This window comes from Cavia porcellus, unplaced genomic scaffold, assembly GCF_034190915.1.
Source record: "Cavia porcellus strain 051 isolate PalLab524CR breed Dunkin Hartley unplaced genomic scaffold, mCavPor4.1 scaffold_8, whole genome shotgun sequence".
NCBI classification, from domain to species: domain Eukaryota; kingdom Metazoa; phylum Chordata; class Mammalia; order Rodentia; family Caviidae; genus Cavia; species Cavia porcellus.
This window is the reverse complement of record NW_026947491.1, coordinates 39,703,521-39,775,609: the sequence shown is the minus strand read 5'-3', so window position 1 is coordinate 39,775,609 and position 72,089 is coordinate 39,703,521. Positions and strand designations below refer to the sequence as shown.

At 38.5% G+C, this 72,089-nt stretch overlaps 3 protein-coding genes across 20 annotated transcripts; 2 read left to right on the top strand and 1 right to left on the bottom strand.

Annotated features, from left to right (window-relative positions):
- The first annotated feature begins 8,224 nt into the window (after positions 1–8,224).
- LOC100721735 (olfactory receptor 8S1-like) lies at positions 8,225–9,154 on the top strand. The gene has a single exon (XM_003476073.1). The coding sequence runs from the start codon at positions 8,225–8,227 to the stop codon at positions 9,152–9,154; it is 930 nt and encodes a 309-aa protein (XP_003476121.1).
- Positions 9,155–33,782: 24,628 nt separating this feature from the next.
- Znf641 (zinc finger protein 641) lies at positions 33,783–51,523 on the top strand. Of its 18 annotated transcripts, none has more exons than XR_010049247.1 (10): positions 33,783–33,941; positions 37,027–37,239; positions 37,809–37,900; positions 38,839–38,968; positions 39,601–39,714; positions 40,558–41,930; positions 42,433–42,502; positions 43,019–43,103; positions 46,715–46,779; positions 47,610–51,523. XR_010049247.1 is itself a non-coding variant. In XM_003475832.5 (6 exons), the coding sequence occupies exons 2-6, from the start codon at positions 37,053–37,055 to the stop codon at positions 41,310–41,312; spliced, it is 1,278 nt and encodes a 425-aa protein (XP_003475880.1). In that variant the 5' UTR covers positions 33,783–33,941; positions 37,027–37,052; the 3' UTR covers positions 41,313–46,039. The 18 variants fall into 18 exon arrangements, 4 of the variants coding, with proteins under 4 accessions (XP_003475880.1, XP_063110712.1, XP_023423386.1 ...); XR_010049243.1 differs by adding an exon at positions 45,887–45,904 and having other exon boundaries at positions 40,558–42,502; XR_010049249.1 differs by lacking the exons at positions 42,433–42,502; positions 43,019–43,103 and having other exon boundaries at positions 40,558–41,478; positions 41,790–41,930.
- Positions 51,524–64,595: 13,072 nt separating this feature from the next.
- On the bottom strand, positions 64,596–65,503 carry LOC100722016 (testis-specific H1 histone). Its single transcript, XM_013159114.3, has one exon. The coding sequence runs from the start codon at positions 65,418–65,420 to the stop codon at positions 64,692–64,694; it is 729 nt and encodes a 242-aa protein (XP_013014568.2). The 5' UTR covers positions 65,421–65,503; the 3' UTR covers positions 64,596–64,691.
- Positions 65,504–72,089: the final 6,586 nt, after the last annotated feature.

The following is a 72,089-nucleotide window of genomic DNA, read 5'->3' as shown; positions in this document are numbered from 1 at the left end:
AACACATACTAGAGAAAATCTACACGCTCTATGAGCATTCTTGTCATAAAACAAGATTTTAAAAAGTTGTTGTTGTCTAGAAGCCAAAACATTTTATGTTTAGAAAGATTTACTCAGAGAGACCACAAGTCTGCAATGAGAGTGAGAGATAAAGGAGAAGAACATCTTTGATATCCCTTTCTTCCTAACTCCACAAGGGCATACAGAATGATTTGTTTCAAGAAAGTGTTCTCTTCAAAAGTTTTCTTTTTGCCTTTGCTTCCACAGATCAATGAAGAAGAACCCCATCGTCAACTCTTCTCAGTGACCTCTTCCCCCAGTCATGTTTCCTAGACCATGGGTTTGGAAAAGAGGAAATTCCAGACAGAGGTCAAGCAAAGAGCAGAATATCTAACAGAAAAATCAAACTGCTTGAGTCATTTCTAGTCTCTTTTTAAATGGTTTCTCATATCAACTTTGATTTTATTAGACAGCATGCAAGGCAGAAATAAAATGCTTAAAGAAAAATACATAGTATTTATTGGAATTGGTTAGTTAATTTCTGAGTTTCAAGAAAAAAGGTTTGAATGTGAATTATATACTACTTCCCAAAAAGGTATTTTTATGGGAAATATTAAAACATATTTATAAAAAATAAAATTTTAATTTAAAAATCAGGATACCTCGGGGCTGGGGATTTAGCTCAGCGGCATAAGCGCCTGCCTTGCAAGCAGTCAGTCGTGAGTTCGATCCCTGGTACCGATAAAAACGAAAAAGACAAAAAAAAAAAAAAATCAGGATACCTCAATGGCACATTCCCTCAAAATCATGCCTAGTCTTCAAAAACTATAAAACAGGGGCTGGGGATTAAGCTCAGTGGCATAAGCACCTGCCTTGCAAGCAGTTGGTTGTGAGGGGTACCGATAAAAAAATTTTTTTTAAATGTAAAAAAAACCCCAAAAGCTATAAAACAGAGCTTTTCGATGATCTATCTCCTCTCCCAATATATTTTTCAGTGACTTAATATAGAGATTATCTTTTTTGTCTTCCCATGGAATATTGTTCAGAGATTAATTATCTGGCTCATGCTAAATTCAGTTCTAAATAATTGGACTGGGTCCTCCATATCATACCAAGAAAGCGTTCACCTCTCAGTCTCATTAAAAGTATCATCAAATTCAATATTCAGTCACTTAAGTAGGTGGTCCAGGGCCACCTTCAGTTGCATAAGCTGCTCCATGTCCAGGACATCTAATAAGTATATCTTTATGGTTTAAATTGGCCTAATCTACTGTTGTATTCTTTTGTCTTTGGCCCAGCACCCACAGAGCCTCCTCGTACATGTTAACTGAGCCTTAGCTGACACATATTCACAAAGTTTAGCTATTGTTTTGGTATTTAAGCTTTTTCTTCCTGAATGACATTGATTAATTGTATCCTTAGGACACAAAGACTTGAATCTGGGTGTAGTTGTGATGAATTTTGAGGACAGTGAACATTTCTTTGCAAGGGATGTGTCTCACATTAGATCAACACAGTTTTCAAGCAAAATAAAACTAGTGTCTTCTGACACTAGAAGATGCTAGATTCCATAGTGAGGAAGGCTTAATATCACTTGGACTTTCAACATGGTCAATTTTTTTTTGGTACCAGGAATCAAACTCAGGACCTGTGCTTACCAGGCAGGCATTTATGCTGCTGGAAATATTTACCTAGGTCTATAATGTTCCCTTTCCAAGTTTCAGAATTTCATGATTGAATTCATTCCCAATCGACACTTTTTCATTTAAGAGTGTTGCTGAAACTCTGAATTAAACTGCTTTCGAAAAGCCCAAGAAATTAAATTTTGTGCTTAATTTTTAGCAGCAGACCTGCAATTAAAAACAGTGAGCTTCTTTTGATGCTGCTATAGAAGCTCTCAGGTTCTCATACTTTGGGTTGAGGTGAGACTTAAAAGTATCAAAGTTGATCATTGCATTTTTTGTAAGCATTAATGTACACACAGAAGAACCTATTCCACACCACAATCACTATAATTATCATTACTACCATAAGAGCAAGTCGGCCCACAAGGCACTTTTTTCAGTTGGCATGTCACAATTAATTGCAGATGGCAGCTTGATTAAATATAATGTCATCATATGCTATGGATTATTAGGTCATATTTCCCATTGGCAAAGAGCTAAGCACTACTCTCAAACCCAATGGTATGACCAAAATGATCACAAAGTTCGATATTTGCTGTCTATTTGTAAGACTATTCCACGTATCAATTCTATGTCATTCAGGTCTAGTCAAGAGATATAAACTTATACAGCAAATTGGTCAGGGAAAGTTTAATGTAAAGAATTATTAACTATAACTGGATTAGCCAAACAAAGGGATTGGCTAGAAATAAATGAAGACAACTCTAAGGAGCAGAGAACTAGAATATACAAAGCAGTCACTACTTCTAAACCTGAGATAGAGTACCCAAAGACAATGCAAATCTGACAGAGCTTCTTCCTTTCCTGTCCTCACAACCAATAAGGATGAAGATTCAGACCTCACTAGAAAAGACAGAGCCATGGTTCACAGAAAGCCAGACAAGTTCTCTATGGTTGCAGTCACTTAATGGGTGGCAAAGGATATCATTCACAGTGAAGCATCGGTCAGCATGCCACTGCAAAGGCATAGAAGAGGATGCCAAGAAACCCTTTCATGGGAGGTACTGCACAGAGCACTATTATAACAAAGCATGCAAAAAGCATGTGAGTTAATAGAACCAGGAACTGTACAAGACATGTGCACTGAGTGAGCCTGAAGTTAGGAGACAATGATGGCTGTAGGAGTCTTGTACTCTGCAGCCACACACATTTCAGCGCTTGCTTAGAGGAGCATATCAGAACCAGGAAGAAAACCCCTTCCTAAATTGCTGGTCCTGCATTGTTCTCTACTGACAAAGGTTCATATGATGTCAGTTTTAGAGATTCTGGCTCCATTATTTCAAAATAGAAAATAGCAAGTAGATTTGAAGCTGAGGAGTAGCAAGTTGCTAACTGGCAAATCAAATTTTGAAGAATTGACAACTGTACAGTATTGTGTTCTCCAATACTGTACATCATTCTAAGTGTTCAACTCTAATTCCAGCTCTTTAATTTCTCTAAGTAAGATGTTATAGGTATTGAATATTTTTGTTAGATATGTTTTGAGATATTCTATGATTCTGTTGTTTTTATAAAATGGTATTTATTTCATATTGTAATTATTACTGACATAAATATACAATTTGCTTTTTTCTATGTTGACTATGTGGCAAACTTCCTAAGTTCTCTTATCAATTTAATAGTAATTTGTGGTCAAGTGTGGTGGCACACACCTGTCATTCCATGACTCAGGAGGCTGAGGCAGAAAAATCACCATGGGTTTGAGGCCAACCTGGGCAACATAGTAAGAATCTGTCTCAAAATACTAAAAACAATTCTTTAATTTAAAAATTTCTAGAGTAGATTCCTAATTTTTTTTTTCATTTAATCTTGTATACCTGAAAATTTGAATTTATTGACCAGTGCTCCCTAGTTTCCCATTCCTCCAAGGCCCTGACAATCAACCTTCCAATCTCTGCTTCCAAGAGTTTGACTGTTTCATATTCCTCATGCATGTGGGATCATGTAGCATTTGATCTGTGACTGTTTTATTTCATTTACTATGATATCCTTCAGTTTCCTTCATATAACTGTAGATGATAGGGTTTCTTTTTTAAGGCAAATGTTCGTTTTTGTGTGTACACTACACTCCCTTTATCATTCATCCGTAATTAGACCTTTAGATTATTCCTACATCTTGGTTATCATGAATAACAGACATGGGAATGCAGTTATCTTTTTTGAATTCCTGATTTCTGTTCCTTTGAGAATATATACAAAAGTGGGATTGCCAGGTTGTATAGAAGTTATATTCTAATTTTTTAAGAAGTTTCCATTCTCTTTTCCACAGTGGCTATCCCAATTTATATTCTCACCAAAAATGTACAAAAAAGGATTCCTTTTTCTCCATAAATCCTCCTCCACACTTGATATATTTGTCTTTTGGTAATAACGTGCTAATGGGTGAAGTGCTATCTCACTGTGGTTTTAATTTTCATTTTCCTGATGATTAGGAGTGTTGCACACTTTTTCATATACCTATTGATCATTTTTCTGTGTTCTTTAGAAAAAGAATATCTTTTTCTTATTTTTTTTAAATTGGGTTTGTTTTCTATTGAATTGTTTGACATCCATTTATACTTTGAGTCATAACCCCTTGTCAGATATATGTTTTATAAATATTTTCTTCCAGTCTGTAGGTTGTTGCTTCACTCTGATGAGAGTTTGCTGTGTGGAGAAACTGTTGATTTAGTATAACCCTATTTGTCCATTTTTTACTTTTGTTGCCTACACTTCCAGTGTAATAGCCAAAATAATCACTGGCCAGATCAAAATTATAGTTTTTTTCCTGCTTCCTCTTAGAAATTTTTAAATTTCTGGCCTTATGTTTAAATCTTTATGTTTTAAACATACAATCCATTTTGTATTGATTTTTGTCTTGATGTGAGTCTAATTACATTCTTGTGCATATGGATATCCATTCACCCCAACACTATTCATGGAAGAAATTATTCTTCCTTTATTGTGTTTTCTTCATATTTTTGTGAAAAAAAATGACAGAGAAATGTGGATTAAAAATAACATGTATTGTTTCTGAGAGGAGCCCTTTTATACTTTACCATTATAATTTTTTTTACAAGTTCAAATGCAAGATATGCCCAAGTTAAAGGCTATATCATATTGTAGGTTCCAAAATAAAGGGTACACAGTAACAAAATCACAGCTGTCTATGTGGGCATGAAGCATGAAAAGTGAGTATTATTTTAGACTTTAAAATTTGGGATCACTTGTCATCACAGCACAATTTGGCCTAAGCTGACTGACACATTCAACTTAACCCTCTCTCCAGTGACTTTTCTTTAACTCTTAGCTGCCTCCACTTCTCCTGTATACAGTATAGCTCTTAATACCAGTGACAATTTTTGTGAGATCATTTCTCTTTTTGGGACTCATATAATATAAGGATCCCAAATAATAGAGTTTATCTGAGTACCTACTCTTCTGAGAGCCAAAGCAACGCCTTCTCTACCTGAATCCAACAAAGCTCACCAATTAACCAAAGTCTTTGTTTATCGTTCAGGTTTCTAAATATAGCAAGTAAATTGTCCCTATGGACAATGAGGGGATCAGAAAAAAAGAGATGACAATGGCCTGAGAAATCAATGAGGAAGACACTTTGGTACCGACTATTCTTCAAAGAAACTGGTTACAAAGAAGGAAAGAGAAGAAGCTGGTTGGGGTATTAAGCAGCCTAAATCTCATAATTTCATATAGCTTCCCTCCAGTTGCATTAACTAATTAATAACAGAGGTAAGCCAAATTTTGATTTCACTTTCTTATGTCTGTACTCAGCGTGTCTATTTAAGCAGAGTAAGTATTTTTCTGCCTTTCCCAAGATGACCAAAGCTAGCCTTGGGAAAGCCAGTTTCTCCCAGCATAAGAAGGGTTACTAATTATGCCCATTTAAGTTTGGTTTGTTGTTTGTTTTGTTTTGGGTATGGGGGATCGAACTTGTGACCTCGCACTTGCCAGGCAGGCACTTATGCCACTGAGCTAAATCACCAGCTCTCCACTTAATTTTTAAATAAAAAAAAAAACCTTGAGCAATAATATGTGAAAAGCCAATAGAAAAGAAGGCTAAAAAATTAGAGAAAGAAATATTATCTCTGTGATAGGAAGAAAATGCTTGAGCTGAAAGCTAGAGAAGTAAAAGTAGTATAAAGAATAAATGGTTTCATAGCAGTAATAAAAATTTTGAATTTATTCCTGTGTATATGTGTGTATGCACACTTTCATATTCAGAACTAGAGAGTTGTCAGAAACTGGAAAAGCCCTTTATATAATCTCCGGATCCCTATTTCTTAATTAGCAAAGGAATTGTAAGCAGGAACTTTCTGATTCCCTGTCCTTAGCCAGACCTTGCCAGTAACAGCCATGTCAGTGGCTACCCTCTCCTAGGGCCAGTGACCCTTTTGACTTTGGCTAACCTGCTTTTCCTGTGAGCAATGAACAAGTCTGACTCTCTGACTTCTCCTCAAGGTCCATCTGACAGAAGAGCCATTGGATGAAAAAAGAAGCACAAGTTGCAAAACTGGCTTGCAATTCTCTTTGGAAGAGAGTAATGGGAAAAAAAGAAGAGAAAAAAACTAAGTCACCAGTGGATACCAAGACACTTGGACTTTTAACCACAACCTGTCTTCACTTGTTTGTGGACATATTACTGGCTGGGAACAAAATCTACATACTCTGTGAGCTAACTGGAGATTTATCAGCTACTGTAACCAAGTTTCCTACTAGCAACAGTATCCTGTGGCAAGCACCTTGGCTTGAAAGTCTAAAGACAGATCAGCACCAGCTCTGCTCAGGAAGGTTGGTGAGAACTACCCAGAGGCACATAGGTATATTTACTTGGGAGGGATATGTACAGATATTTAGTGTAAGTTCCTCATTTTACACAGGAGGAACCTGGATCCAGAAGAGTTAAATGTCTTCCTCAAAGACAGGTATTTCAACCTCCAGTCATTAGCTGGAAGAGCTAGGAAGCTGAAATACTGCTCTTCATCCATATGGAATCTTCTTGTTAGATCCTTCATATAAGAGATTCTGGGTACACACACACACACACACACACACACACACAGGGTTTTTTTTATTATAAAATGTGCTATTGGCTGCATAGGGAGGAGTGTTTCCTAGAGGATTGGAAATGAAAAGGGTGAAGAATAAAGACATATTTATTTCTTGGGCCATGGAATGTCCAATTTCACAAAGAGATTTAGTAATGGAACCCTTTGCTCAAGTGTAGTCCTATTGCCCAAAGCAAGTGTAAAGAAATAGATAAGAGGAGAGATAAGGTGAGCTGAGGTGTCTGAGATCCCAGACACATTTTCTGATTCCTTGCTACTTGGCGATTTAATGGTGATCCCTGAAGCACTGTGATACGTCATATCGGAAGGCACTAAACACACTTTGGAAACATTACTATGGTAGTGTTTTGAGATCATAGGTGTGGTGAATTTCAAAGGGGGATTTCTAAAACATGTAGTCATGTAGAATCAAATTACTGAAATGTCTAATTGTGATGGGGAAGAGACTACAAAGTAATTTCCTCCTTAGGAGTTCAGCTTCCTTTGCCTCAAGAATTTTTCCTCACTCAAATACTCTATAATTTTTTCTCTAGCACAAACAAAGATAGACTGTGAGTTTTCTGAAAATCTTCTACTCTCCTTTCTTAACTTACATGGTTTACAAACCATGTTTATATATGGTGAAAGGTATATATGGAAAAAATAACTTTACAACATTAGAGAAACTGTTTAAAGGAAAAATGTCGATCAGCCTAGAGAAATCATTGCTATTACATAAAATTTTGCGTCAGTCTTTCTTCATACATATACAAATTTTATTTTTGTATAGTAAATCAGTATTCATTTTTACAGATGAACAAGTTAAAGCTTAACATATTTTTCCCAGATGATGCCACTGGGAACATGCCTCCAACATTAGTGCTCTTTCTACTTCAGGAGTAGTTAACAAAGAACTATGAAGACCACTGAGTGAGTGTGATAGTCAAGGAATATTAAAGTCCAATTTAAGTGAACTCCCTACAAGAGCAGCTGCATGATTCAAAACCACTGAGAGTGATACAACAGAAAATATACAGTACAAGACTTCAGTGCTTGGATCAAGTCCCAACCTTGACATTGCTATGCTATGAGAACTTAAAAAAATTAAGAGGCTAAAGTCCATTTTGAAAATGTTCTCACCTGCTGTGAATATTATCTTCTTATAATTCAGAAAAGGAATCACTTGCCAAGATGCCTTACAGTCTTTAACCACAAAGGGTTTTCGGGGTACTCTAGAACCTACTGATTTATATAAGCTGCTCCATTTACTAAAGCTGATGAAGTAGGATCAAGGTATAGAAGTCATGGTGAGTCTAATGCTATTGAGAAGATAAAAAGAGAAAGTGAAGTGATTATATTTGAGAAGACATTTCTTTATCCTGAATTTCCTATTCTGGTCTTTGGATGAGGATTATATTACCTGTGACTGAAATCAATGTCCTACTAAGTGGACAAATATTCATCTCAACTGAGGGACAGAATCTCTACGTAATCATGAAAAATATCAGTCTTATTACTGAGTTTGTCCTTCTGGGACTTTCCAATGATCCTGAGATCCAGACCATGCTCTTTGTGCTGTTCCTTGTGCTGTATCTTCTGACTTTGATGGGGAATATCGTGATGATCTTGGTGATCACAGCTGATTCTCACCTCCACACGCCCATGTACTTCTTCCTTGGACATTTGTCTTTCCTAGATATCAGCCTCTCTTCAGTTACTGTGCCCAAGATGCTTCAAAATTTCTTCTCTCAAAATAAAACCATCTCTGTGTGGGGCTGTATCACCCAAAGTTTCTTTTTCACACTTTCTGGGGGAACAGAATCCTGCCTTCTGTCTGCCATGGCTTATGATCGCTATGCTGCCATCTGTCACCCTTTGGTCTACACCATGATCATGAACAGAACTCTTTGTATTGTTATTGTGAGCACAGCTTGGACAGTAGGATTTCTGATTTCCTTGGTAAACTGTCTCTTCATCCACAAGTTACACTTCTGCAGTTCCAACATCATCTCTCACTTCAGCTGTGAGCTGCCTCCACTCTTTCCTCTGTCCTGCACTGATCCTGTTATCAATGAGATTCTTTTAGCTGTTTCATGTGCATTTTTGGGAGTACTGACACTTCCCCTAATCCTCTTTTCCTACTCTAGGATTATTTTTGCTGTACTGAACATCCACTCCTTTGAGGGCCAAGGCAAAGCCTTTTCCACATGTTCTTCTCACCTCACTGTTGTTCTCTTGTTCTATGGGACAATCTTTTTCAGGTACTTGAGCCCTGCATCAGGCTCAGTGTTGGAGCAAGTGGTTTCCATCCAATACAGTGTGATCACATCCTTGTTAAATCCACTCATTTATAGTCTGAAGAACCAGGAAGTAAAGACAGCATTGCAAAGGATGCTTCGACAACAGAAATGTAACTCAGGGTAAGAAAAAGCTATGTGATTTTCTGAAGGAGAAAGGTTTTTGATTTTAGAAATACTGGATTTCACTTAAATTCTACTATTTGGCCTTCCAAGTAAACAAGTTTCCACAAACATTAAGGCTTGATAAAGGTTTGATGTAGAAGTACCCTCAAATCTCTTTGCAAAATCTGAGTCATCTTGGCTGTAGCTAGGATTTCAGACATGATAGACAGACAATCTTTGGAACAAAACAGATCCTTAGATCAAATAGTTTATTTTTTTAATGGAACTTTTCACAAAGGTGTACAATAAAGGGATCTACAAAACAAGAGGGAACAAGATATAATTAGTACTCCAAGATGGTGGCATTCAGAGCCATCTATTCACCTGATTGCTTGCCTCACTGGTGTGGAATGGCCAGTATTTAAGGATGAAGAAGTAGAAAAAAATGAGTAAGTTATCAACAGGAAATCATCACGTTTATTGTATTTTTCCTAATCTCCCCTACCTGAGATTTTCTCCCTAAAATGAATGGAAAAATCAAGTACAGCAAACAAGTACTAATTTTTTTTAATTTAAAAAATTGCATGTGATCTCGGTATACCATATACCAGTACAAGGCGTAGAGAAAGTAGACACTGATAATTATGGAAGTTAAATTGAAAGACTAATGATGTATATACTATTGTATCCACTAATTAGTACATATCAACATATAATAATAACCTACTGATAAACATTGAATAATGCCTAACAAAATGAAGAGCAATACCATGTGGATAGATTTAATTGATTATTGTAAAATGTTAATTATTCTTTTCTTAAATTGATTTATATATTGAATGTAATTTATATCACAATTCTAAAATACTTTTTCTGAATTTGAAAAACCATTTTGAAAATGTATATACAAGAAAATGAGCTAAAAAGATTCCAAGGTACTCTTGAAGAATAAGGTAGGAGGTCTTGCCTATATCAGGTATTATCAACTGTATAAAAATATGTACAGAATTCAAGCTGGGAGTTTATAGCACATGTCTGAAATCCTAGCACATGGGAGGATGAAGGAAGAGGATTACTGTAAATTGGAAGCCTCCCTATGCTACATACTGAGCTCAAGGCCAGTTTGGAACACATAGTGAGATCCTGCATCAAAATTTCAACACCAACAAAATCAACAAAAATACTCCAGTGGAAAAAGAAGAGAATTGAAAAATAGACCTCAAACAGCTTAAATGAAGACCTGAATAGGACCAAAGCTGCAAAGCAAAATCAGTGAGTGATGATGCCCTTTTCAATGAATAGTACTGGGAAAATTGGCTATTCATGTAAAAAAAAAAATTTGTAATTTCACCCTTAACCAACAGAGGCAAAAATTAATTCCAGGTGGACTGAAATATTACAGTGTGGAAAGTAAAAACTTCAGTACTTTATAAAATAATATAAACAATGCATTCATGGTAAGAAACAACATTTTGCAATATAGATTTTAATTACATTATTTATTTAATTTTAATTGACTAGCAATTGTATATATTTATGGTTTGCAATGTTATGCTTTGTTTGAATATACATTGTAGAAAGATTCTAAAAGCTAATTAACATATCTACCATCCTACCAATTCTTTGTGGTAAAAACACAATATAACACGTTTAAATATGATTCATTATTATTAAGTGTGGTCACATGGAGTGTAACATATCACAAATTATGACTTTGGGCCCACTGACCTACACCTTCCCCTGTCTTCCAAGCCTCTCATAACCATCTTTCTACTCTCTATATCAATAAGACTTATTTTAAAAAAAACCACATATGTGAGAAATCATAAAGTACTTGTGTTGCTATGCCTGCTTATTTCACTTAGCACAATGACTTTTAATTTCATCCATATGGCGCAAATGAAGGAATATTCTGCTTCTTAAAGGCTGATTTACATTCTATTGTATTGATACATACAACACATCATAAAAATGCTTGTATTTGATGAGCACATTGTTTTTTCCCAAGTGCTAGTTTATTGTAAATAATACTTAAGGAACATGGGAGTACAGGCATTTTTTCAGCATCGCAATTTCATTTCCTTTGTGTGTATGGGTAGAAATGGGATTGCTAGGTCATTTGAAATTCTACTTTTAACTTTTTGAAGACGTTCCCTGTTTTACAGAGTGGCTGCCCTAATGTTTGAGGTGGTTAGATCAAAAAGTAAGGTGAACACTTATTTTTAAAAATGTGTTAGCGTAAAAGACACGTTGCCAATTAATCTTCTTCAAGGTACTCCCCTCTGTTTCAAACATACTCATTCCATCATTCTTGACACTTCCTGAGGTAGTTCTGGAAGATTTCTTTTGTGAGTGTCCTTAGTTGTATTGTTGTGGCTGCCCTGATGTCCTGAATTGACTCAAGTTGTTTATCTCTCTAGATCATTTTTTACTATTGGGAAGATCTAGAAGTTGCAGAGTACCAGATTAGGTGAATCAGATATGGATACACTGTAAGGTTTTTATAAATCTGCCTTTTTGTAGGATGACAGGAGCATTCACTGTATTTTTTTTATCATACCTCCCAAAGACACACATGAAAGAGGACTTCTAGGACTGCTTCAGAAAGTGGCAAGATCAATGAGATAATTGAATCTGAAGTGAGGGGGACTGCTTTGAGGAGGAAAATGGCAGCATACTGGGACACAGTTAAGATTTAACACAAACTGTAGTTTTTGACCAGCTCTTGTACAGTACTACCAACAGTACAATGGTACCCTTTTCTCATTACCCATCAACATTTGTTGTTCTTTGCCTTTGTGTTAACATAACGTAGGCATGAAGTGATATATTATTGTGGTTTTAATTTGCATTTTCTTGAAGGTTAAAAATGTTGAACATTTTGCCGGGTGTGTTGGTGCATGCCTGAATCCCAGCACTCAGTAGGCTGAGGCAGGAGGATTACTGCAAGTTTGAGATCAGCCTGGACTACATGAGCTCAGAGCCAGCCTGAACTTCATAGTGAGACCCTATCTCAAAAGATCTCTTTCCCCAAAATTGAACATTTTCTCATATGTCATGGTGTATATTGGTGGCCCCCAGATCTCATGCATTTGCATTGTGATTGGTTCATTGTCTAGTGCTTGGATTGGGGGTTTGAGTGCTACACTGGCCTAGGGGTGGAGCCAGGATGTAATGTAATGGCAGGAAGAAAGCGTGTCTTGCTCTTTGCTGGTTCCTGCTTGCTGTTTGAACTGGGGCCCAGCCATGCCCACCTGTCTTGGAGCCAACTGAGTGTGGACTGAAACCTCCAAAAACTGTAAGAAATAAATCTTTCCTTTCCCAACTTGGGCTTCAGATATTTTGTCTCAGCAATGACTAAAAAGTAACTAAGACATCATATATTTGTTGTCCATTTATATCTTCTTGTAAAAAACATCAGTTCCAATTATTTGTCCACTTAAAAAAACCAAGTTGTGTTTGTTTTCTTGATACTCAGTTGCCTGAGTTCCTATATTTTACATATTAGTCCCTTATTAATCCTTTATGGTTCGCAAATATTTTCTCCCAATCTGTGAGTTTTTGCTATTCTGTTGCTTGTTTTCCTGTGATGCAGTCTTATTTGTCCTTTTTGGCTTTTGTTGCCTGTGCTTTTGAATTCCTAATTAAGAAATCATGGCCTAAGTTAATGTCCTAGAGGCTTTCCCTTGTATTTCTTTTAACAGCTATACATTTTTAGTCTCATGTTTAAGCTATGTATCCATTTTAAATTCAGTTTTTGTATATGTTGTGAGATATGGGTCCAATTTCATTCTGTATGTGGATATCCAGTTTTCTTAGAATCATCTACTGAAAGACATCTTCCTTCAGTTCTTACATGTTCTTAGGATGTTTGTAAAAATCAATTAACCTGGGCTGAGTATGTGACTTAGTGGAGAGAACTTTGCATGCAGAAGGGTTTCAATCTCAACATCACAGTCACAACAAAAATCTATTTACCACAAATACCTGGGTTTATTTCTGAATTTTTATCCTGTTCCAATGGTCAATGAGTTTGTACTCTTTCTTTCTTTCTTTCTTTCTTTCTTTCTTTCTTTCTTTCTTTCTTTCTTTCTTTCTACAACTACCTTGTTGTTTCAATTATACTACCTTTATAATATGTTTTGAAACCAAGACACATAATGCTTTCATTCTTTTGAATGGTTTTATAGCATTTTGTTATGTTTGATATTGTGGTGAAGATATATTCAACTATTTCGAAGAAAAGAGACATTATGGTAGCTACTGTTGATGTCCTGTTATCTGGTTGTGAAGTGCTGTGTTGCTTGCATTGTTCTGTTCTGATTTGCTTTGTTCTGTTCTCTTTTGTTTTATTCTCTTTAAAATAAAAAAATAAAATAAAGACATGATGCTTCTGGTTTTGCTCAGGATTTTATTGAATGCTTGGAGTTTTTTTCTGGCTCCATGTATACTTTAGAATTATTTTTTCTACCTCTGTGAAAAACTTACATTGGAATTTTGATACAGATTGCACTGAATTGATAGATTGCTTTGGATAGTGTTTATGTTTGAACAATTCTTCCAATCCAAGCACATATGAAATACATTTCCATTTATATGTTATCTCCTTCAATTTATTTTGTCAATGTTTTACAGTTTTCAGTTATCAAATCTTTTGCTTCCTCAGTTACATTTGCTTCTATTTTATTTTTACGCTATTGTAAATGATGTTATCTTTTTAGTTTCTTTTTTTTTTGACAGTTGTCAGTACATAGAATGCTCACTTTGCAATCTGAAAATTTATTGAACTTGTTCATCAATGCTAAAAACTCTGGTGGAGGGTTTTCTCTATATAAGATCATGTCATCAGCAAACAGATAATTTCATATCTTCTTTTCCTATATGAGTTGTATTTATTTTTCTTTGCTACTCTGTCATGATATCTAGTAGATATGGTGACAGTGAACATAATTGTCTTGGAGAGAAAACTCTTAACATTTTATGATGTTAAGTTAAATTAAAATCCTACCATGTTAACTGTGGGGTTCTCATATATGGCTTTGTTTTGCTGACATACATTTGTTTCTCAGATGTCTCTTCTTTATCTTGGGTGGTCTCATCATCCATTTTGTTCATATGGTATATCACATTTATTGATTTGTGTATGTTGAGCCAAACTTGCATCCCTGGGATAAATTCCTCTAGGTCACAATAAATAATCTTTTTTGTTCATTACAATGATTGAATTCAGGGTATGAACTCAGCAACATTCTTAGCCCTTCTTTTGTTTTTTGAGACAGGGTCTTACCAAGTTACTAAACTGCCCAAAATTGGGTTTGAACTTGCAGTTCTTCTGCTTCAAATCCAGAGTTTGAAAAATGAGCATTGTGTAATAAAGCTACTTCAGCCCAGAATTCCTCTTCTACATATTTACTCTAGAGAATCTCACACTCCTTGTGCCAAAATAATTGGACAACTAACAGTATAATAACAAAGATGAAGAAATAACTCAAGTGACCATGAACAACAGGAATGGAAAGATAAATTTTGACCTATCCATATTTTGTGGAGTAAACATCCAAATTAAAATAAAGAATAATGACATAAAATAATATGGATAAATGACAGCTACAATATTGAATAAATTTATGTGTAACCGTATTGTATAAAATAGTATATATAATATTATATATAAAGTTTATAAAAGGAAATAAGACTGAATTATTTAGTAGGTACATGTCAAAACCGCAGAGAAAGTAGGAAAATGATAGTAATGTTAGGGCAACCTAGGTTATCATTAAGCAGGGAAAGGCAACTTTTATTCTAACAGAACAGTACATTGACATTTTCCTATTGCTGGTAATGTACTATCATTAATATTTAATTTTTTCTTATATTTTATATATATATATGTATATATATATATATATATATACACATACCTGTCATGTATCATTGTTAAATTGTGTGTCTCTATATATTGCATGTAATTTTCAGTATGTATATATTCAATTTTCAATGCTTTAGATATCAAACTATAGTTTGAAATAATGAAGTAGTTTCTATTAAAATTAGAACTTCAACAGAGATATCTATTTTCTCTACTATTTCCTACCACTATTTATCATTTTTAACTACTAAAACAAGAAGACTCAATAATTAGAAAAGACATACTACTTACTTTTAGATATATGATATAATAATATTTCTCTTACTGCCCTATTATCTTGTTTTGAAGTTTTGGTTTTTTTTCTCTTTAAAATAAAAAGTGACTCCATAACTCTATAGGATTCAAAGAAAAAAGTATGAGACTTAATGAGAGATTAAGTTGACAATATACCAAACAAATTTAACTGGTAATGGGAAAAATTATGAACAAGATACAATAGATACATAAAATACATAGTAATGAACTCAACAAAAAAGTAAGGACTAGATATGAATAAAACTATACTGAATGACATAAAATAAGATTTGAGCAAGAGAGGGATACATCATGTGGCCAACCTAAGCAAAACAACAGCAATAATTGTTAGAATGTTTGAGAAGCATTAAGAATCTCGTGTCAAAGAGAAAACTAAGGCCAGAGATTTAGCTCAGTGGGTTAAGTGCTTGCCTGGTAAGCACAAGGTCATGAGTTTGATCCCAGGTACAAAAAAACAAAGAAACAAACAAAAAACAAAGAGAAAATGAAGATTCAGGCTTCGGGAAGCCAGGGATCACAATAGCTGTGAAAATCTAGCCCATAAAAAACCTAGTGACTCTATTTCCATACACTCCCTCCCCCAGCTTCAAGGCTCAATTGCAACGCTGATCTGATTTTCATCAGGGACCACTTTGACTTTCCATTTTTCTCAACCTATCTTGATGATCACTGTTTCTGAGTGGTCTTCTCTGATGCCTCCTTAGATCCTTCAGTGTTCAAGTGTTCAATTTATCATGCCTGTGTATATCCCTTTAGCTGTGTATATCCCATGAGCAACATGCAAATCTTTTAATTTTTTGATAGAAATATTTTCAGATGTGTCAAAGAAAATTAAGTTTGAGTGGTTATGATTGCGATCTACTCTACTATAAACCACTGCCTTGCTGTGCTTTCGTTAAAGATAAAATGAAACCTGGAAGCCCGAGACCTTAAATCTAAGACCCTTGAATCCCTGTGAGGGCTCTAAAGCTCCAACATGTAAAGTGTCTGAGTTGAACTGGGCAGTTAAACAGTCTATCATCACTGTTTATTGATTTCACTGAAATATCTAACATGTATTACACTACTGTGGGAGAGGGGGAGGAAGTACAGTAACAGGTTTCAGATAGTATGGATGAGCTCCAATAAAAAGAATTTGGGCCTTGGAATTAATATGAGACAGGCAGATGATGACTTTGGGAAGGTCATTTAACATGTGTTATCTGATTCTTGTCTGTAAAAGGAGTCTAGCAAGGGATAACTATATTCTTAGAACAGTACTATGTTTAACATCTACTGCTTTCTGGGTAAGAAGACTGAGACACAGGAAGTATGTCCTTAATGACCTTTTCCTACAGAGCAGAACAAAGACTATCCAAATATAGAAATTTTTTTATCTAGATACTAACATTTATTCTTGATTTTATCACATTTTCACTCACATTATCTAAAGTCTGGTCACCTCAAAATATTGCTTGTGTAAAAATCTGAATAATCATTCTATTTTTAAAATGGCTCCTCATATTATTGTTCTGACTTAAAATTAAAGTTTGTGGTGGCTAAAAATAAAAAATGAAAGAAGCTACACCTTCAGATAATACCTATGATATTCCCCATATATTGATTTTAAGAATAAATATTTTAAAATATAGACATCAATACTGTAGTAAAATATTTTTAAAATTCATACTTTATCCTTACTTTTTATTTCAATTTAAAGAATTTTTATTATTTAATAGTCAATGTCCACTATGTTAGACTGAGAGTGGGAAGTAAGAAGATGATCCAAAGGTGTCTTAGGCGCTTGAGGAGATTTCATCCAACATTCAATGGCCCCGTATCCTACAGAAGTACTCAGTATTCAGTGTTTGATTTGTGAGATAAGTTTGTACATCTGACAACTATTCTTTTGACAGATGGTTAATATCCAGAATGTGTAAAGAATTTAAGAAAATTAGCAATAAAAATAAGTAATCCACTGAAAAATGAGTCTGAAAAGACAATTTTCAAAGGAAATAATACAAATTTCCAGAAAATTTATTAAATGATCAATATAGTTATCCATCAAGGATGTGCAGATCAAAATACTATCTCATCCTGATTAGAATAATTATTATTAAAAAACAAAAACAAAACCAGAACCAAAATAACAAATATTGGGAAGAATATAAAGGAAAATCAACTCTTAAACACTGTTAGTTGGAAGGTAAGTTAGTTTAGAGATTGTGGAAAAGAGTTTAGGTTCCTGGAAAAACTAAAAAGAGAACTACCACATGACTTAGCTAGGAATCAATTCACTTAGGAAGTAAAAATATCTCTACTTGAAAATTACAGTACTCTGTAAAAGGAAATCAAGGAGGATATCAGAAAATGGAAATATATTCCTTATGCTTGGATAGGAAGAACCAATATAGTGAAAATGACCATACTTCCAAAATTGCTTTGCAGATGTAATGCAATCCCAATCAAAATTCGACAGCATATCTCACAGAATTAGAAAAAACAATCCTAGAATTAATTTGGAACTAGTATACACCTTGCATGGCAAATGCAATTTTGGACAACAAAGGCAAGGCAAGGAGCATCACAAATCCTGACTTGAAATTGTACTGTAAAGCTACTGTGATAAAAACAGCATGGTACAGTAAAAAAAAGAGACCTGAGTATCAATGGAACAGTTTACAAGATACAGGAAAAACTCTAGACATATTTTCCAGACACATTCAACCACCATATGCTTGACAAAAGTGTCAAACACCTTCACTGGAAGAAAGATAGCCTCTTTAATAAATGGTGCTTGAAAAACTGGCTTTGACATGCTGAAGACTAAAACTAGACCCATGTCTCTCATCATGCACTAAACTAAAATTGAAATGGGTCAAAGATCTAAATATTAAAACAGAAACACTAAATCTACTAGAAGAGAGAATAGGTAGAACTCCTAAACACACTGGTATAGAAAAAGACTTTAAGAACAAAACTCTGATTGCAGAGGAACTGTTACAAAGAATCAACAACAGGGATCTCATTTTATTAATAAGTTTTTCAGAGCAAAAGAAACCATCAACAGAATTAAAAGATGACAAATACCATTGGAAAAACATTTTTCAATACTTCTCAGACAAAGGACTACTCTCTACAATATATAAAGAACAAAAAAATCAGATTCCTAAATTTAAACATCTAGTCCAAAAATGAGCATCTAAGATGAATACACACTTCTCAGATGAAGAAGTAGAAATTGCAAATAAATACATGAAAAAATGTTCAATATCATTGGTTATTCAAGGAATGTAAATTTTTAAAAAACTAAAATTTCATCTCACTCCAGAAAGAATGGCCATTATCCAGAAATCAACCAATAACAAATGCTGGCAGGGCTGTGTGGAAAAAGGAACAGTTTTCCATTGTTGGTGAGAGTGTAGACTGGTGCAAACACTTGGAAATCAGTGTGGAGGCTCCTCAAAAACTAAGATTACAGATTTCATTCAACTCAGCTATTTCCCATCTGGGTATCTTCCCAAGAAAATTAAAAGCATGATACCACAGTGATATACACTCACCCATGCTTACAGTTTGCAATAGCTAAATCTTGAAAAAGGTGCAAATGCCCATCAACTAGTGAATGGATAAAAAAAATTGGGTGTTTTCTTACAATGGAATACTACTCTGCCACAAAGAAGGATAAGTTTGAGAAATTTCTAGGTAAATGGATGCACTGTGAGGCCATACTTTTAACTGAAATAAATTGGACATACATGTGTAAATACTATCTTGTTTATCTGAAACTATAAATAAGGGTCAAAATATAAAATAGATACTGTGAAATAGAAAGAAAATATTCACATGGGAAGGGGACCTAGGGAGGGGAAGATGGAAAGGAAGGAAGGGTAAAGAAAAAATGATGAGAGAAGATTTAAAAATGGAAACAAAGCTTTTGTAAATAAGGAAGGGAAGAGGAGTTGAAGGGAGGCTAGAGGAATGGGAATAAAAAAGAATCAGTTTGTACCTCGTACAGATGCAGATTCCCTATAAAGAATGTGGTCATGGTACGTGCTTAAAATTTACCAATGCACTTAATTAATTTTAAAAAGGAAACATTAAACCCTGTCATTTGCAGCAAAAAAAAAAGATTTTAAAAAAGCCAAACAAAAGTAGGCTGCTGTTACTGTGGACAGAGAAGGGTTTTAGGGAGGAAGTGGGACTAAGGAAAGCAGAAGAGTGGATGGGTATGACCGGTGCATACTGTACACAAGTATGGAAGTATCACAGTGAATATGAACAACTCATATGTGTGCATTGTTTTATAAAAGATTTTAACATAAGCAAAAAGTTTGAATAAGGAGACAGACACTTTCTCAAATACTTTGCCATCTGTATTAGTTTTCTCAGGCGGCTATAAAAAGGTACCACACAGCGATGGCTTAAACAACAGAAATTTACTGTCTCAAAGCTCTGAGGGTTGCAAATCAAAATCAAAATATCAGCAGACTTGGTTGCTGAAGGCTGCACATTTGTGTCACGCAGCTATCCTTATTTCTAGTAGTGTCATGCTTTCCTTGGCCCACGTCCTCCAAATTCATCACTCCAATCTTCTGTTTTTATGTATAAGCACCACATCTTTACACTGCCTTCCCTCCATGTATGTCTGTTTCTATGTGTGTTTTTGAGCCCAAATTTGCTCTCCTGTCATATAGGCCTACTCTATTTTAATTTGATCACTCCTATGGAGATCCTATTTTAAAATAACATCATATTTTGAGTATTGGGGTTAGGACTTCTAATATATTTAATCTTGAGAAAAACAGCTATTTTTTTCTATAAAGTTTGCCAAGGTTGCTTAAAATTAAATTAGTATGCTCCCATCAGTACTAATCAATGTAGTTTTTCACATCAGCACATCCATTAACATCACAAACAGTAACATCAGAATTTTAGCACTGTTTTTTTCCCTGTCATGCTCACTTAAATCATCCTCAAGAAAAAGCCTATCACTCAAGTTTTAATAACTATCATTTGCCCGTCATACGTTCAAGTAAAAGTGATGCTCTATTTTAAAAGCTAATTACTTCAGCTTAAAATGCAAACAGTTGTACAAGTATATTTCCCTAAGACAATTATCAAACTTAGTTTGTAGTACAAATGACAAGTGTATATAGTTCTAATTTTGTCATACAGAACCCTAAAAGTACATGTACTCAAGGGTCAAGATTTTTAATAAAACTAATGTGTTTTACTGCTTCACCAAGACATTCTTAATGTAACCAAGGTATTTTTCTATTTTTTCTTATAAAATCTTTATAGTGTTAGCTTTTTCAATTTCAATTGAATTTTTCTGTGTGGTATAAGATAAAGGTCACTTTCCATGAGACTATGCAGTATTTCTAGTGTCAGTTGTTGGAACAACTATCTTTTATCAACTGATTTACTTCAGAACCTTTATCAAAAACCAAATGAAGGTAACTGTGGGGGAAGACAACAAGAAGTCACCAAGAAGCCAAAAAGCCCTCTCTGTGAATGGGTGCCGTGACAGCCAGACACCAGCCTTTTCCCATGAGTCAGCACCATTTTCAGACTGTGGGGGAAGAGAACAAGTCATCAAGAAACAAGCCTTCCCTGAAAGTCAGTGCCATGCATGGGCCACTGAGGGGAGAGACAGATGCCAGCCCCTTCCAGTGCATGCACTGGGAAACAAGAAGAACAACTCCCCACGCCCCACCCCTGCACAGGTTGCCATGATGGCTATTCAGGCAGAATACAATTTAGTAGTTTTAGTGTTTAGTGTTTCACTGTCTTCGCAGGTCTAAAGCCAGTGGTCTGATCATCATTTAGAGGATGGTGATATGCAGTGTAGCATCTATGGGAGATCTCTTTCTGAGGGTGATGGCCATTGTTGATTCCCTATTATCTTGTTTTGAAGTCCTGTATCATTTTCCTTGTTTTGTTGGTTTGGGTTTTGTTCTTTTTTTTTTGTTTTATTTTATTGTATCTGATGGCATGAGCAGCTATTTCCAAGATAATAAGATATAGTAGCCACTTTGGATTTACTATTATCCTGTTTTGGCGTCCTGTATTGCATACATTGCTTTGTTTTTACTGGTTCTATTCTGTTTTGTTTGATTTTTTACTATGTCTGAAGGTATCTGTAGCTATTTTGAAGACAATAGGAGGCAATATGGTAACCACTGTTGATTTCTTATTGTTTTGAAGTCCTGTATTACTTATACTGTTTTTTTAATTGGCTTTGGTTTTTTTTTTTTTTTGGCTTGGTTTTATTCTCTTTAATGTTAAAAAAATCAAATAAGGGTATATTTCTGGACTTTCGACTCAGTTCTATTGACGTATGTCTATCCTTATACAAATAAATTTGTCTTGGTTAATGTAGTTTTTAAATTTTATTTTAAAGAGAATAAAAGCAAACAAAATAAAACAGTATAAAGCCAATCAAAACAAAACAGTAAAAGTGATAACAGGACTTCAAAACAGGATAATAGGAAATTAATAATAGCCTCTATAATCCCTCTTGTTATCTTCAAAATTGCTGCCCATACCATCAGACATAATAAAATCAAACAAAACAGAACAGAATAAAATCAATCAAAACGGACTAAAACAAAACAATAAAATGGAACAAAACAATGAAAACAATATTGGATTTCAAAAACTAGACCAAATTCCCTATAGGTGCTGTATTGCATATTGTTATCCTCTAAATAGTGAAAACAAAAAATTACAAACATTAAATTGAACCTCAATTGCTTTCAACTCAGCCTGTGTTCCTCTGAATCAGTACTTGCTTACTGGGTTGGGGGATGGTGGTCCTTGTCTCTCAGCCCACCACTAGCTGGCTCACAGAAGGATGAGTTGTTTTCTTGTTTCTCTTCCCAGCCATGCATGGGTGCCACTGGCTCACAGGAAAGGCGAACTGGCTTCTTGTTTCTCCTCCCAGCCCCTGCATGGGTGCCACTGGCTCACAGAAAGGGTGAGTTGGCTTCTTATTTCTTCTTCTAGACCCCACATGGCTTCTGCTGGCTCAAAAAATGGGAAAATTCAATGTAGGACATTTGAAATCAGATAATTTTACATCTTCAGTTTCAAACTTTTTTGTGTTATTGAGTTCATTACATTTTCACATAAATTTTAGAATCTGCTTGTCATTGTCTACAAAAAGCCAACTGAGATTTTTAATTGGGATTGAATTGACTCTAAAAATAATTTGGATATTTTAATAATATTTCAAATGATGAAGATGGTGTATTTTTCCATGTAGTCTTCTTTAAGCTTTCTCAGGAATACTTTGTAGTGTAGTCTTGGACTTTTTAAAAAAAAATTTTCTCTAAATATCTTTTGAATGATACTGTAAATATAATTGTTTTATTTTAATATCCTAATACTTCATTGCTAGTGTGATTGGGGGTTCTTTGTATTCTGAACAAAGAATTGAGCAGGACAAACAGAAGTAGAAGTGAAAGCACAGATGATTAGCAAAAAATCAGTCAGTATATTCAGAGTGGCAGCACCCTGGTGAGAACTCTGGGCCCTGAAGAAGCCAGGTGGAAGAGCCTATATTTATTTTTTACAGAAAGGGAGTAACTCTTTCAACTGATGCAACAATTCACCCTAATCAGAGGCAAGTATCCTTTCTGTTTAGGGGAGTTTTTGCTCTTACGTGAACCATGGAGAAACTGGAATAGTACCCAAAGCCCATGATGTGTAGGGGAGACAGAGCTATAATGCAAATGATATTATAATTAAGTCTCACAGCCAAGGGTTTTCCTTGAGTGTCAGGTGAGATTTTGGACTTTTCAGCAATGCTGGAACTGGTATGACTGACAATTTAGAAATGGGCTAAATGCTTTTACCTAAAAAAATAAGTGCATTTGAATATTTTGGGGTCCGGGAACAGAATGCTGCAGTTTGTGTCAAAAATGTCCCCTCCAAAAGCTTCATGTACTCATAGTAAGGGCTTTTGAAAAGCTGGTTAGATTATGAGTCTATAGCTGTTGTTAGGAGGTGAGGTCTGGGTAGAAGAGGCAAGTATCTGGGGACATGACCTGAAAGGGTATATTTCTCTTCTTGGCTCCTCCCTTCTTTGCCTCCTGGCCACCATAATGCACTAGAAAAGCATGTCCCTCTACCAGGCTTGTTTGCCATGATCTTTCTGTCTGGGAGTCAGCTCACCATGGTTTATAACTGTGAGCCAGAATAAACTCATTCTCCTTAGCTGTGTCTCAGATAAGAAAGTGTCTAAGACATCTCCAGCCCACAAGCATACACATATATGATGGTACTGCTTGCCAAAATACTGAACTATTTTTATAACTGCTCTTAGTCTCCTTGAATATCATCCTCCATTGGCTTAGTCTCTTTACCAGGATTTAGCAGACCTCTCCACAAGTTGAAAACGTACCTGATGCAACATGCTGCATTTCTAACTCTTAAGTAGTGCTATAGGCTATGTATTATTTTGACGGGCTCCTGTCCATGTTAGTAGTGGTAGTTAAATATTTTGAATAATTTCCCTCTATGACTAGTATCCCTGTAGGGAGCAAAAACTTGAAGTGATCCAGGGTAGCAAGCCTATAGAAGTTACCTCAGGTCCATCACCCAAAACTATTTTTTCTTCCTAGAACTTTGGGCCAGGGATGGAAGGCACAACCATCACAATCTCTGAAATGCCATGCATTTGTCCTATTTTCTTGATTATCTCTTGAATCTATGTGATTGCCAGCCATACCACTAGTTTCCTGTTCTGAAAATGGTCTTTCATTGCCTACCACATAGCAAGGCTGAGAATTTACCAATGTTTTCTACTTTGAATTCCTTTTAATTATAAATTATTTCTTCTAGTCATACCTTTACTCTCTTACTTCACCATAGTCATTTAAAAGTAACCATGCAGCATTATGAATGTTTTATGGGTTAGAAATGTCTTCTACTGGTTGTACTAGTTCAACTCTTAAATTCTGCATTCCACAAACTCCTAGAGCATGACCACAATGCAGCCAAATTCTTTTGGGGAACTTTATGACAAGGATGATTTTTATTCCAGTTTCCAATGCCATCTTTCATTTCATTTGAGATATTTTCATAATGATCTTTACCATCCATGTGTATCAACAATCTGGTTGCAACCATTTAAACGGTTTCTGAGGAGCTTAAGACTTTCCTTAGTCTTTTATTCTGAGCCTACTATGAAATTTCCGTTAATATTTGTCCCATAAGTACAGGGTTTTTAAAAACATTCCGTTCTATACTGATCCAGCCTCTAGAATTATGGAGTTCCTAGCCACTTCCACATTTTGAGGTAGTTGTATAAGAGCAACTCTACTCTTGGTACTGCTTTTGTATGTTAGCTCATTTTCTGTTGGTTTAAGGAAATATATACACTGTATAATTTATGAAAAATAGAAATTTATTTAGCTCATTGTCTCAAAGACAGGGAATTTCAAGAGCATGGCACCAGAATCTGGTGCAAGGGTCTTCTAGATGCATCTTTACATGATAGAGGGCATCACATGGTAAGATACCACAAATATGCCAACTGTTGTTCTACTTATAAAGCCATTAATGCCATCATAGGGGGAGTGGGGCTCCTTCTCACAGCCTCATCCAATCCAAATTACCCACCCAAAAGACAAATATCATTAACCTGAAAGTTTCCAATCCATAAATTTTTGGAGTATACACTCATAGTTAACACCCTAGCCTCTCAATAATTGCCTTTCTTTTAACTGATCTTGTCTATCTACCTCTCAGCTACTAACATTCATCTATTGTATCTACTTATTGCCAACATCTGTAATTCCTCCATAATCTCCAGTTCAAGCATTCCCTTTGCCCCTTATACAGTTCATTCTATTCCAACCGATTCTTCTGGAACCCAAATAAATTTTATTTTTATTCCATTTTTCTATTGTCCATCATACTACTACACTCTTTTCATGTTATCCAGCCTCAACCTGTAGATCTTATCATTGTTGAATTCTTCCAATGTATTACCTATTATCACCGTGTCACTTATCTCTCATTTCTACCCTTATAAAGTATGACATATGATGGCATTCATTGTATAGTTTAGGAAACTGAGATTTATACAGATGAATTGTCACAAGATTAAATAAATATATAGTGGTGGGCATAGAATTTTAAATATCTCAGTCATTTTTTTCTTGATACAAAATGAAATAAAAATTATTCACTACCTTGAGTTATGAAGATCACATACCCAGCTTACTCTATAAACTGTGAAGTGCCTACAAATGACAGATGTAATTAGTTATCAATGACTAGAGAGATTTTGTTCTTCCTCTTTAGAGAAGTCTTAACTTCAAGGTTTCTTTCAGCCCTGTTCTTTCCTTCATAACTGTACACATGCAATAAATAATTGTCTTCACTGCTCTGCTGAAAGAGAATTCATCTCAGACACAAATTTCAAAACACTAGATGTAAAAAGGGAAAAATCATAAATTGTGGTTAGACTCTATTTCCAACTGGATGCATGGTTTCATTACAACTGAGCAAACATTTATAAACTAGGCTGTAATTGATCATAATCAACTGACTAATAAAAGAAATAATGCTTTCCTAAATTGGTGAACAACTGACTTATACTTTCTTATATAAGTTGAAGAAGACTTCAGAAATGACAGAGTCAAGCTAAAATTAAAAAAACAACATGATGTTTATATGGAACTTGGAACCCTGAATTTCTGATATCTTTCCCTCATGTCCATGAAGAACACTAATATGTCTAAAGAAAGTCTGTATTCCACACACCAGAATCCAGCAGTGAGCCCAAGTCATTGCTGAAAGGGTTTTGGCCCAGACAGGACTCTGTAGCCAGAAAAGCCTCAACCAGAACCAGGAAGCTCCTATCTCCCCCACCCCTAGGGATTTACCTGTGACGTCATCTTCCCCACCCCTGGGAACTTACCTATGGCGCCAAACCTAGGACCAATGGGCTACCCGTGCATCCCTGATGCCCCCTTAGGTTTTACCCCAAACTGAGGCTAATTACATACCCTCAATGCCATGTGTCTGCCAGAGAGAGAGCCCTACTCCAGTGGTCGGGGGTGCTGGTTCTCTCTCTCTGTGTTCTTAGAATAAAGGCCTCTTTTGTTTTATACTTTTCATCTTTTGGAAATAATCCTATCATTTGGTGCTGTGACTCAATCGGCAGATGATTGACTCCTGGGACACACCCATTTTGAGTTCCCAGTTGAGTCCCCAGCCGATTCATGAACCAGATAACATCCTGGATTAATTCTGTGCTTTTTCCTCTCCCGAGACCCATTTGACTTGTTGTCAGCCACCCACACTCACCACCAGCCAGATTGATTTCAGGTGAGTGCTCTCTGGGGAACTCTTGGTGCTGGGCTCCGCCCCAGTCGAGTTTTCTCCCCATTTGTGTGGTTCTGTGGCACTTTCACATCCTTCAGACAGCCCAGGGCAGGGTTTTTCTGGGCAAACCTGTGTCCACACTCTCAAATCTCTCACATTCTTTGGGTTTGGATAGCCCAAAGCAGAGATTTCTGGATCACCTACACTGAAAGACCCTCACTTCCCTTAAAGCCTTGTGCTTTCACGGGCAAAACTGTTACTGCCCCACATGAACTCCACTTGTAAATCTCTCAGTGACGACTGGAATATATGAGCTTTTGGAACCTTAGCCACCATGTGATGCCACAAACGGCTTGTTCTCTGGACCATGGCTTATTTGTTGCATGAATCAGTCATGGGAAACGTATCTTCTAACTTCTCACCTCTACAATGCCTAATTTCCAATTTACGGACTCTTAAGATTAAAAGTACCATAAAAATTAAATGATTAACTTTTTACTGCCAGGAGGTCTGGCCACTTAGCGGTGATTGTTGGCCCAGGGGAGGAACATTTGACCCCTGCATTCTCAGAAACTTGTATGATTTCTGTCAGGCCGGCGACAAGTTATTAGAACTCCCTTATATTCAAGCCTTCCTTGTTCTGAGAACACGCTCGTCTCTCATTAAGTCTTGTGCTCCCACCCAGATACTTTTAGCTAACTGTACCGCGCCGTGAACTTTTCCGTCCTGCCCTCAGGATTCACTTGACAATGTTTCCCCAGTCTTTTCCCGGCCACCACCTGCCTACCCCCCAAACTCGTTCTTTGCCGTTACTTCCCACTGGACCGCCCCCCCCATCCCTGAATCCCTGATTCTCTTGGCAGCTGTGGTCCCTCTGCACTGCAGTTACCTCCCGCTGTGCGATCGTGTTCTTCTCTGCCTCCCGAGACCCATAGCTCTCCCTGCATTTCTATTCTGCCTTCTGCAGCATTTTTGCGATCTCAGTTGTTGTACCCTTCTGGCAAGTCGCATGATTGTTCTGGCTTGCGCTGGGAACGGTTGCCATGTTACAACCCTCCACCACATGACAGGGCGCCGCCATCTTGGGATGGATCTCATGGTCAATGGGTGCCCCCTTGTGGCTCCTCTTGTGAACAGCAACAGCTGCCCTGTTGTGGTCCACATGATGCTTCATTGTGCTGCTGACAGCAATTTTCTCACTGCAAAGCACACAGTGAGATGCCATCTGCCTGTGTTTCCTCGTCCCAGAATAACTGGCAGCCGCTCTGTAGCCGCTCTACAGATAATTGCCCACACGTGTCTGCCAGACGAATAGCTGCCCAATGGTCCTCTATTCCGCAATCTTCTCCTCAAGCTCTGCTACCACTTTGGGAGTAAGCTGGCCCCGGGGGACTAGTTAATATACATGTGCCTTTCTCCCTTTCTGATCTATCCCAGATTACCCATAAATTAGGTAGCTTCTCTGTTGACCTAAAGAATTATATCAGGCAATTTGAATTTATTACTAATTGTTATGATTTACATTTTAAGGATGTTTATGTGATTTTAAATACCACGCTCAGCTCAGAAGAGCGAAATCAGCTGTGGCAAGCAGATTGAGAAGAAACAGACCGTAGGCATAAGGCAAACACCGCTGATAACGACCCTGGGCCTGTAGCTGTGCCAGAACAAGATCCTAACTGGAACTATCAGAATGGACAAGGTTCAACAAAATTACATAGGATGATTGAGTGTCTGATTGTGGGCCTTAATAAGATTGCTCACAAACATGCTAACTATAACAAACTTTTACAACAGGTCCAGGAGGCTAATCAAAACCCAGCTGTGTTCCTAAACCATGCACCATCGTTGCCACAGCCTTACGTGTTTCTGGGGGCAGTACCAGCCCGCCCCTGCCCACTATGTCCCGACACTCACCCCACCCCCACGCTGGGCATGCACTGCTGGCGTGCCACAAAACAGCAGCTCAGTGGCTCTGCTCAGGCATGCTTTTTTACAATTCGGCTCCACTCAAAAGATGCTATTTTTTATTACAATTCTCAAACCATTTAATAAAGGTTATTGACCACCTGATAATTTTACTAGCCTTGTTTATCAATCAAAGCCTTAACCAATCTCCTGCTTAACAACTAAGTTATAAATTCCTTTTTGCTGGAAACCACTAGCTCTGTTCCAAGACAAGGGTTTTGTTAAAAGTTTTAATATTGTCTAAAAACAAAATTTTATTTGTATTGGTTCATACTACTGCAAATAACAGATTTTAAAAAAGTAAATGTGTTCAAAATTTGACAGTATTAGATCAGGTTTGATAGATTTATTCATAAGATTGGTAAACCTTTACTGCAAAATGTTTCCATTAAACTGAGATTATACTCCAAAAGGGGGAGAGCAGACTAAAGCCTTTTTTGTTAAATATATAATTCCACGCAACACCCTAAAAGCGATATGCCATCCAGATAAAGCCTGCTCTCTGATCTAAAATGCCAATATTAAACTCCTACATACTTACTTAATTCTACTGTAGTCCAAATCCCAAACAAAAAGGCAAAACTTGACCTTCAAACCTTAGAGAGATCTTAATATGGTTTTTCATATTTTTAACACTTTTGACACTTGGAGTTCTGAGGCAGGTAAACCTACACAAGGTGGAGCTGCCTGCCCCTCCCCCCCAAGGTCCACACTCAAATGCAGCAGAAGACATTGGGCAAGAAAATGCCCCATCCTGGTGTTCTTTGCGACCTTACTCCAGGGCTGCTGGACTGTCCTAGCCATCAGAGAGTGGGTAAGCCATCCTAACTTCTAGCCCTCACAAGAAATGTTGACACTGCCAGATTCAGTACCGACAAAAATTGCTGCCGAAGACTGAGGGGGTTCAGGGCAACAACAGCCCCCTTTAAGATGTCTGTCTCCGAGTCCAAGTTGCACTAAAGTCTCAGGTAAGACAATTCTCTATATTTATGGACATAGAGGCCATATATACAGAGTTCTCCCTGAGTTTTCAGGCTGCTATATTAAGTCCTCAATCTCTATGATGGGGTATTGATGCCATTTACAAACGGGCCTATTTCGTGCAGATCCCAGTCCTAAATCATGCCTTTTATACAGGCTGACTTAGACACACTGAGGCCTCAACAGTTTCCATCTGTTATCACTAGTAAACCTCTCTTCAGTGATATAAGACCACCCCCTTCCTTTCTTATTCACCAATTTCTCAGGTAACCCTAGTCAAGACTGACAGATACATTTTGTCTTCTTACTTTGTTTATACTTTTTCAGAATACATAAAAGCCTTTCTCACAACCAGGGAAGCTGCTGATATACTTGCTAAAGTTCTGTTGCAGCAAATCATTCCAAGGACTACAACCAGGTTACAGTGACCCATACCTGATATTCTTGGTAACCTCAATAGCAATCAAATTTGCTAGACTGCCATTCTGGTTTCACATCACTCAGGCCCTAGATCTGACCGTCCTTTTCCTACTCATCTCTGCCTTACCAAGGCCTCACAGCCATGACTCACAGGTTGTCATATTTTGTTATCCACTTTGGTTCCTAATTTCTTACATTCTATTAATGATCATTTTTACAGCAGGACTCTTGACAGTCTTTCCCAAAGACTCCCACATCATGCATAAGATAATCTTCATAAGTTCTATGTGATGACTGTCATAGTTCTTTCTACCCTCAGCTGTCTGGTTAAGCGTGACATCCCTGAAAGCCTAAGCCCTTACCTTCCCTATACTGGTACAGCCACCGCCTTCCCTACTCCCTCTATTTTTTCCAGTTCAACTCCTGGACACCTACCCTCTTAACTTTTATGCTTTCAGATGGGGTTATTACTCCATAATATGGAGTAATCACCTCTCATAACATCATTTCTCCTAACCTCACACTTAATTTTCAAAATTCCACCTCACCGTGACAATGATCCTACCTCAACGTTATCCTGATATAATGACATGTCTAAAATCAAAGGCACCTTTCCCTCTACCTCACCTGGGTCCTTAAATATGACAGTGCCATGTCTCCTCATAACATCATGTCTCTTTGTTTTTCCAGTCTAACATACGTGCATTCACCAGTAAAGTTGTCCTGGCTAAAACACCTGGCATCAGCATCTACGTGGGCATCAACCGTCACCCCATTGACTCCCCTAGACTCCAGTATAGCGCCCCCTGCCAGCAGGAAGTTATCTTCGCCTCTTTTTATAATAATAACCATAAGACGGGATATGAAAGGGTTTTGGCCCAGACAGGACTCTGTAGCCAGAAAAGCCTCAATCGGAACCAGGAAGCTCCTATGTCCCCCAGCCCCTAGGAATTTACCTGTGACGTCATCTTCCCCGGCCCTGGGAACTTACCTATGGCGCCAAACCTAGGACCTATGGGCTACCTGTGCATCCCTGATGCCCCCTTAGGTTTTACCCCAAACCGAGGCTAATTACATACCCTCAACACCACGTGTCTGCCAGACAGAGAGAGCCGGACTCCAGCAGTCGGGGGTGCTGGTTCTCTCTCTCTGTGTTCTCAGAATAAAGGCCTCTTTTGTTTTATACTTCTCATCTTTTGGAAATAATCCTATAAGTTCCATTCTGTTCTTTACTAGAGTTTCATCAACAAAACAGCCCAGGACCAATTAATTTTCTTCTAATGATATATATAAAATACTAGGTACTTAGGCATGGTGGAAGACATCTGTACTAGCACTTAGGAGGCTGAGACAAGAGGATACCATGAGTTTGAGAGCAGCCTGGGCTACACAGCAAGTTCAAGGCCACTCTGTTTTAAAAGAAAAATCAAAACCAAAACCAAAACAAAACAACAAAAAATACTAGGTAGAATCACTTCCTTGTAAATATAAAAATAGTGAAATCGCCTGGTATAGCAAGTAACAAATTGCTGACTTGCTATTTTTCTATCATTTTTTTCTATTTTGTTTCTTCTGTACTCTAAACTGATATACTTCCATCTGTGAGATTTTTACCTCATAAAATGTCCATTTCTGTCTTCTGATGCTGTCTGGGCTGCCTTTCTTATATTTTACCTCCAAAGTTGATCTTAAACTATTCCATCAGAAAGTCTTAAGGAGAAGGAAAGATATGCCTCTGTTATCTTATATAATTATTCCACTTTGTAATACTGCATAGGAGTCTGAACTTCCATGAAAAGCAAGTATCAATCTGGGGACATGCACACCACATTAGAAAAGTAGGGCTCAATTTTCTATTTTGTTTCTTTGCTCACTTATTGTCTCTGAATTTATGCAGAGATAATGTCTACACCTCACAGTTTGTTGAGTAAATAAAGAAATGGTGCATCATAGCATAATATGGTATTATACATCTATTTCCTGGGATGTTTAAGGTAATGTTCTGGTACAAAATAGATATTTATTAACTATTTATGACCCAATATTTTGACATTGGATCAAAGCCTAGTTTGCCTTCTCTTTTTTTTTTTTTTCTTTTCTATTTTAGGACACTCACTTGCACTAGATTGTTTCCTGAAAAAGAAAGGAAAGGCTGGTTTATTATAATGTTTAATAACTCCAGGTTTATGTGCTTAGCTGTGAGTGTTCATCAAAGTCTGCTTCGTTTTCTAGTAAGCACACATTATTTTCCAGCCACCCTACAGCTGGGTGGCACCATGTGACCATGTACATGAATTCTGGCTGGGAATATGGTAAAAATTACTTCCAGAACTGGGTCCTAACAGTATGAACAATTTAGCCACAGATCTCTCCCCGTATTGCTAGATGGCCTAATGATGAAACTACAGTATTCTAAGGCTATGGGATATGGTGGATCTTCTAGATGAAAGGAGCCTAGTTTGTCCATGAATGCAAGGAACACAGATCTCCACCCATGCTCAGTCAACCCATATCTCACCGTGACTTGTATGAAAAATAAACCTTTATGGAGTTAAGCTACGAAAATACTGATACCCAACTCTAATTAACACATCATATTTAATACTAGTGATAGCATAAATTCAAAGGATCTTTAGACTTAGTTCCAGAAGCTGGGATATAAATCCTGGCTCTATCACTCCATCCCACATATTCCATGATCGGTGCCTACAATACAGTCTATGCTTTTTTCCAACTGTTTCTATAGCTCAGTCACTTCCTTCATTATAGAGCCCACCCTTCTACCTCACAATTTCTGTAATAATTTCTCTGACATTCCTCTGTTCCTCTCTGCTCCAAGTGCAGAGCATATTCTTCTGTTTTAATATCTATTACATTTTATTGAAAGTATTTGATGACACGTGCTTCCAGAACTCTTTGATTCCCACCAGTTATTTACAATGTCTACCATATAGGAGACAATACTATACTAAAAGAATGATTGTCACATAAAACCTTAAGTGAGCAATCTTTAAGACTATATTTCACAGAACTATTGGGATGATGAAATAATGAATGTGATTTATCAGTTATAAACAGATTTGAAGTTATGTGTTTATTCTGTTTTCGAGGCCCTTCTCATCTTTTCCAGTCAAATCCACCCTAGTGCTTCATGGAAGAATTGTGCAGTGGGATTTTCAGGCAAGCCACATTTGTAATTTAGAAACTTACAGCAGACACATTAACAAAGCTAAAAATAGGTGAAATTAAGTTCAATAGCATATTTAACCCAAGGTATTCCAGATATTATTCATGGGTTATTTCACATTTTTTTTAAAAATCAAGTCTTCTAAACCTAGCATGCACACTTACATCTCAAGTCACACCAGCCTCATTTCAAGAACTCAGATGCTACGCGCGTCTGGTGAACAACGCAGTCACAGGCCGACTGCACACTGGGTGAAGTCTAAAAGCAGTAACCCCATTTAGAATTAAGGACTCCTCAGCGCTCTCTCGGACCCTTCATCCTGAGGAGCGTGAAACCTACAGGGTCAGCTCCTTGAGGAATTCCAGACTTGTCTTGAAAATTCGGTCTCACAGTCACGATCCGTGGCTACTAAATTCGAGGTAATTGATAAAGCCATGTGTGGAGGACCCCATGGGAGGCCCGGTGGCCAAGATGGAAAACGATCTACTGGGGAAAAGCTCAGCGAGCGCCGCGCGAGGCCGCCACCCTGCTGATCCGCGGCAGGTGCGGGAGAGTCCGGGCGCAGCCAGCTCCGTCCGGGCGCCGAGGCCCCGCCCCGGAAGTGGGCGGGGACGTCCTCTGCCCGCCCGGCCCTCGCCCTCACTGGCTGGGCGGCCGCGGCTCTGAGACGCCAGCTGGCGGCGGAGGGGAGGGGCAGGCGGTGCCCTGGAGGGAGGCACCGGGCCGTGCGGGCCAGGCCGACCCGGGGTAAGTGGGGCCGGGGCGGAGGGTGCCACGCTGGAGGGGGAGACGCCTGGCTTACGGGGGCGGGTGGGGAGGCTCGGCCACCCACGGGAGCGGCAGGAGAGACGCTGCGGCCTCCCGTGGCTGCTTTTCCCTGGGGCCCCAGTGACATTCTGTGCCCGCCCCTCGCCCTGTCCCCCAGTTCCCCTCGGTGCTGTCAGGCCCCGCGGGCTTGCCCCGCTGTCACTCGCACGCTGTCACCCCGCCGCCGCACCCTTTCTCTTCACTTGCTCAAGCCCAGCTCGCGGGAAACCTGTTTTCTGACCTCACTTTCCCCATCCAGTTCTGCCTTGCTCGGATTCTCTGAAACCTGACCCCTTCCTGGGGCACAGCGTCAAGAAGGAGGGAAGAAGCAACCTTACTCCTCAGCAAGCTCCTGTCCCGCCTGTGCCCCCGCCCGCGACGGGAGCCAGGATTCTCTGACAGCCGGCGACTTATCCCTGTGCCCTTGGGCCACTCTAGATACCACCGCCCTGTTTGCTGTCCAGCAGCACTAGCTGCAAAAACTTCTCTCTGCAGATGCCTTGCCACCCAGATATGTGAGGAAATAAGGGAACTAGAGCCCCAGAACAAAAACTCCGTGTAGGCATGGGATCATCCTGGAATCGCAGAAACCGGGTTAGGGCTGCCCCTAACAGTCCTGCTTGTTCCATAAACATCTTAGGAAATACAGGGTACCCACTCCTTCCTTTGCTGAGACTTTTGCCAGCTCCTCTCCAAGTTTTCTGTCAGGAGTCTGAAGAGACTCAGCTGGCTCAGTGGGCTGAGCAGAAAGAGAATTCCTATTGAGGGATCTTCTACTGGAGGAGCTGGAGAAATAGGCTTGAGAAACATGTCCAGACACTTCGATAGAAGTAAAGCCTTGGGGGTGGATTTGCAAAGGAGCTAAAAAACAGGGAAAAGTTAGGAAATTGGTGTCTTATATGTAAAAAGTAGAGAGAATGCAGGGACTGGAATTCAGAATACAAGCCTCAAATGGAAGTTCCCTTTTGTTGCTTTCTTGAGAATTTTCCTTCCTCCTGAAAAATCTGCAAAAAGAAAACCTTAGCTGGAAATCACTCCAGAATGCTCCCATGAGACCCTGGGTCATCTTTGGACCTCTGAGATGAAAGAGGGAATTTGTTCTTCCTATGCATTGGACTTAAGGTTCCTATTCACTTCTTTTATTGAAGAAAAATAGATAACAATGGCTGTGTTAACATCTGTCATTACTTATCCTGTCTTTTGGATTCTTGAAAACATTATTGAGTGGGAATATTTGAACTAGGACTTTTATTAAGGTTCTCACCTGTTCTTGGAAACTTTTTACAGGCTCTTTCACTTAGTGAATAAGAATCACAAGGCAGAAAGGATTCTGCAGTCTTAAAACTGACTATTTCTTGACTGGGATTTATCCTGTTCTTAAATTATCTGAAGCAAAGAAGGGCCCACAGCCTGGTCTTCTTGTTCACTGTAGTATTACTCAGAGTTTTTAAAATCTAACCTGAATCTGTTCTCTTACAGTCACAACCCACTCCTTAATCTATATAGAGATAGAGCACACCTCTCTTTTTGTTCATTGGTATTTCCTTTCATCATCAACCTTTTATTTCATTACTGGGGGATTGAACCCAGGGCCTTTGCACTGAACTAGACTCCTAGCCCTATTTATTTATTTTTGAAACAGAGTCTTGTTAAATCACTAAATTGTCCAGTTTGAGCCTTAATTTGAAATTTTCCTGCTATAGTCTCCCAGAGTGCTAGGATTATAGGTATGTCCTTCCATACCTGGCCTTATCCCTTTCTTGACCTTAATTTTTTCTGATGAACACACATTGGCTTCTCTATACCCTTCTTCAAAATTGGATATATTTTTCTATTGATCTAGAACTAGTGTATGCCAAACAAATAGGTTCATTATTGTGTTTCAAATCACAGGGTTATCATTTCACCTTAGGTTCATGTTAGCAGCCCCAATCCAAATTTGTTCCATTGTTTTTTACTTTTCTCAATGAAGCTTCAGCTTCTCACTAACAATTTCTCTTATTTTTTAGGGTTTTATCAGTCTTACACTTGCTTTGGTCTGTCATATTTACTACATGAAAGTAATTGATCATGTGTCTCTTTGTTGACTTACCCTAAGTGAAACACCATTTGGTTCAGTCTCATAGAGGTGTGTTTTTATGATGCATGTATACCCCTCGACTGGGATTTTTACCTTGGGAATCATGTCATTCTCAACTTATTGGTGAGAAATACTTTAGTTACTTTTTTCTTGTTGCTGAGTTAAAATATTCAACATTCAAGGTTAAGGGGGGGGAAGGTTTATTTAGCTCATAGTTTGTAAAGGTTTTAGTCCATCATCAGTTGGCTTTGAGGTAGGGCAGCTTGTCAGAAAACAGTCATGGCAGGCAGAAAGTAGCAAAGCAACAAGTAGAGCAACACAGGAGTCTTTCTGTCTCTCATATGTTGTAACTAGACTGCTGCAGTAAGGGTGGTGCCAAGCCAATCAGTGGGCTGATTAAGCAGTGATACATCCTTAATTCCAGCATCGCACACTCTAGATTCAGCCACCTAGACTGCATGAGGCTTTGAGGGGACATCTAGACACAAACCCTAACCAGGATGTAATTTCTGGCAGAAAATCTTAGATGTGATTATATCCATCTTAGTTGATGGACTGTACGTCTATGTATGTTCCTTCCTACATGTTTCCAGATTGCTTATGCTCCTTTACTTTTAGTAGTTAAAATAAACTAGATAGTTTATGAATTTCCAAAATTGTTCTTTTTTTTACATGGTATTCTTCTAGCCCTCAGGGATATTCTGTTGATACTATGAGGTCCCCCAAATAACAATGGCATTGTTATGTAACACATGCCAATTTCTTACCTCCTCCAAAAAGCTTGACTCAGGCTCAGTTAATTGGAAAACATTATTAAATTTTGTTTTATATTAACCTCCTCTTTCCCAGTTTCATCATTAACCCCTGAGGATTCTCTCCATAACTCCATTAGGAGCATAACCTCATTCTATATTCATAGACATAGCTGATACTGATTTTTTCCAGGTCACGAATTGGACTTCCAGAAAAAAATGCTCTCAAAACAGACAACTTCCCTGGGGACAGGATGGGAATCAATGAATATACAACTGGATGGGACAGAGCCTCAGGTGGAAAGGGGAAGCCAAGAGGAAGGGCCATGGAGAGCAGCACCAGGGCCGGGACCACTGGAACACCTATGCTGTGGCCTTGAAGAGGAGCCACAGTCTCTTCAGAAGGGTGAGAAACAACAGAGTGTGTGGGAAGCAGAATATGTAGGGTAGTTGCCTTATTTCTGTTCGAAAAATAGAGTTAAAATTCCCACATTGTCATGGACTGAACAGCACACCCAATGCCAGGACCAACCCAGTCGTTCTTCCTTAACCCTGCTCTCAATACGAAATGAGTTTTGGATTCTCTGAGCCATCTAACTGCTTCTTTTGTTTTTGCATAATCTCTCCCACTTAGTGCAAGTGTTTAATTAGTGATTAGTGAATGTGGGAGATGAAGGAAGTGATAGTGACACTGACTACTGCTGGAGAATATACCCTGTATGGTGCACTTTACTAGTGAAAATAACTTTCAAGCAATATATTAATTCAAGCCACAGCTAATCTAACTAAAACCCACCCAATATCCTTATAGAACATTTCAAGTGAAGGACTCTTCACTTACATTTATGCATTTGAATACCAGTGGGCACAGATACAGGCAAACATGAGACCCTTAAGCTCCTTTAAGATGGGCCCAGGTGCTTGCCGAAAGAGTGGAAAAGTCCATCTCTAATGGTTCCTCTCTCCCCTCACCAGCTCAGTCTGCTCCCTGGGTTCCTGCAATTCCCCAGGAGGGGAGCACCGGAGACTGGGAGATGGCAGCTGCACTTCTTGCAGCCGGATCACAGGTGGGCTGTGCTTCCCTTGGCCTCTCCCAAGGTCTCATCACAGTTGCCTTTTTGTAGCTTTGGCATCATCCCATTGATTTGTTAGTTCACATGAACACCAATGGTATGTTCATCTTAGAACCGAACAAATTCTACTCTTTTCCAAGAGGCCCATAAGACCTTTGGAAAACTCATAACCAAATAATCGAATTTTCTGAGGTGAAGGGTTTTTAAAGGATAGCTGTAATATATCAGGGGGATTAAAAATAGGTCTAGATTTAGAAGGCATTATAAAAGCCATTGAAAGATAATAATAGCGGTGGTAGCAGCTACCCTCCCTTATCACGTGAGCTGTTTTTCAAGTGCTCTATGTCTATTAACTTAATTCTGGAAACAATCAAACATCCTATTTTACAAGTAAAAAAAAAATGTGGAACATTTTGAGATTAAAGCATTTGTATAAGATTATATTGATAGTATGTGGCAAAACTAAGAGTTATTTGGCTCCAAATTTCAACCTGTGCTGCCTGCAACAATAAAAATGTAGTATGGCAGGAGAGGCAAGAAAGGACATCTTATATATAATATACAACATTTATTGAAAGAAAAGGAAAAGTCAAGTAGAGGTGCAGAATCTCTGCAATAAAAAGAGTAAGGCAAGTGAGAAGAAACTGATGAATTTGTGGCATATCCATCTTCTCATAATCCCACCAGGGAAATTCCTGTTACATTATCCACACTCACTTCTTGAACATCTACCTTTTTCCTTCTTTTCACTTTCCCTTTACCAAAACGTTGTCTCCTACCCAGGATGTCTGGGCAACTCTTTTCCTAGATCCTCTCTTGCCTTCTCTGCTCTACAACTACTACTACTACAGCCTTTTATATCTTTTATGCAAAGAACACATTTTCCTTGAGGAGCAACTGCTGACCAATGATGATTCTATATTTTGTTTCAGGGCTTGGTAACTATCAAGGATGTATCACTATCCTTCTCTCAGGAAGAGTGGCGGAGTCTGGACCCCTCTCAGACCGATTTTTATGGAGAATATGTCATGCAAGAAAACTGTGGAATTGTGGTCTCTCTGAGTAAGTACTGTATGATTTTTGTAGCTATTAAAAGATTGTACCCTGGGGAGATGAAGTCATCTACTTCAAGGATGTTGAGTAGTGTATGTCTCAGACTCTTTGTTTGGCAGGAATGTGTCTAAGGTTTCACCGAAGACAAAGACACTAGACCTAATCCCAAGAGAGTGAAGAATTAAGAAGCATTTTAAGAAGACAAATAGCAAATATTAGTGTTTCAGGAGCAAATAAATTGTTTGCTCTTCTTAGTTGGGAAATCCTTCCAAAGCAGAAAGAGGGACATCTGGAACTGGGCCCTTGAACATTTGGGAACCATCTAATGGAAAATGAGAGTGTAGAGTATGGGACCAGAGTTATATGACCAAAAGGAGAGTTGAGCTGGAAGGAGTTGATGGAAGGAGTGATAGAGGAGAGTTGGGTTGGGAGGAGTTGATGCAGGACAGACTCATAGGGAAAGAGTGTGATACTCTAGGCCAGTGAAGAACTTTACATAAATGGCCGAGTGTGGGAGAAGAGACACGAGTATGGCCTTATTTTACCTAGAGTCCCAAGGAATAATCTAGGAAATGGATTTTTACATAAAATAGACTTACTGTCAAACTAACTGTTACCTCTGTTTTCCTTTCCTATGACAGGATTTCCAATTCCCAAACTGGATATGCTTCCTCAACCAGAAGGAGGAGAAGAACAATGGGTTCCCAATCCCCAGGACTTAGAGGAGAGAGACATTCTGAGGATCACATATACGGGTGAGAACCTAGGCTGGAGTTTTAGCCCCTGTCGTGTCCATTCATAAGGTGTTACTATTACATGTCCCTCTAATGTAAAAGTTTAGTTTTTGTTTTCTTCAAAAGCAAGGCAGATCGTAGAAGGATTGTTTAGAGTTCAGGCTCTGGAGATAAATTTTGTGAATTCAAATGTAAGAGTCATGCTTATGAGACCTCAAAAGAATCATTAACTCCTTTTTGGTTTCCTTTTCTGTAAGTTATTGTGAGAATTAAATATATTAACATCTTAGAAAGTGGAACAGTGTTAAGCATTCAATAAATGTTATTATTGTTATAATTCAACTTCCCCCTCACTTTTCAAATACTTTTCAAAATGCCTTTACTGTTGTTGACAGGTGGTCATCCAGCCAGTGATCATTAAAGCACGTTCCTCCACTCTCTCCATCTATGCTTAAGTGGGAAGGAAGTGATTAGAAATAATAAATAGTAGTAAATAGGTAATGTGAATAAATAACAATAGTATATGTGATTTATTAAGTAAATATGTGTAGATATTGTGGTATTACAGAGAGACAGAAGAAACAGAGAGAGGCAGAGGTATTATTACTGTTTTGAAATATACGGAGATTTAAAGAAGTTCAGTGCAATACCTGAGATTAAAACTTGCCTAACTGCCTCCTGAGCCTGAGCCTTAAGAAAACTTCAATGCCTCTTACAACTATGCCTCTTACAACTGTCTTGTAAATTAGATATGTTCTCTGAGCTTTTCTAGGGTGAGGTGTGGTGTCATATGACCTTATCAGTAACTTGGGTCCTGAGGTACTCTGGGGTAACTCCCTTTTTGGGGTTTTCCCTTCGCCACAGGAGATGGAAGTGAACAAGAGGGGGACACCCCTGACCTAGAAGCAGAACCTCCCAGAATCCTATCAAGTGTGTCTGAAGATACTGTTCTCTGGAACCCGGAGCAGGATGAAAACTGGGATTCCACACCCAGGAGCTCCAGAGGAATGCCCCTGGGCCCACCTTTCCTTCAGGAAGACAGCTTCTCAAACCTTCTGTCTAGTACAGAGATGGATTCTCTGTTAAGACCCCATACATGCCCCCAGTGTGGGAAACAGTTTGTGTGGGGCTCCCACCTTGCCAGGCATCAGCAAACACATACTGGAGAGAGGCCGTACAGCTGCCTCAAATGTGAGAAAAGTTTTGGGCGAAGACATCACCTAATCAGGCACCAGAAAACCCACCTACATGACAAACCCAGTAGGTGCTCTGAGTGTGGCAAGAATTTCCGATGCAACTCCCATTTGGCCAGCCACCAGAGAGTACACACAGAAGGCAAATCCTGCAAGGTCCAAGGGATGGAAGAGAATGCTGGAGCTAGGAAGCAGCAGCATGCGTTGCCAGTGCCAAAGTGCCATGTGTGCACTGAATGTGGGAAAAGCTTTGGCCGAAGGCACCACCTGGTGAGACACTGGCTGACTCACACTGGGGAGAAGCCCTTCCAGTGCCCTCGCTGTGAGAAGAGCTTTGGCCGCAAACATCATCTGGACAGGCATCTGCTGACCCACCAGGGACAAAATCTCCGAAGCAGCTGGGACAGAGGGACATCTGTCTTTTGAATATGTTTCTGCTACAACTATGATCAAGTTTATCAACTGGTGCTACCAGTAGTCACTGCCAGAGTTGCCCCTCTCCTTGCACCCCAGTGGCCAGAATAGTGAACCCTGGTCCTGTCCCTAGAGAGATGAGGTTCCGGTGTTGGCAAGAGCATTACTCAGCAGTTGTGTGAGATAACATATAAACAATGTTTTTTGGGCACAGTTTTGAGAAACAGTGTATGTTACATGGGCTGATATTCAGCCTGAGCCATTTGCAAGGATATGATGCTATTAGTAGTTATAGCTGAGGTTCTAATTGGTTGGGAGTCTATGCCACATGCATTTTTAAATCTTTTAGTATCATTCTCTCTAATTATATTCTTTCTGTGTATGTGTATAGAGAGAAAGACCATTTTAACATTTTAAAGCCTCTGAAAACTTCTGCTGCAATGTTTTCTAATTTTATTTGACCTCAGCATCCTATTTTACATCCCACAGAGCTGGTGGTTCCTTGAAACACACTCTGATGAACACTGAGTTACAAAGTAATGAAGAAACAGTAAAGAGACAGTGAGCAAGCACTCGGTGTCCCCCATTATATTCCTATGAAAACCAGGGGTCAGATGTCATCATTTGTGTGTGAGTCTAGCATCTTATCATCTATATATACGGCTACACTCTCACCTCTACCTGCTGAAAATATAAAGAATGACCTTTCATTACCCATTACCACCCCACCATTCTGCACATACTTATATCCAGCTAAAAGATTATGCTACAATGCTAAAATGAACCTATACCCTCAAATAATCCAGCCCTACACAGAAGAAAACACTATCCTTTTGGTCAGAGCCCATCCTCTTGGTTGTGCTATGTGTATTTGTGTATATGTGTGCAGGATCCTTGAAGAAAGCATGCTAAGTGCAAATTGTACATGCTAGATTTTCTAGGGGCTATGTTCTGGTAGTGGGGCTGTATGGGATTTTTGTTTGTTTCATCATGGGAAGAAATCTAAGTGATGAAGGAACCCTGAGTGGAAAGGGTTCAGTGACATGTTAAATTGTGTATAAAGTTCTTCCCAGTATCAGTGAGATCAAGACATTTGAGATTTATATATCTATATTGGAACCTCTGGTTGCAGATTGTTTTCACCTGGGAAGACAGAGAGAGATCTTCATTGCAGTGACTGTTTCTTGTTGATTTCAGGCAAGGTGCATATATATATATATATATAAGGTTTGTGAGTAGGAGTTGTTGTGTCGTGTTGTCCTAAGTGCTGGAAAATTAGCAAGGAAATTATAGTGTTTGCGAGTTGTTGTTCTTGTCACACTTATTTGATCAACTCATCAAGGGAGAACTTATTCTCAAAGATCTCATTCTCCCAGATCTGAACTTTGGGGATAAAGCCTGCTTAGATCCTCAGCAAGTTGGTTTTCCTCTAAATCCTGGGAAAGTGTCCATGCTAAAAAACTTTTCGGTATCTACAGAAAGACTCATATAAGAATTCTAATATATGTTTATGAATTGGTCATTGTTTCTCTGTATTAATGATGGTGGTAATGCCAACATTATAATTTCAAAATTATCTTGAATGGATAAGCAGTTTGGAGTTTGAGAAGAAGTGAAGCACAGGGGAGAAAAGTGGGATATTTTCACTTTAATGCTTAGATCCTGTTTTTCTAAAACTTTCTATCCTATTTTCTAAAGTATTTATTTCTCAATCCTAGTTGGTAGAATTAACCAAAGAGGCAAGAGGAAGTGAGCTGCAACAACCTAGTTTAGTGATTGTTCCATCTACTCTGAAAAAACTGGGTGAGTCACAGCTCCTTAGGGTCCTGGGCTCAAAGGAAATTGAAGATAGGGCTTAAGACTATGTGACTTGAGTAGGCCTATCTCCCTTCTGTTATGGCGAGCAAACTTCCTTCTTTGTCTGGAATGTAATTCTCTTGCTTATGTTTCTACAAACAAAGCAAAATGGCCAGCCCTTTGTGGGTAGGCCCTATTAGTCCTCAGAGATGGCAGCATTTGAGGGCCAATATTAGAAAATGCCTAAGAAAAATAGGAAAATACCAGGCTTTGTTGTTAAAACTGGACTGTGGCATTTCTTTTACCTTACTGCTTTAATACAGATTTTAAAAGCAAATCAGCTCTGTGGTGGAACATGTTTTGGATTGCCATACCTGTTTGAGAAGCTGATGGGAACCACAAAACCATGGTTGACTAAATAGGCATTTTCAGTTCAAATCAGTAAACTGGGGTCAATGTGGTTATATATATATATATATATTTGTATCAAGAATTACATAGTAGGGGCTGGGGATTTAGCTCAGTGGCTTAAGTGCACTTGCCTGGTAAGTGCAAGGGCATGAGTTTGATCCCCTGTATAAAAAAAAAATTACAAGGCAAGGGTCATTATTTTAAAGACTAATATCTAAGAGGCATCAGGATATGAAGATACAATCTGGTCTTTAATGACTAGAAGGATGCTGCTTATATTTTATGTTTTAAAGATCTGATATGCTGGCAAATCCATTTAATATACTTTGTTTTAAGAATATGTAGGGAATGATATCCCTTATTGTCAGGTACTCTTAATGACTATCTGGTAATTTCCAAATTTTTATCTGTGTTAGTAATTGTAGAGATAGAAAGCGAACCCTCCTAAATTGAAGTGCAGTTTATAGCACCCAGCTAAAAGGCATCATGAACCCTAAGGGCCTTCTGTAGAGGGGGCAATCCTTTGGGTCATTTCTGGTGTACCATTGTCTCCTCTACCTCAGTCCAAAACTACATCCTTTGGACAGTAAATAAAAAATACATAAAACTGCTATCAGATGAGTGAATAGATTTGAGTCAGCCTCAAACTTCATCTTCCATCAAACTCTCTCATGCCACATGGCCACTTATTTCCTTTCAATAAAAAAAAATCTGTGTTCTCTCTGGTCAAAGTTTAAAACAAAATTCCATCTTTAAGACCTATCACAATTTTCCATCTGTGGTGCTGCTACTCTCTTCAATCCCTTGCTTTCCCTGAGGATAGCTACATTTTAAACCTTAGCTTCAGTTTTGGAAAGAACTACTTTTGCTTGTTAAATGTTATGCTATCATTGTTTCCTATTTCCATCAAAGATAAGATAAAACTTAATTCAGACCCAGAGAAGTGAGGGACAGGTTGCTTCCAGCACTGAGTGAGGGTGAGCAGGGTTGAGCAATAACAGCAAAGTAAAATCTGTTCCTTTAGATCCCTTAGCCTGAGCTGGCAAAATTTTCCTCTCTTCCTTTGTGTAATGCCAGACCATGGTTCTCAAAATGTGATTTTGGATCAGCAGCAAATTCTCAGACCCCACTTCAGACTTTCTGAATCAGAAACTCTGGAAGTAGAGCCCAACAACCTGCCTTTTAACTGCCTGTCAGTATATTATAGAAGCTAAAGTTTGAGAACCACTGCTAGGGAATTCAAACTCCATTTCAAGCAGTGATACCTCACCCTCCTCAAATGAATGTTCACAGTCCTGTTGTCATCTTAAGTGCACTAGGCCTGCTCCCCTTAGTTCTAAAGTCTTCCCTCATCCTTAACTCAGTGAAAGAACTGCATCCCTTCACAAATTTCACAAACTGTGGTGAGTTACTACTAAGCTCCAATGATTGATTCAAGCAGGCACTTTGAATATGAACATTCGAAACACTTGGATCCAGAAATCTGAAACAACAGAAAGAAAAGGATAGTCCAAAAGATAGCTCAATTTAAACTTTAAAAATTGCCTGCAAGAAAATCATCTTCCTTTATTAGTTATCTGGTCCTTTCTCCAGGGCTTGTAATAAATTTCCCTAGAGCCAGATGGGGAGAGCATTCAGCTGAAAAATTGACACTAAGTCTTATTATGCTGAACCTGTAAGGGCCAAGGTTTTCCAGCCTCAAAGTTGAATTAGCAACCAATAAGGGGCAATGCAAAGAATTTCTAACCCTGGTTTGGTGTACCCCATAGGCTAGTACCAGGACCATCAGAGTGTATCCAGGGTACAAGTAGGAAATAAGCTTGTCTAGTGAGATATGACACAAGCAAAATTCAAATCTGGACTATTTTTTAGGTAGAGGTAACCAGTTACACTGTGGTTCCCAAAAAAAAAACAAAACAAAAAACCAGTATTCCTGCCTGAGAACTTCTATGCATTTCAGGTTGTAGAAAAGGATCCATTGGATAAGGCATGGAAGATGTATGGCTTCCAGGAGGAGAAAAGGCAATGCCTCCCGTGAGCCCACCAGCCTACCGGCATGCAGACTGAAAATCAACACCCTCCCTCCTAAGCAACACACTGGTTCAGAGGACAGGCTGAGTTGATAGCAATTAAGAAACATAAAGCAACTAAACATTTTTATTGTTTGGTTAATTTTCAGCATCTCTTGGAAGGATGACAGTATGCAATATAGTAAATATGAGGAATTTCCTATCTTATCTTTGAAATCCAATATTCTCATTGCTTTGCTTTGTTCTGATTGTTTTGCTTTATTCAATATTCTGTTTTGATTGGTTTTATTCTGTTTTGTTTTTGGTTTGATTTTGCTATACCTGATGGAATGGACAACTATTGTGAAGATAACAAAGTACACTATGGTAGCTATTGTTTTCCTAGTATCTTGCTTTGAAGTTCTGTACTAATTTTGCTGCTTTGTTTTGATTGGCTTTGTTCCATTTTGCTTTATTAGATTTTACTGTCTTCAAATAAAAAAAAATTTTTTTTAAAGAAAAGGATCTGTCTTATAGGTCCCAGCCCTGCTACCTCCTCCAAGTCCTATCTTAGACATACCTGTGAGGACACACAGAACTAACCATTGAAAGCCTACCATCAAAGGCTAGGCAAATCTGCAGCCTTCCTTAACTCCAGGTTTCAGGTTAATTTCCTGTCACCACCCATATTCTTCCAGTGGGCAACATTCTTCCTCCAGTCTTCTCATTTTTCTCAGTCTTTTTGGTTTGGTTTATATTCTATTTTGCCTGAGCAATGCAATCCCTACCCAGGGGCATTTGTTCTTCCCAACTCCCACATATTCTTAATTGTAGAAATAATAGATTCTAAATCCAAGCTTCTGGCTGTTTCCTGTCCATCAAAAGTGAGGGGTTTTGTAATCTATATAGGAATCCAAGCAGCCAAATTGACAAATTTTGGGATTTTATTAGCTAAGCTTAGTCACCACCCACATAGACCCCTGTTTCAGAGTCAAACTGAGTGACCCTGAACGGGAGGCTTACAGAGTTTTTAAAACAGAAAACTGCAAAGCAAGACATCTTGTTGGGAAAAATTCAGCTAGAACCTTATGTTAATTTTGGCTAACACGTGTATCCTGCTTTTTTGTTGAACAGATTAATTTTTTTCTTGTGGGTGCTCACGGGACTTGCACCCTGAGTAATTTTTCACTCTTCTAGGTCAAATACAAGACACAAGTCAAATACAGGATACAAGATGGCATCAGTTATGCCAAGCTACAACAGTAAGTACACTCACTACCTATCCCTCTGCCTACTACCCTGTTTCTTTTCTAACAGGTTTAAGCCCACTAAGCAGGAGTCAATTCTTCATGCTTCCCACTCCTTTCTCCCAAATTCCAGGCCATGGCAACTCTGCTTCCACTTCATTGCGTTCTCTCTCTGTCTCTCTCTCTCTGTGTCTGTCTCTCTCTCTCTGTGTCTGTCTCTCTCTCTCTCTCTCTCTCTTTCTCTCTCTCGTCACACACTTCCCCATCCTACCAACACACACCCAGTACCACCTTCTGCCCAGTTCTGCCAGATCTAGGCCCGTTTCCTAAGGAACCTTCTTCCCCCATGTAGTTTCCTAAGTCACTTTGTATATCTAATCACTTTAATGTACTGCCTGTCTTCTGTAGATTCCAGGAATCAAATTTTCTTTCTCAAATCTACAGTGTTTTTTGATGCTTACTATTTGACAGGCACTGATAGTTCTGTTGCCAGGTGGCATAGTGTCAGATGATTTCAGGATTTTTACCCTATCCAAATAACTGGCCAGGAAAACTAATAAGCAGTTTTATTTAAAGAATGAAAAGGAAAGAATGAAGAGCAGGAAGAGATATGTCCCTGAAGCAGGATAGACCACTTAGAAACAGGAAGAGAGCAAAACAGGAAGATTGCAGTGGTGACTTTTACACCTTCCAGTCCATGGGAAATTGTTCTGCCCGTATATTCTAGTCCTGATTGGCAGGTCATATTCTGATGTTTAGCCTCTTTTCTGGATCTTTGTAATTGACAGATTATATGTTGTTTTTCATCCAGCCTGCCGTGCTCTAATCCGTTGCCTCATTTGCAGATCTGAGAGATGAAGTATGACCATGTCCTCATCCTTAGCATGTGCTGCACAGAAGCATCCACCTTCTCTGCTTTCCTGCCAAGCATCAAGCCACTGTGACTGTGTGCCCACTTACAGAAGTTTTTGGCCAGGCTCACCTGCCATGCAACCCAGCTTTCCCTCTGACAAACTGAATATTTTAGGATTATCCGATGTTGGCATTAGTCTGTATTCATTTAGACCTGTATGTTATGTATCTCTTGAATAGAGAAGTTGTGATGGTTTATACCCTTGGTTCTCTCCTCTACTTTTACTACCATTCCCCACTCTTCTCTCCAGGCGAAAGACTGCAACCGTAGCGGATGGTAGTCATGGTGGGTAGGTAAGTCCATATGTCTCATGTGAGCTTCCCCCTCAAAAAAATATAAGGCTCTGGAAATGCAAAATTTGACTCTGTCATGTAAGACAAAGAAGTTAACAAGATTTGATAAATAGAAAGTACAGAATGAAGACTGTGATTCAGATAAGGAAGAAAACAGTAATGTAAATAAATATTTGAGTAGTCAGAATACTACAAAATGGTCATGTGTACGTGAATGATCCAACCTTAGAACTAGATCAGAAAATGTTAACTTTTTGCCAGGAGTTAAACATTAGACAAATGGAAACACTGGGATTCAACATTGGAAATTGTAAAGCACCATATGCTACAAGATGTTTTTTAAGTATACTAGTAATGAAATACAAATAAAATACTCAATATACATCAATAGCAATACTCAAATATATATTTAGCATGACTTCTCACTATCTGAACTAAAAGCATTCATAACAAGAATTTATCATTCCAAAAGTTAGAGTCTAAAGAATTTATGCAGAAGTGACAGATGTGGTGTAGCATGAGATTTTAGAACAATAATCACATTCAATAGATTTAGTTTTCTTCAAAATTGCCTACATTTTGATGACAAAAAGAACCATCAAGAAACGAAATCTGACAACGTGGCTGCTATTTGCCCATTTTTTAAAGCTTTGTTTTGCATTGTTAAGTGATTTATACACTGTCTGAATACACGACAATTGATGAATAACTTGCAGCATTTCATGTGTGTTGAAGCTTCTATGATATATGCCAAGTAAATGTCCCAAATATAGTATAAAAATGTATGCCATGGTAGATGTTAAGGTGCTTTACATCTTGTGCCATGTCCAGCACAGCTCTTGAAACTCTGGAGGGAGGATGCTGGAGGATGAAAAAAAAAAAATGCAGAAATTTGAGGTCAAGTGGAGCCTCCTCTCCTGGTGGGGAAAAAATAATTATCAATTACTACAGTGCATTTATTCATACATTCAGAAGGTAATTGTCACTTGAAACCCCTCTGCCTAGCAACTTTTTTCCTTGGTTCACCTTGGGTGCCTTGGGTTCTCAGAGCTGGACAGTTGTTCATGTCTCTCACATCAGGTGCTCTGTGTTTCAGGGTTGGCTTTGCTTTAGCCTTGCCTATGTGATCAATCTCCAGATCCAACCACTCCCCCACATTCCCTGCATTTCTGTTTTGTAGTTGCAAGCAATGGGTGGTCAGTTGAAGTTGGAGGAGCTATGTTTGAAGGATTCTGCATAAGATCTTTTCATTCTTGAATGCTTTTCATTCTGTGAGAACTTATGTAAGTTTAAGATTTCCCATCCAGGGATTTGGGGACCCTGCATTCAGCAATTTAATCCTGTATAGTCTCTCTACCCTGGTCCATGATTGGTGCTGATTCATGCTTTAGAAAAAAATAAATTTAAAGTCAAAACCATTTGTGGACCATGGGTAGAGAGAACAAGGCCACACGAGGAAGCAAGCCCAGTCTGGAAAACCAGCGCCATGCACTGGCCGCCACCAGACTAGAATAGCCAGACCCCAGACTCTCCCTGTGAGTCAGCAGCATTTGTGGACTGGGGTTAAAGAGAAGGAAGGCCACACTGGGAAGCAAGCCCAATCTGAGAATCAGTGCCATGCGCAGGCTGCCAGCAGACTAGAACAGTCAGACCCCAGCCTCTCCCCATAAGTCAGCATCATTCACAGACCCGGGGTAGAGAGAGGAAGGCCAGGAAGCAAGCCCACTCAGAACCAGCACCATGCACAGGACACCACCAGACTGGAATAGCCAGATCACAGCCTCTCGCTATGAGTCAATGCCATTCATGGGATTGAGAGAAGAAGGCCACACCACAAATCAAGCCCAGTCTGGGAACCAGTGCAACGTGTGGGCTGCCACTGGACTGGAACAGCAGACCCCAGCCTCTTCCATCATGCTGGCTAGCAAGTAAGAAGTACCAACCCCTTCCCCATAAGTTACTGATCTATGTGGAGAAACACAGGCTGTGATTATAGCTATGGAGGTGAAATGCAATTTGGATGCCTGTGGTGCCTTAGTGTTTCACTAATATTGCAGATCGAGGGTCAGTGGTCTGATCATAGGCTCAGAGGATAGTGTTGCACAGTGTGACATCTAGAGGGCATCTCCTTTTGAGGGTTGCACCCACCGTTGATTCCCTATGGTCTTGTTTTGGAAGTCCTATATTGTTTCTATTGTTTTGTTGGGTTGGGTTTTATTTTTTGCTTTTGTTTGATTATGTCAAATATGATGGTGGCAGCAGCAATTTCAAAGATAGCAAGATATATTATGGTAGCAATTTTGAATTTACTATTGGCTTGTTTCTAAGTACTCTATTGCATTCATTGTTTTGTTTTCATTGTTTCTATCCTATTCTGTTCTGTTTCATTTTTACTATGTCCAAAGCTATCTGCAACTATTTTGAAGACATCAAAATGCATTATGGGGGCCAGGATTTTAGCTGAGCAGTACAAGCACCTGCAAGGGCAAGGTCATGAATTCAACCCCTGGTGCAAAAAAAAAGTGTGGGGGGGAATTATGGTAACTATTGTTGATTTTGTAATGTTTTTAAGTTCTGTATCTCTTACACTGATTTGTTTTGATTGGTTTTATTGTTATCCTCTTTAAAATAAAATTTAAAAAAAGAAAAGAAAAAACAAATTTAAAGAACCCATGCTTTAGCTACTCCTTTCCAAACACTTGGAACCATAACCTGTTGTCTTATGAGCTATATTAAACCCAAGATTAAAGGGGCCTGGGGCCATGGGTAGTGGTCATGTTTTAAAGTTCCTTTAAGGTTTTAAAGAGTACAGCTTCATGAAGATATGTAACTTATCCCAGATTATTGGGGTCTTGAAGTTTAGCAATAGGCTAGACATGTTGAAAACCCTCCAAGGATTCTTTTGCCTCCTGGTTTCTTTTAGTGCCAATTGCAAGAGAGAAAGAAATGATAATTCCATTGTATTAAGAGTAGCAGTCTCAGCCTGTGATGCAGCAAAGTTTTTTTGAATTGAGAAAGCAGAAGTAGCTGCTTGTGGCACAGTTAAGGTTATTAGTTTTCCTTTGGGCCACTGTGAAATGGAAGTTGCAGTGAAATACTCTAGTAGGGAAGGATGTTCTTTGTCTCTCCCCATGGCTCCTTCCTTATCTGTGTTCTTTGTTTTTGGTTTGGTTTGATTTTTTAACTCATGACCACACACTTGCAAGGCAGGTGCTTATGCCGCTGAGCTAAATCCCCAGCCCCTCCTTCCCTATCTGTATGAGCAAAGTTAGAGAGGTCAAGCTTTACTAGGGGAAGTGGGCACCTATTGCTCCATTATCCTTTTTCTGCTTTGGATATAGTTTTCAGATAGTGCTCTGAGCCAAATTCTCTGTGGTCATCTCAAAAGACATAACAATGATCAAGACACTCTCTGATCCATGTCCACAACAAAGAGGTAAATACAGGAATCAACAAACATTTGAATTTTCATCTGTTCTTGAGTCTGTTTGCCCCATGCTTTATGTATGATGAAATCAATATTGATAATATAACAATAGACCTCTCTCCTCTATGCTTCTTGTGAGCTTATTTTGCTTTTTGGTCTCGTGAGCCTGTTTTGTTTGTGCACACACTCTCGGAGGTGTCCTCTCATGTGGTATGATGAGTTTCCCCATACTCAGGTCCCTGTTTCAGGCACCAAGCCTGGTGGTGTTTCGGCACCACATCCAGCACAGCTCTTGAAACTCCAGAGATGGAGTGGTGGAGGATGAAGAAAAACAAGAGTCAAAATGAAGGTCAGGTGGAGCTTCTTCTCCTGGTGGGAGAAAAAGAGCAGCCCAATGACCACAGCATATTTATTTATACCCTTGAGAGATTATTTTCTGTTACAATCCCTTTGCCTAGCAACTTGTTTGCTTGGCTTACCTCAAGCATCTCACATTCCAGAGATGGAACAGTTTGTTCACATGGCTCACCTCAGGCACTCTGTGTTTTGGAGCTGGCTTGGATTTAGCTGCATACATGTGATCCATCTCCAGCTTCAGCCACTCCCCACAATCTTGAATTTAGAAATTTAGCCTGGAACTCAATCACCATGTCTTTATCTATGCAATAGTAAACTGTATGACTTTGTGAACAGACTTGTTGCACTTATTTCAAAAAGAAACCCAAGTGTTACATTTAACAATTGGTTCACTAATTACCCATTAATGTTGCATTTGCTGAAAGAACACCAGTTGACCTTCATAGGAATTATTTACAAAAACAAAATGGAGATTCCTTTTTAAAAAGTTTTCAAGTTCTCATTTCTCAATAGAGAAATGTGTAACAAAATCTTTGGATTTCTTAAAGAAGTAGCATTGCCTTCTTCCCATATTGTGAAGAAAAACAAAGTAGGATGGATACCATTACACCATGATGATAAGATTAATAGTGAAACTAGTCATGGTGGTGCATGCCAGTAATCCCAGACTTGTGGGGGCTGAGGCAGGGGAATCTTGTGAGTTTAAGGTCAGCCTTGGTGCTACACAGTGAATTCAAGGCTAGCCTGAACTATATAGTGAGACCCTCAAAACAAGCAAACATGGTGAAAATGGCTATTCTCCCAAAATTGTTACACATATTTAATTCAATTCCAATAAAAATTCCATTAGTATACCTCATAGATATAGAGAAATCATTCCTAAAATTCATCTGGAGCCAGAAGAGACTTAGAATAGCAAAGGCAATTCTGATTAACAAAGGCAAAGCAGGAAGCATCACAATTCCTGACTTGAAAGCTACTGAGATAAAATCAGCATGATACTGGGATAAAAACAGACTTGAAGATCAATGAAATATATTAGAAGATACAACCACAACTACATACTCAGCCACCTTATCTTCAACAAAGGGGCCAAATATGTTCATTAGAAGAAAGATAGCCTCTTTAATAAGTGGTATTGGAAAAACTGGCTTTCCATATGCCAAAAACTAAAAATAGCCTCATGCCTATCACCATGAACTAAAGTAAAAATGGATCAAAGATCTAAATATTAAAACAGAAACACTAAATCTGTTGAAAGACAAAGTAGGTACAAATCTTGAAGACATAGGTGTCGGCTGAGAATTCATGAACAAAAATTAAACTGCACAGAAAATATTTCCCAGTATCAGTAACAAGGATCTCATCTTATTAAAAAGATTTTTCGTGTCAAAAGAATTCTCCAACAGAGTGAAAAGAAAACCCACGAATTGGGAAAAATATCTTAGTTAACTGTCTCTCAGACAAAGGACTTCTATTTAGAACATATAAAGAATTTTAAAAATCAGGCCCCTGAAATTCAAAGACCAATCCAAAAATGGGCATCTGAGATGAATAGACAATTTTCAGATGAAGAAACACAAATGGCAAATAAATACATGAAAAAATGGTCAGCATCATTGTTCATTAGAGAAATGCAAATTAAACAACACTGATTCCATCTCATCCCAGAAAGAATGGCCAGGATCAAGAAAACCACCAATAACAAATACTGGAGGGACTGTGGGGAAAAAGGAACACTTCTGCACTGTTGGTGGGAGTGTGGACTGGTACAACCACTGGGGAAATCAGTCTGCATGTTCCTCAGAAAGGTGGGATTGGAGGTCCTGTTTGATCCAGCTATCCTGCTTCTGGGCATATTCCCAGAAAAACTGAAAACATCACATCATAGTAATATATGTGCTCCTATGTTTATAGCAGCACAATGTATAATAGACAATTCTTGGAAACAACTCAAATGCCCATCAACCGAGAAATGGATAAAAAAAGATGGGGTATTTTTATACAATGGAATACTACTCAGCTCTAAAGAAGGACCACATTGAGGCTTTTATAGGTAAATGGATGCAACTTGAGATCATTTGCATAAATGAAATAAATCAAACTCAAGTGTGTATATATCATATTGTCTCCCTGGTGGAAGAAACTTAAAGCATAGATAAGATGAAAAATCTTCAATAAACATTGTGAAAGACTAAGAAACTGCTCAAAGAGGGAAAAATAACTCAGATAGGGAAAAGGAGAAAATAAGGAAGAGAAAAGAAAAAATACATAAATTTGTATATATACACTTAAGATAGCTAAGATGATTGTACTACTAACTCTTTAGTTCTTGGAACAAAACAGTTAATATTCATAGGATTGGATCAATTTTGCATGCTTGTATCTGATAATTTGAGCAACTCTTTTGAAGGTAACTATGCAAAATAACAACCTCTGTTATGTTTCTACCACCTTGTTTTGAAAGCCTATATTGTTATTTTCTGGGTTTTCTGTTGTTAGTTATATGTCTCTTTTGTTTCTTGTTTTTCTCGTATTTTTTGTTTGTTTTGTTTTGATTTTTCCTCTAATACAGAAAGGATAATTGTACATGTATGGGATTATACATGCCTAGAATTTCTCCTAAAGAGTTTATAAAAATTGATTTTATTATGTGTGATGATATGAAAAGCTATGTTGTAGTCAGGGGTTGTGAGGAGAACAATTAGAATCAGGACATAGAATTTATAATATTATTTTATGATGGTCACCCAGAGTAAAATGCAAGAAAGTGCAGGAAATCTGTCCACAGCACTAAAGACCCAAAATAGTCAGCCAAGAGCCTGGATCCCATAGCAATGTCCTGCATGAGTCCAGAGAAGACCTAGAGCCCATGACAATGCCTCCCACGACAAAACTGGAGGTCTAGAGCCACAAGAAAGACTCTTTTATGGATCTGTGCTGGGAAGGCTTAAAGATCTGTGGTGGAAGCTAGAAAGTCTCTGCCAGTAGGGTGAAGGAGCTGTACTGGTAGGTTGAGGGTTCTACACTGGAGCCAAGAAGTCATGCTCATAATAAAGACCAGCCATCCTCAGTGACACAGAGGTCCCGAGCTCCTCTGAAGATAAGAACATTTGAGTGTATGCCAGAAAGCCAGCATGACAAGTTTCTCCTGCAGATTAAACAGCACATGTCTTCCCCTCCAGAGCCAGGAAGCAATGCTTTATGTAAGGACCAGAGCGTCACCAAAGTGAACCACGACCACTCTCACCAACAAGGTCCCGAGCTCCTTTGATGACAATGGTAGAACTCACACTGGGGAAGCCAGTCATGATGAGCTCCACAAGCAGAGCCAATGGCTCAAACAGTGACACTTAAAGATACTCACACTGCCTCATTCATCTTCACTTCTCTATTCATGCTGGCAACTTTCCTCAGGTGGAACATCTGTGCTCAGCACCATGCTGATTTAATCCAGCTGGTATTAAGTTGACCATTGGTTTTTAATCCATAACAAGCTATTTTGAAGAAAATGAGACATCATGGTAGCCATTGCTGATTTCGTATCATCTTTTTTTGAAGTCCTATAATGATTTTATTCTTTGCTTTGATAGGTTCTGTCTGTTTTCTATTATTTGATTTCAATATGTGTGAGGGTATGGATAGCTGTTTTGAAGAGAACAAGCGGCAGTATGGTAGCTATTGTTGATTTCCTATTGTCTGGTTTCGAAGGCCCATAATGCTTTCATCATTTGGTTTTGATTGGTTTTATACTATTTTGTTTTGTTCAGATTTATTGTGTGTGAAGATATGGACAACTATTTCAAAGAAACAAGAGACATTATGGTAGCCACTACTGATTTCCTACTGTCTTACTTTTAACTCCTGTGTTGTTTATATTGTTCTGTACTGAACTGCTTTGTTTTCTTCTCTTCTGTTCTGTTTTATTCTCTTTAAAAAGTTTTTAAAAGCCAGACAAACAGCAATTAAACATTGATAGTGAGTCCTAAATACAAATGGAACTAGAAACGGTCACATTTTACAAGCAAGTGAAAGAGGGAGTAGATGTTAATGAGTGTACAGCAACAATGATGTCATAGAAGCACAAAACGTTGGCCAGTGTGTGTATTTTACCCAATCCTAAACGTGTCAGGCATAAATAGTGTCATGGTTTACATCAAAAATAACAAGCACAAAATATTATAGAGAAATTTTCCTAGAAGATTGGAACTGGAATTGATAAATGATCAATTACAAAAGAGGAAGAACAATGTATAACAGCCCAAAGAACTTCTCAAAAGAATTCTGGAGCAGTCCAGTGAACAGACAGGTGAAACATCACAAGAACTTCCTAAGAAAACAAAAGGTCCAATATGTCTTACCAAGAAGACAGAAAAACAAAACACATGTGCTATCAGTATAAGCAATACTTGGAACAAGCTGTTATCATGTGTGAAAATTGCCATAGGTGTGATAATTGAAGTAAAGATTATTTTGTGGTAGAGTTTTATTGTTATTTTCATTTTATTTCACATAAGAATTTATTTCTTCTGTGATTTTTCTAGATCTAGTAAGCAAACAGTTGATGTAGAAAATGTTGATGCTTATTCTAAACACCCATTAGGTACTAGATGTTTTATTTTATTGTGATTTCATTTTCCTGATAAGTGCACTTTGTACTATATAATAGAAAATCCTGACAAAGGAGCAAGACAAGAGAGGTGACAACTATGGGCTGCCTAACAGGGAAGGAAAGCTAAGTACATGTGCTATCAGTGCAAACGAGACTTGCACATGGAAGTTACTGTTGTCATGTGTGAAGACTGGCCTTGGTGTGACCGTTGAAGCAAAGGTTGTTTCTGTGTATTTCCATTGTAGTTCACATAAAACTTCATTTCTGCTGCTATTTTTTAGATCTTATAAGCAAGTAAACAATTGTTGAAAATGTTTTTATTATAACTTCATTACATATTAAAAATGTAATACTTTATTTTCCTATTACATACACATTGTTTAAATAATAAAACTCATGAAATTAAAATTAATAACTCATCAATACTAAAATATACTAAAAAATAAATGTGGACAGAGCTGAGTGTGGTGCATTATGCTTGTAATCCCAGCTCTTAGGAAGCTACAGCAAGAGGATCACTGAGTGCAAGGCATCCTGGGCTACTTAATGAGTTCAAGACCAGCCTAAACTACATAGTCAGGCCTGTCTCAAAAAAAAAAAACCCAAATTAATTAATTAATTAATATGGGCATTATATTCCTACCATAATGCATCTTGCAAACATTTGCTGTGCTACTAAATGCTGCTGTGATAACTGACTATCCACATGCTGAGGTTGAATCTAGACTCATAAGTCCTACCTTGTACAAAATGGATGAAAGATCTAAATATTAAAATGGAAAAACACTCTGCTGCAGGATAAAATAAGTAAAACTATTAAAGACATAGGAATAGGTAAGGACTTCCAGAAAACAACCACAACTGCACAAGAAATAGCATCAAGAATCAGGAAAGGAGATTATATTCAATTAAAAATCTTCTAAATAGCAAAGGAAAAATTTTCCTAGAAGAGCAAACAACAGAGCAAAAAGACAAACTACAGAAAAGGGAAAAAATTGCCAGCTATACTATAGATAGAGGACTAATATACAAAATACATAAATAATTAGATGCCCAAAAATAAAAGACCCAATCAAAATGTGGACAATTTAGATGAAGAGACATTTCTCAGAAGAAGAAATACAAATGACTATTAAACACATTTAAAATGTGCAACATTTCTGGCTATTGGATAGATGGCAATTAAAGTAATACTGAGATTACATGTTATTCCAGGAAGAATGGCTGTCATCAAGAATCAAATAATTATCAATGCTCGTTAAGCTGCAAGGGAAAAGGAGCACTGCTACACAGTTTTTGGGATTGTAAACTAGCACAACTATCATGGATATCAACATGGAGATTCCTCTGAAAACTAAAACTAGAAATTTCATTTTATTCAGCTATTCTCCATCTACATATTTTCCCCCAAAAGTTAAAGACATCATATTGGAATGATACACATATATATGTTTATAGAAGCACAATTCATAATGGCTAAATTTTAGAAGTCTATCTTTCTATCCATAGATGAATGGATAAAGGAATATTATTCTACCATAATGAAGGGTAAACTTGAGTCAATTATAGGAAAACGAATACATGTTAAGGTCATAATGTAAGGTGAAATAAAACACACAATCTTAAATGTCACATGATTTTTCTTATATTAGAAACACAAAAAATAAAGAGTGAAATAAAAGATAATAGGAAACAGGGAGATTGATCGGCAAATAGGAAAGGGAGCAGGGTATGGAGGGGAAGGGAGGTGCAGAAAACAATTCAGATATGTTATGTACATGTGTCAACTCCCCATGATAAATGTATGTTATGTATGTTATGTATGGCCATCATGTACTGATAAATTGGAATTTAAAAAGTAAACTACTGGGACTCAAAGATTAAAAATCCTAGTCATTATTATCTAGATGATAAAGAAATAAAGGCCATTTGTATTTTCATTGGCTGTTTTTTAACCAACCAGTCAATATGTGATTCTAGAGGGTATCTAAGATCTGTTACAATTCTGAACTCTAACAACTCTACATAGTATTGTACTGGTAGCAGAGGTAAAATGAAGGCAAAGGAGTGATGTTAAGATACTCAGTTTACTCTGAATAAAATACCCCAGTATTCAAATCAAAAGCAAGCATAGCTTGGTTGAGATGATGTTTTATCCATGTCAGCATTCCAAGGACAGGATTAAGAATCTTATATTGATGACTAAGATTACCCATTTTGGGGGAGTTCCTTTGCAGAGTACCCAGCTAGCAATAGAATCTGGACAATGTGGATAGTTTGCCATTGAGTTAAGGTAATTTCTTATATTTCATTGGCATATAATCATGCTAGAATTTATCACAAAAAATTAAAGTGACCATTTTTAACTATATAAGATCAGGGCCTAGGTGTCTCTCAGTTGCCACTGACTCTATAAGGGAACCACTTAATAAATTACGTAAGTTTTACTGAATGGATGCACATTTGCTTAAATGAAGAAATCATAATACAAACAGAAGTGCAATGATTCCTAGTAAATCTAAAATCCCACAGCTATAAAGGGGAAGGTAATTTGGCTATGATACCACTTGATTAACTTTGTTGAAATTATGTTCAATAGACCATGTTTGGTTTTCCTCGCAGCCTAAATTCAGGTAGCTTCTTACTCTGAATCTATTTGCTTCATTCCACCACTCACAGACATCCGAATGGATTGCAAATTTAATTACCCATGGAGAACTATCAAAGTTCAAATAAATGCATATATTGTAGCTTAGATTTAGAGATACATTGCAAGCATTTTGCTGTCACTTCATCTGGTATGTAACTAAACGTTAGTTGACTTGAAGGACAAAGGGGAAATAGCATGCTTTGCCAATTATAGGAAAGAAACAAAGACCTTAATATATAACGTATTTGTAATGTTTATTAGGTCTCAGGCCCAGAGACTCAGGGCCTCTGTTTAAAACACAAAGTATATATTTTCCTGACTGCCAGAGCCTATGGCCTAATAATAACAATAAAGGAAATCTTTAAAGATTGAATGTCTGTCCCTTCTTAGCTTGGACATGGCTAAATCAAGAAATTATCTTTCCTAATTTTTTTGTAAGTTTCTTACATGATTAAGGCCACGAAGGAACGTTAACCGTCTTAAAAAAAAAAAAAAAAAAAAAAAAAAAAAAAACAGATACTTTGCAATTCCGGTATAACTTCTAAGAAAAATATTAATAAGCACCATAATTACCATAGTTCCCAGACCTGAGGAGTTGGTCTTGTGTGCAGAGATATCCCGACTTCTACTCTAGGGAGACACCTGGAGAGAAGGCCCAAGTTTCCTTATAGCCACTTTACAATAAATTCTATGTAGATGTCTGCATGGCTGCCTATGTATCTTGACTGAATTCTATCCTCAGTAGCACAAATGTCAGGACCCAGTTCCCTGTAAGAACATGGTTTGGCACAGGCTTATAGCATGGTTCTCAAAGTGTTTGAGGGCAAATAGTGGCCCTGATTAAAATGTTCTTGCTTGCTTGAAATACATATCACTAAACCTGCCTTGTAGGAGATATTGAGGCAGGAAGGCAGGGAATGGCAAAGCTGATTGGGGGACTAATTGTGGTCAGATTCCAGACTATATGCACCAAATTATTATCTAGACCTCGTATCTGGAGGTCTAGGGTTCCTGCAATGTGAGGAGGAAGTAAAAAGGAGACACCATACCACCATTGAAATTATACTACTAAAGTTTTATTTGTGGTAGCCAAACCTAATACTAAGGTGTACTTCTGTGGTTTTGTTTGTTCATTTTTTCTTCTCTTTTACTTGGCCCAGCATTGTTCTGCAGATCCAGTTCTTCACTTACCCTTCACTTCATTTTTTAAAATAAATTTTGCTACCATTTTTGCTTGCTTCATTCCATTCTTTGTTCAAGAAAGAACCCAGAAACTAGCTCCACTAGGGTGTTCCAGTACCTCAGAACTGGGTAGCATTAGCTAAAGGTGCAGAGGGGAGACAGACCACCTGAGAAACCTCTGTTTATGTAACCATGGCTGTTTATGCTCTCTCCACTCTTGTGGGAGTGAGCCAGTTCTGAGAGCAGAACCACCAAGAAAAAAGGAATTCAAAGGGCAGGGGAGGAGTTTGCTGTCTTGAGAAATTTGGTGGCAGAGGTAGTAGGATTGGGCTTCTCTGAATGGGTACAGCAGTGCAGATGGACATGGCTTTGTTCTTTTTGTGAAGTTTCAGGTATGACTGTTGGTAACAACCTCACCTGTCAGGCTTGACACGTTTATTTATCTTCTCCAGCCAAGAGATTCAAGTAAGGTGCTGAGCACACTTTTTGCTTCTAAACTGTTGTGAAGGTTTTTGTTTGTTTGTTTTGTTTTGTTCTTTTTCCTACCTTTCTCTATGTTGAGGATCTACAAGACTTATTCCCATGGCATCACGAAGGGTTTCCTTCCCCTTTCCCTGGGGGATGAAGGAAGGGAATGCATGGCCTCTCTTATTCTTTTAGCAGCAATAGACTTTTTCTTCTCACTTGCCTCATTCCATGCATGTGAGTTAAGTAGCCAGATAGTTTGCTATGCTATGTACTTCCTAGAGTTTGGTGTGCTTTGTTGTCCATTGTTTATTTGCTGTATTTTGCTACCCCATTTTGGAAATTTCTCTCCACTTACCCCAGTTTGTCAGTGTTTTTTTCATTTGGTTTGTTGTTTTGGTGCAGAGCACCATCCTGCCTTGCCATGTAGCAGAGAGTTCAGCTATATTGTTACACAGCCAGACACTGTCTTGTGACAAGTGGTGTTATTTTTTCTTCCCTTTTCTTTTTTTAACCAGCTGGTCTTACAAATCTTCACCCTTGAAGATAGGAATTAAGCCTTTGATTTTGAAAAAACATGTAGGTTTCTTCTTTTCTCTTGAATTAATTTAACTGGCACAGTTGTCTTCCCACACAGGAAAGAAATATTTGTCCTCATAAAAAATTCCCACAGTTTCTCTTTCTGGGTTGCCAGAGAAGTAAGTCAAAACTGAAGGAGCTAATCTGCTGTCAATTAGCCATTGGATTTCCTCACCATGACAGCCAAGATTATCTGAGTTTCTCAGAAGAGATCACAAAGTCCATGGACAGAGGGTCTCTTTAGTTGTAGGAGCAGAAAGTGAGAATTTTGGCTGGCCTATCCAGGGACAGGAAAGACCAAACTTCCAATACCACACATGTGTGAGGCACATTATCTGCCTCACATTTTGAACAGAGTCCAAGCAGAGGTATGGTCTCATGTCCTGTGACCAGTTCTGCACTTGAAACAGGAACTCTTTCTGTTTCTACTCCTGGGTTTTCCATTAAGTGACATGGGTGGATTTAGATTTTTGCCAATCACGACAGCTATAATCTTAGTTTTTCTTTTTTGTCCCTTTCTGACCGTTGATCTGTTTTTTTGCACTGTTGAACATCAGGAACTGAAAAGGGGACATGAATTAGAGTATTCTGTTTCATCTCTGGGACTTTTCTTAGTGGGGGAAGAAGTTGTTAGAGATAGCAGACCTAATTGATACCTTTACAGGTGGAATCCTTTGACTGAATCCTTTCCTACCCATTCATAAAAGACTATGGAGGTTCTTCTTAAAGAAATCACTATTAAATTTGGATGATCTCATTTCCTCCAGAGTGACAATGGGCTTTCTTTTACCTCTCGAAAAACTCAGGGGGTAGTAATGGCTTTAGGAATAAAGTACCCCCTCCAGTTTACCTGGTGGTTTCTATCTTCTAGAAAGGTAGACAGAAACAAGCAGACCGTAAAGCAAGCACTGCAAAAACATTGCCACGAGATGTCTACATCTTGGCTGTCATTGCAGCCAATGGCATCCTGAAATTTCATCACTTCCTCCAAACTGGGCTAAGTTTGAGCCCATCTGAGATGTTACATGGGAGGCTATTTGTAACCTCTGATATGACAGTAGACCCAGAGAACATGAGACTCTTACACTATCTAATTAATCTGGGCAAAGTACAATAGACTATCTAAATGTATGGGAATCTGTCCTGCCAGCTCCCAGCCCAAGGGAACCACCTAGTATCTGCCCTGGAAACAAAGTGCTCCTAAAGTCTTGGAGGTAGGGAACCCCCACAGAACAAAGCTAAAATGGAGGGGTCCCTTTTCAGTGATCCTAGCCATATCCACTGAGGTAAGGTTGCAAGAGATAGATAATTCTATTCATCTTTCAAGAATAAAGCCAGTCCCACCTGAACTGTCTGAAAAAAAAATGATCACCCAAAAGGAAAAAGCTATTCCTGTGAGCCTCTGAAAGACTTGAAGTTATTCTTCCAAAAACAAGATTCCATTGCTGCTACAGATAAGCAACAGGATCTTGTGAAGCCTATTGCTGTCAGACTCTTATTTATCTGACATACCTCTTTGACATGCCTTCTTCTCTACAGAAAGCATGGAAATCTGACCTGTTCCTCATAGCAAAGTTTCTTTCTCCTATTAAACAGTTAAATGATCACTGATTTATTTCACTGTCTCCTAACAGGTTTTTCTTTCTTCAAACCAGCCAGTTGAGCTACAGCAACCTCTGGTAGTTGCAGCTTACATAATACCTGTAGGTAAGGTCTACAGCCCTTGTCAGGGGAAGCAGTTGGAAGACAGAGACCTCACTCCCTCAGCAACTAATAAGGAATTATGAGGATTTATGTCTCAGGGAGAAATGAGGCAGTAAGGCAGAGCATTACAAAGCTAGTTAGGGGAGTAAGTGATTTCAGGACACGAACGATTCTCAGAACCCTGTATATGAAGTTCTCATGGGTTCCTGTGATATGTGGAGCAAATAAAAGGACACCTTTGATGGCACACTACTGAGGTTTCCGTATGGTAAGCCTGCCTTACAGTCAGGATGTACTTTTGTTTTATTTTTTAGTTTTTCTTCTCTTTCAAGATTATGCTGCAGAGTCAGTTTCTCTTATTTTTCACTTTTAATTTTTCAAATAAACTTTGCCACTATTTCTGCTTGTTTTGTTCAGTTCTTTGTTGAAGACAGAACCTGGAAACTCCAGCATCAGAAGCAGGTTCCAGCACCCCAGAACCTGCTCACAGTATCAGATGTTGAGGTACATAGCTAGAAAATAGACTCATAAGTAGTTTAAACACTTTTTCATCTCTCTTTTCAAGAACAAAAAGCAGTTCCAGGAGTGTCCATTTCCCTCACTCTAGGCTTCAGTTGAAGACTACTAGTGAGCTCTTTCCCAGAATAAGCTCCTCTGATCTACTTCGTGAGGAACCCTTTATGTGTCTCACAGTCTAGGATAACTTGAAGACCACTCCCACAGTTTTTCAAGCTCTTCACTCAAGTAAAAGAAATTGTTTGCACCACATGTAGATATAGTGCCTAATAAATGTTGTGGTGTAACAAATGCAAAAGATCTTATTACCTAACTTTTCCTGTATTTCTGATGCATTGCATAAAACTTAGTTCCTCTCTAGGACTTAGCACTTTCTCAGCAGCTATTTCCCTTATTTTTTTTATTTTGTCACATAAAATATATATATTGTGATGTTTGAGCCCCCCCCTTGTCATTTCACTGACACATAAAATAACCTAAAATGATACTAGTGTAATTCTAATATCTCACAAGGCATGAATCCATGAAGGCTTTGCTAACACTGTGGCTAAACTCAAAGCAGCAGAACTTTGACAAGAATCCCGGTTTCACTAAACACTGGTTCACTATACTTCTATAGTGAATCTATAGTTCACTATAGATTTCTGAAATAGTACATTACCATCCAATTCATAATTTTACACCAGTTGAACTCACAACTTTGTGCCATGTTCTTGCTGGATGCTTTTAACTACTTCATTTAACTGAAGGCATTTTAAAATAGCCTAACAATTCAGGGCAACATTTACACTATAACCAATTTTGGAAGAAAACATTTCGTCATAAATGAATTTCAGCAGAACATTTTGGCGCAAGGGGCCATTCTAAGGTTGTCTACTCTCTTGTCTAGGTGCCCTCCTCCCCATAACTCAGTTTGGAGTTGCTAGGTAACGTGTTGAGCACCACGTCAACACTTCCCACTACCACTGTTCAGCAGGAGGTTTCCCTCTTTTCTTTCCTCTCCGGGCACCGCAGCAGGAACAGAACCTCAGCTCTTTTCCTCTTTTCACTTCACCTGTTCTTGCTGCTGGTCTCGCCCGAGCACCCGGACCCTTTCCCTTCCAGTTAAGAAGAAACACACATAGCACTCAGAGTCTTGTAAATAGTTTCATTGAGAGTGAGAGCGGCTTTCTCAGCAGTCTGTGGGGAAAGGTGTCAGTGCCCTGCCGATGATCTGAAGCTGCTCTCCTCTATGGGCTCCCCACTGCATTCCGGGAACCTTGGGATTTGGTGGAGCTCTTGGTGCGCGCTTTGCCCGGCTTACTGCAGGACTGGTCTGCTTTATCAGCTTCAGGCTTCTGGACCTCTTGCTTCTCCTCTTTGAACTTGGAGCGGGATCTCTTCTGGTCACTAGGCTCAGGCCCGGGGTCTTGCCTGGAGGCGCGTGCTCGGGCCTCCTCCCTCCTCGCCCTGGCTCTGGCCCGCTGCCTGGCCTTGGCCGCCTCCAGCTTCAGCATCGCCTCGCGTCTCCACACCTCCCGTGCCTTTTTTGCCGCCTGGCGACGGGTGCGGCGCCTCCGCGGGTTCTGTGGCCTGGTAGGGTTCCTCCTGGAGGAGACGCCGGCCTCCGCCAGCCTCTGGCGCCCCGACTTCTTCCTGGGCTTCGGAGTCTTCCAGACTCGGAAGCAGTTTTCCGAGTTGATGCCGCTCACCCGCAGGAAGGCGCCACTGCCCTCGGGCCCGGGCGCTGCGCTTGAGCCGACGGGGTGGAGGTTCCTGCGAACTTCGCAACCCGCATTGCCCAGCGCCGTCTGGAGCGTGGTCAGCGTCAGCCCCTTGTGTGCCATAATGGCCCGCAGCACAACCTGGGACACTTGGAGCACCGAGGGCTCCACCCCACTCCGCGGTGCCCTCACAGGCCGCTGGGCGCCTCTGTCTGCGCCTTGGAGGGCAGTACTGGGCCCAGCGGCCTCGGCCATGGCCCCGCTTCCCGCTGCGCGGGGCCACAGGCTCTCAGAGATGCCTTTGGGCCTCACCAGTGAGACAGCACCTGTGGCTAAGCCGTCACAAAGAGGGCTGGGCCTGCCCCACCCACGTAAAGGCCCTTTATACTTTTCAGTAACCAATCAGAACACACTTCCTTCTGTGTCTAAACCAATCCAAGCCTTCAGTGGCTCTGAGCGCATAACCATCCTACAGAATTTTCAGAGTTTCCATGGAGCTGATATTTAACTCCTGGTCTCCATTGCTCTCAGAAGTCCATTCTTCTGTGGCCCTAAACATTATCCTCATTTCCCTAACACAGGGCTGCTGTCCACTGTCCTAATCAAACAATGCAAGCAATATGATAGTCCTGAAACACAGCCTGGCCCAGATATCCCACCATTAGGCCCCACAGGTTAATTATCTGCAGTCCCTGCTCCCGGTTGCTTTGTAGGAACATGAATCCAATGGAGGACCAAACACTGGACCATTACGCAAAACATTGGTTCTCGCACCTTAGCAAATTCATGTGCCTCGTTCAAGTGGACTGGTAAAATACAGATTTCAAATCGTCTTAAGATCACCAGACTCATCAATATTCTTTGACTATTTATTGGACTTTTCTTCCTCTCATCCGCCTACGATTGTCAATTCTAGATCAACCCCATTCTCCTCTCAAGTTCCTGATAAACCTTTCTTCACTGAAGCTTCCCTCAAATTGTTCAAGCCTAAGAATTCCTACCTCTCAATTACTGGAATTACTTTTGAATCTTGTGTGGGTTTTCTTTGTATAGAATTAATTTGGTGAGCAAGTGCAATGTTCCACAGTATTGTTTTAAAAGAGGAGAAAGTTGGCTGTTGAGCTGTAATACAGGCATGAATATCCTAGTTCTTTCAAAGCTACATGCCCTGGATACCTCCCTTAATATCATGGGATCCTTATCAAAAATGATGGCAAATACTGGGTGGGAAATCCAACGTATTTCAGCTCCACTTCATCATCATCATAAACAGTCTTGTCCCTCAAAAACTAGACTGCTGATATGCTAAGTTTTCTTCTTATGTGAGTTCTTATTGACAATGAGCTTTCAAATTTCTTAGATTTTAGAAGAACAGAGCCTCTATTTCTGACATTTTTTTCTGATTTCCCTTATTGGATACTTGGGAAATATATCCCTTCATCATTCCTGCTCCACTTCCTTCAATCACCAAAATAATAAATAAAAATTGTAATTTATACTTACTTTTGAGTAACTTTTTAAAACCAATTGGGAAAGCCTCCCGTCTTTGGAGAAGCTTCAAGGGAGAATTATTTTTAAACAACATCTTTTTTTCATATGCAAGTAACAACACCATTACCTGTGGTTGGATTAAGTTGAGGAAAACCCCTTTAGTCCAGTACATTAAGACCATATGCTATGGCTTGAATGTGGTTTGTCCCCCCAAAATCTCACACTGAATTTTAGTTGCCATGGTTATTCCTAGAATTGATATATCAGACAAAAACAAAGAAAAATGGTTTATTTAGAAACACAGGCTTTAGTGGCTATGTTGTATTAGAACATTTGAAATATTTAAAGTTGTTTATGAACACCTAGAACATAGAAATGGTTGTTTTCAACGTTCTTCCTTGTAATTCTACACAAATGCCTGAAGTTGTGGCTTCCTGTAGGCTCAGCGCTGATCACAAGTGTAGAAGCTTGCACTACATCCACCTAAACTGGCTTGAGTAGGGTTGAAGTGTATAGGATAATGCTTTCAGTGTTTGTTTCTATGCATATCTCCAAGGATTAAATAGGAATGAAAACTGCAAGAGTTCATGAAACTGAAATTTGATTTTCACCAACATTCTGTTGTCCTTTTCATTGTTGATGTGTAACGATTTAGTAGGATGCTCTTAACACAGTGATTATGGGTAGAATCAACTTTCTCCTCTATTTTAAGATAAACAGCAGTTTCCATGTTTCCTTTAGGAAGCTTTCTGTCATAGATAGTAACCGTGGAATATATTTTACAGTTCAGGTACTGAAGCAAATCCACACACTTTTTCAAATAAAATAATTCATACATCATATTTGAAATGTAAGAAAAGAGGAGTAAAGACACATATTTTTATGTAAGAAATTGTACTGTATTTCACATGTCAGAAAGGAACATTTCCCCAAATAACCAGTGAGCATGATAAGCAGGAAATTGTTCTAACCTGTTGTAAAATAGTCATGGACATGGACCGTTAGTTAATTTTCTTCTGCCCTCAAGATTTCAAAATACTAATCAATGACTAATGTTAATATCACTTTATGTTGCTGAGCCCTTTGTTATTGTTTTCAACCTCATAATTCATAGATTGAAGCCTTCATTCCAGAGAGTTCCACACAACTGTATAACTTCCATCCATACTGATCAAGAGCCATAAATGAAATCTCTCATTGACTCTTTTTGAATCAGACCCTCGCTGTCATCCTTGGTAATATCACCTAAGAAGCCTAGAGGAGAGCTCTGAAGAGAACGCATCCCAATGTCAGATATTTCTTGGCCAAGAAAAAAAATTTCTCCTAGTTCATAGGAAACATTTGATCATGCTCCTTCATTTACAAAAGTTCTTTTCCCTTTTTAATGAAGGCTTGTATGTGCCACTTTGAAAATATGAAGAAATGAACTCTGACCTAAAAATCACTACACATTCCATTACCTGTACTCTTTAAATTGATACTTTTAAATTGTTCAGTTTCTTATTTCCATTTCATGAAAGCACTCCCCAAAGAGATAGACAATTGGCTGAAGCTTTCTGTCCATTTGTCCTTAAATTTGACTGGCTTTAAATTATATGAAATAACAGTAGCCAAAAATTACCAACCATAAATGTGCTTTATGTAAAATTCAGTATTTTAAAATTTACTTTCCACTTTCATCTATAAAGGTTAAATAACCTGCAATACTTCACTAATTTGTTTTTTAATTAAAATATTTTAAAAGAAAATTTCTATTCTGTTCATTATCTAGCAGACTGCCTTTTGATTATTGAGCAGATATAACAGACAACATGGCAAAATAGAGGAGAATCCTTGTTCAGAGATACTCAGAGAAATTCAATTAAAAAACAGGTAATTGGAAAAAATGGGAGGGGAATACACTCTGAAACCAAAATCAGTCTGAAATAAGACACTCATAGATCAAGAAAAACATAAAAGACTTAATAAATTTCCAGCCAGCCCACCTGGTTGCCAGTAAGTCACTGAATCAGGATGATGCCCACCGTTGTTAGAATCTTAAAAGAAGAAGGAAAAGAAAAGGAGGAGGAGGAGGAGGAAGAAGAAGAGCAGGAAGAAGAAAGAAGGAGGAGGAGGAGGAAGAGAAACAGGAGAAGGAGGAGGAGGGGAGAAGGGGAGGAGAAGGAGAAGGAGGAGGAGTAGAAAGAGAAGGAGAAGGAGAAGGAGAAGGAGGAGGAGAAGGAGAAGAGGAAAAAGGAAGGATTTACCAACCAGTGTGGCTAAATCAAACCATACAGGATAGACTTGGGATATAAGTTCCCCTGCCTCTTCTGCCTCCCTCCAAACAGAGACCATTGCAGCAGTATATTCCAGTGACACACAGAAGTGAGTGAACTGCTTCTTCCCTGACATTAGGCCAGCTTTCCTTTTTTCTTTTTCTTTCTTTTCTTTACTTACCTTTCCTTTTGTGCATGAGAGCACCAACCGGAACTGCTAGGAACAACATTAAAAACTTGAGAGATGCATAATGTATGGAACATCTAACACCTCCCCCATGACCTATGATTAGAGAGGCACAGGAATTAAACAGTCTTACACCTTGGAACTACACAGTCCCAGGCTGTTCACACATCCCCTGTGTGCAGGTGCAGAAAAGCACCCCATAGAAATCCTATCTCACCTGAGGAAGTTACAAACTACAGCAGAAGTGGGTGGCTGTGGAAACGGAACTTGTAAAGCAACGTTTGGGAATTTTGCACTTCATCTCAGAAAAACAGTGATTATTAGGACTGAGCAGCTTTGGACAGCAAAAGCAAGAGTGGAGGACCAGATGATGCCACAGCATCCCACCCCATGCAGCAACAAATGACTTGAGAGGACAGAGGCTTGCCAGTGGAAGAGGAACACAGATGGTTGGGCAAGGACCAGGAGGAGTCAGTGGCACATGACACTGGGAACAGCCCCATGTGTCTGTCTGAAAGCAGCACAGCAATGAGGAGAGAGACATGGAAAGAAATAGGGTAAGGACTGGGAGGCCATTAAGGGACATATAAACTACTGGCTGAAGACTCTGGCCCTAGGCCTCCACATCTGGAGGCCAACATCAGTCTCAAATCTAGCACAAACTCGACTGCAGGCTTGATAGCGTTGTTCAGTAATTTTGTGCTCTCACAGGCCACCAGAAGAACTTTGATTTTTTAAATTTTATTTTATTTTTTTCTTTTCCTTTTCTGTCCTTTACCTATATTTTCATTTTTCTTTCTTTGCTGATTTGTTTTCTTTTCCTTTTTTTGTCTTTTACCTATATTTTTATTTAAATTTTATCTTGTTCTCTTTTAAAATAGATTTATTTTTATCTATTCATCTTCTTTCCCTTTTTTCCTCAATTTACTTCTCTAGAGTTAGTCATATTTTTATATGATTGAATGGTCTTTCTGAGTTTTCTGGTCAACTTAATCCTTTGTTTACTCCTTGATTCTTTCTCTGCTGCCCTCTTTTCTACTTTTCCAAAGGTCATGTGATCATTCTTTGTCCTCCAGCTTTGTTTCAAAACTTTGTTTCTTTTCAATTATCTCTGTTCTGTGCACTATCCTTCTCAAATTTCCTCCACTGCAAGGTAAAACCAAGGGAAAATACTTTACAAACTCCTGATTTGTGATCAGTTTTGTTATATAACTGTAGGCTTTGCTGCTATGATTTAAGATACAAAATTAGTAATTACCACTGTTGTCAGTTTCTAAATTGTGCTTGCTAATCATGCTACTTTAGCTAGGATGCTGTATCCATTGTAATCTCACTTCTGTAACAATACTGTGTTCTCACTTCTGTAACAATACTGGAAAACTCTGGGGTAATAACATTACAGCATCCTATCACCAAAGGACTGGGGATTGAGCCGAACAGACTCTTACATCTGACTCTTAATTAATTGAGAAGGTATGATGTTGGGACAGACACAAATCCCAGAACCTCCTACCCACAGACAACATCCCTGGAGAATTGACTTTTCCTAGAGATGCCTTGATACTAGAGAAAAAGCTACTTTTAAAAAATGTGCAAGGTTCAATACAGAAAACAAAATAAAAATTTTCTGAAATAGAAAATGACAAGATGCAGAAACACATTGCAACCTCAGACCTCCAGCCTACCCAGAACAAATCCAGAAGACATAAGATAGAGGAAAATGGAAGATATACCCCTGAAATTTGTGAAATGAAAGCAACCAAAGTGGAGAAACAAACCTGTGAGTTACAGAGTAAATCAGATCACAAATAATCTCTCAGGTAAAAGAAAATATTAACAATAATAAAGGCAATGCTTCGAATTATTCATAATAGATATGGATAAAAAGATGAAAACTGTAGAAAAATGATGGAAACTGTAAATGACCAATAAAGGAAAGAAATAGAATTCATGACATAGATTTAAACAATAAATAGGAAATAAAACATTCATTTAAAACTAGCAAAAAACACTTGAACAGAAGAAAGACTTTCAGATCTTTAAGAAAGAATCATATCTAGTGATCACAAAAGGAAAGATCTCCTAAAAATAGCAATGGATCAAGAAATAACATTTAAATAGCTGTAAGATGATGTAAAGAAAAATAAGACTGATAGTTGTCAGTGAAACAAAAACCAGGAGTCAACACAAATGTCATAAAAAGACTATTTACAAAAGTAACAGCAGAAAATTTCCCAAACATGGGAAAAGAACCAGACATACAGATAAGTGAGGTATATAAAACTCCAGTTAGCCATAGCCAAAATGAATCTACATCCAAATAAACAATAATCCAGATCCAAGATATTCAGCATGAGAACAAAATATTAAAAGCTACTAGATAAAAGAAACAGATCACCTAAGGGGAAAGCTCATCATAATCATGGTAGACTTCTCCATGCAACCCTGAATCAAAAAGAGCTTGGAGTGAAGTGCTTCAAGATCCAAAACAAAACAACTTCCAACCAAGACTGATGTACCCTACAGAACTATCTTTCAAAATAAATGGAGAAATACACTTCCATGACAAAGACCAGCTGAAGAAACTCATGACCACCAAACCAACCAAACAGTGCTGAAAGATATTCCACACAGAGAAAAAAATGAATATAATTGCAAGAACAACAACAGAAAGAAATCACCACGCAGTGCAAACAATTAACAGAGTGGAGAAGCAGGGAACCAACAGCAGGAAAATGACATGAAAAAGACAAGCCAATACATATCAGTTATAATTATCAATCTAAATTACCTCAATTCACCAATCAAAGGAAACAGACTGACAGAATGAATCAAGGTCCAACAATATGCTGTACACAAGAAACACATTTAACTCAAAAGGAAATTAATAGGCTAAGTGTTAATAGACTACGTAATTAACAGACTAAGTGTTTCACAAAATCCAGCACTTTTTCATGACAAAAATTCTACAGAAAATTGGAATACATGGTC

Excerpts from the sequence above, each read along its gene's own strand:
- LOC100721735 (XM_003476073.1), top strand. The coding sequence starts at position 8,225 with ATGAAAAATATCAGTCTTATTACTGAGTTTGTCCTTCTGGGACTTTCC.
- Znf641 (XM_003475832.5), top strand. The coding sequence starts at position 37,053 with ATGCTCTCAAAACAGACAACTTCCCTGGGGACAGGATGGGAATCAATG. Across the intron at positions 37,901-38,838 it reads TTCTTGCAGCCGGATCACAG|GGCTTGGTAACTATCAAGGA; the intron begins GTGGGCTGTGCT and ends ATTTTGTTTCAG. Across the intron at positions 38,969-39,600 it reads TGGAATTGTGGTCTCTCTGA|GATTTCCAATTCCCAAACTG; the intron begins GTAAGTACTGTA and ends TTCCTATGACAG.
- LOC100722016 (XM_013159114.3), bottom strand. The coding sequence starts at position 65,420 with ATGGCCGAGGCCGCTGGGCCCAGTACTGCCCTCCAAGGCGCAGACAGA.